Genomic DNA, 58,038 nt, shown 5'->3' with positions numbered 1-58,038 from the left:
CACATCAGCACCATCACGTTAAATGAATCCCTGAGAAACCCACTCATTCACGGCTCAATGACACATTTAACAGAAACGTATAATTTCCTGGTTAAAGTCAGCTGTAATTACATCTGTAGTTTATGTTTTATCATCGTAGCTACTGATACTTAAATGGTCGTTTAACTCAGATTTCCACACCCACAGATGGGCCTCAGACACAGATGCTGTCTGGACACACATACATGTTCTGTGTACGGCTCCACACCATCATGAGAAAGTGGGATAGTATGTATTTCGTCATTTGACTGAATTGATACTTTATTTACCTGCTCTTTTATGAGCTGTTCCCTGGAAAGAGTAAATCTGACTTAAAAATGACACAAATTACAGTTAGTGAATAATATTTTTATTTTATTAAATCTGTCAAACCTGGATCAAAATCTGACAAGTAATCTGTATATGAAATAGTTGTGTAATTGACTGAAATTGATTGAGGACATTTAGGCCAAAACACAGTGTTAATGACACCGTTTCTGGTTGAATTTGAATGTCGGGGCTTAGGGACACTTGGATGACACCACAGGAGCAGTATGGAGACATGTGTTTTTTTTACATATGAAGAATCAGTCACCATTTATTTTATAGAAATTAGCTCTACAAATCAAAAGTATCATAAAAACAAACAAGTAGACAATTCTTTCCAGTCGCCTGATAATATTTCTCAATAAATAAGATAAATATATCTCAGACTGTAATACACAGGCTGGCATAGGACACCTGAGACTCCTAATAAAACCAGAGCCTTGTTAATTTAACAAAGTGGTCTATTGTTGGAGGCATCTTCAGTATAAACTGAGAGCTGCTGCAGATGGATGAGCTCAGTCTTGCTCCAGTGGGAATGTAACAATGGTGAGACATCACTGTCTCTCCCAGGTGTGTATTTAACAGGAGGTTTGACTTCATGCAGAAGAGAAAATATGGATAAAACACTAAAATAAGCTTGAAACAACGTAGAAAGTACAGCGAGCCGCCCACAGGGAACTAAAGGAATCATCAGATCTTTAAAAACATAACTCATTCATTCACACAGTCATTAAACAGTAGAGATCCCTCAGTGCTCAGGGTGTGGCCTCGTTTCACCAAACCACTGCTGCTGTTAAACAAGAAGGACTGAAGCTGTCAAGCTCAATCTGCAGGGCACTGATGAGCAGGAATGCTGGGTAACGCGATCGCGCTCGTGGCCGACTCTTGCCCCGAGCACCGGGTGTTCCTTGCTTCTCAGGTGGAGGGGGGCCCAGCACCATGGAGGCACAGTGGGGTGGGGGGGTAGGGCCCCTCCAGGAGACGAGGGTGCTACTTCTAGCGATGCTTTCACCGGAACTCTGGACTGACGGTCAGAGCAAAGTGCGACGGAACTTCTCATAGGCTCCCAGGAAGATGAACCCGCCCACGCTGATGAAGGCCATCCTCGGCATGGTGCCCGCAAACAGACTGCAGAAGAAGAAGGAGAAGAGGAAAGCATTTGATTTGTGTTGTAATCAGAGTTAGATTTAGGAAAAATGAATGACCAACCATTTCGATAAAGGAGAATCATTTAAGCTTTATCGCATCAAGGTTTTTTACATGCTATTAATAAACATTTCCATCTAAATGTTTGTGAATTTATGTGCGTTTCCTTTCCACGACTGTTATGTGAATATAATGAGTTCGTTTGTTGAGAAAAACAGTTTGTGCTGCTGTTTTTTTCCAGTCAGGTGCCACTGAAACCGTTCCAAAGGAAGATGGTGCAACAAGATGATAAAATGAACAGAGCTCCACTCAAAGCTCAAACAGAGGAAAACTGAAAAACATGATCATGGAATTTCTTTTGTTTCATGTGTTCATTTTAGTTTTTCACCATCTCCTCATCATTCATACACAAATCTGATGTTTTAAAAGACAAGATTCTTGATCATCATGATCAATTCTCCAAACTAACTTTTCCCCTTGAGCAAAGCATGAAGACGCTTTTGAAAGATTTCTCCCACTCTGAACTTTGGCAACTCAGGTGAAGATTATGAAATGGAGATGTAGAAGGAAACACAAAAAAAGAATTTATATTCAAGAGGGTGGACATGAAAAATGTCACCTCATTGCCTTAAAGTAAGTTAAATATAACTCCTCATTTCATGACTGGGATCTATTACTATGTTGATATGGTGTCCCCACCCTCACAGCGCCACCTACAGCTGAGGAGCCTTTTCCAGCTACTGAGCTCCACCCACAATTTGACAGGATTGGCTACTTAGATTTGTGACATCACAGACCCTGGCTGTCTGAATTCATTTTTTTCAGACTGGCATTTGTTCACGGCAGAGTTAAGGTGGAAATACAGAGTCATTGCAACCTTTGCTGTCATTTGCCCTCTCACTCCACTCTGTCAACGATCCACAGCTAAAATAAAGGCAACCCCAGAAATAGTGGGAAAAAAACATCCACTTGAGAGTGATTTTATGTTTTTATTGACTTCAGAACTGTTTGCATAAAATAACAGAGCAGATTCTCGTAGTTTAAGAAGTTGGGATGGTTTTAAAACCGACATCAGGCAACACTGATGCTGGCAATCACTGTGAAAGTCCACAATTGAGAAAAGTAGCAAAAGACCCTCAACATTAACAGTCTAAAGCCGAGGACATTAACCGAGTTTATTTTCACTGGTGGTGTAAAAACAAGCAGGAAAGCTCAGTGCAAGGATGAGTGCTAATTCCAATCAAACATGACTCAGCGTCGTCCTTACTTCGCACCAAGAGAAAACAAATACGTCCACAGACGACTTGACATGAAAGAAATGGAAAGGCACAACCGGAATAAACCTGAATCTCCCTTCTCCAGTGAAGTGATCGCACTGTATCCGTTACATTCAGCGCATTTCATTTTTCACAACATGCACACACCCAAACTTCAAAGTAGAAGTTTTTTGTATTTCTTGGACATTTTCCTAACGTTTGTCTGCTGCAGCTTTAAGTCTGAGCCTGAACGCTGTGAGCAGACTGTATCAGGTATCACTCGGCTGATCGACAGTATCTGTGAGTGATTTACTGTGGGACCGCCTCAGGCACAAAGGTTCCATGAGAGCGGGTCCCACATGAGGCCTCTTCGGTGGAGCCACTTCATGACGAGTGCGAGGCCCCCCCCCCCCCGAACTACGGCGACTGGTGCCCCCGACAAGACAAGAAGCTGGGTCAGAGGATGTGATGGGACACGAGAGAGCACCCATCTCCCAAGAACACCCCACTCCCACCATTTCCCCCACCCTCCCCGCTACAAACAGCTGTTTTTGGGATTAAGCTTCAAGCCCCCACTGCGGGGCCTCCCTGGAGCCCCCTCCCCTCTCTCTCTCTCTTTTTCCCCCTCTCTTGGAGCATGACGGATGTCCAGATGACATCCACACATGTACCTCCACTGTCCATCCATCCATTCCTCTCCACGTCCAGCAACGGCCCCCTCAGCTGGCTCAGTTGTTCGGGGATTTCTCCTCCGTCTCCTTTTCTTGCTGTGTCATCCTTCTCCGACACATGCACGCTTTGTCCAGTCTGTTCATCTGCCATTTCACCTCTCTCTCCCTTTATTTTCCCATTTCTCTCCATCCCTCTCTCTCTCGCCGTGTACTTGCCTACCAACACCTCCTGTCTGCCAAGACGCCCCCACGCTCACATGGTCTGGACTCATCCAAGCCAGATGTGACGATGAAGAGGATTGTGTGTTTATGGATGTGTGTGCCTCTGTGAGGAGAAAGTATGTGAAACTGTCTCCACACAGAGAAGGTCTGTCTGCCTTCATCATCTGTGTGGGTTTGTGTGTTATTACTTTCTGTCCATTTGAATATTTTACAGGACAACACTGTAAATATCATACTGGTCCACCATGTTGGACCAGGCTGAAATATCTCAAACACTACAAACTTGAATCCACTGTCAGGAGACTTCGATAATGAATCCTACTGACTGTGGTGACCACTGCTCTTCCTCTAGCGCCACCAGCAGGTCACACCTTTCACATATTCAGTGAAATATCTCAGCGTATTCTGGATGGAGAAGAGAAGATAAATGTAGAAACATTCATGGGCCCCAAACAATATATCCCAATGACATGAGATCCCAGACTTTTTCCTCCTGTGCCACATTTGACTTTAAATTTGAAGTTAAAATAAGTTTTGTAGTTTCCTGTGGAGCTACAGCAGAAGGATTCATATGTTCTTGTGTTTTGTTTTTTTTTGTCGACCTGACTTTATTTCACAATCTGGGTTCTTATTTGTATTTCGCTAACTTGATATATGGAGCCTTTTTGAACACAAAAACCTGAGTTTGGATGAATATTTGTGCGTGTATGATGAGTTGATCCAGCTTTTTCTCTTGTTTCCTTATGATACAAAGAACATGGTTGGTGTCTGAGGAAAGTTTTACTGTTGGAAGTTTGCCTTTCTACACTTCAGGAGACAGTGTGATTCTCACTTCAGATTTGTTTCTTAATTGTCTGAAATGTTTCTCATATTCGATCATTATCTACACCGTGTTTCCTTTTGAGGGTCGCAGGGGCACTGGAACTAGTCCCAGCTGACATTGGGAGAGAGAAGGGGTTCGCCCTGGACAGGTCACCAATGTATCACAACCATTCACACTCACAATCACATACAGTATATGGTCAATTTAGAATAACATCAAAACATGTATTTCTCTGAGAGGTGCTGAAAGGACTGAGTTGTAGCTGTAGCTGACAGCGAAATGGACACAAACCCACCATTTGCAAAGCTGAGGGTGTTGCGTGTATCATGGAGCACTATCACTTCTTCAAACCCACAAGAACACTTGTCGCTTCTGGTGCTGCTTGGAGCTTCATGCAAGATATAGCTAAAACAAGATGGTGCACATGGTCAAAATTGTGCAAACGTTAGCAGCCTTTAAGCCAACATGTGCACGCCTTTTTTTTTTCCCACATAGAGGGAATTTTTCCTTCAATAATCTCTGAGCACATGGTGTCTCTGCTTCTTCTTCATACTGACCTACATTACTAATAGTTCTGGCTGCGCACATGTGCAGCTCCTTCACTGGAAATTTAAGGTTTGGGTCACAAATTAATTAACTGCCTGTACGTCACTTCTGTCAACTGGTACCAGGTACGTCAGCGATCTCCCGCACATCCCGACCATTCACACGACTCCACGTTTCAGAGGGTCCTGACCCAGATCAGGTGGTTTTAGAAGTGTGTGTGTGCGTGTGAGAGAATGGGCAGGTGTAAAAGCTCCGAATAAATGTGGAGACATGAGTCAGAGGTTGTTGTCGCAAGCTCTTTCCATCTCCACACTGCAATCGCCATCTGCTGAAACCTGAGCTGCGGGCCTGCTCCACTTAGCATTACTCGCACAGTAACATTAAATATGATCCAAAACTCATCCAAATGAAAAAGTGAAGAGAGGAGAATGTGTCCACTGGGCAGCTGGACGAGCTAAAGGACGTTACGGTAGACACAACACGTCCTGACACATCCCCCTCGTCTCCTCATGTGATCGCCAGCAGAGTGAGAAATGAACTAATTTTAACCTCTTGTTTTGTCTCAGCTCTCGAGCGGCATTACGTTTCCTGTGCGGGATCAGACCCACCTGTGGACTCAGCAGAGCCAGCTCCGATATCCCCCCCGGCTTCCTGACTCACTCTGACATCACAGCCTGGCCGGCCACTGAGAGCCGTCACCCCCTCCCCGTTGTCCACCAATCACCTCCGCTGAGGAATGAGACTAAATATAGTTCCCGGGCTCGACAGCAGCATATGGAAGAACAGTGATGAGCTCAAAGAAAACTGTCATGGCTTCACTTTAGACAAATTTCTGGCTCGTGTCTAGGAACAATGCTGAGGTAACAATAAACTACCTTTATTAGTTATACGTCTCTTTCATTGGATACGTTTAAGAGAAGCAGACCAGTTCTAACCTGTGTGGCTTTTAATCAAAACGGAGACAGTTTGATGTTTTAAACATTCCTGCAGTGGGTGGGTGGGGGGGGGGGGGGGGGGGGGGGCTTTACTTGAATTTCATGGAGAAAAAGGTGAATGATAATAACAAAAGTCAAGTTAAAAACACAGATGTTAAAGCACTTTAACATTAAAAAAAATTTGAATCCAAACACCACACACAATGAAGAAAGTTCATATTATTCATCATAATATTCTGTTTCACGTCCATTCCCTATTCTCTGAATAATGTCTGCTACTAAACTGAAAAACTATTTTAGTTTCCAGACTCATATTAGGTCATCCTCACCTTTGGACACTGAAACCTTTGTGTCCAAGTGACAACTGGTCAAAATTTGAAGATATTCCCGAAAGGCAGATTTGAGATATGGTCCAGAGGTCAAACTCAAAACCTTAGTGAGGCCCCTGTTACCTTGACCGTTCGCCTTTCGCCATCCAAATCTTATCATTTAAACGGTGAGTCTAAGTGAACATTTGTGCCAAATTTAAAAGGATTGTCTTGAGGCATCCTTAAGATAACATGTTCACAAGGCAAAAAATGGTCTAGTGAGGCGACAGTGACTTTGATCTTTCACCTTTGATTAAATTCTCATCAGATCATCCTAAGTGACTGTCTTTGCCAGATGTAAAGAAATTATCTTTGGGTTAACACCACAAGCCTTATTTCTTACCTGTATTTTCTAATTTTGTAAATCTGCTTTAGGTTTCTGTTAAAACAGAAGTTGTTGTGTTCTTTTTTCGGAGGATGGAGACATCTTTAGAGTTTGAAGTTGTTCCTGCTTCATTTGAACAGCTGCATCAAATCCTTTCTAAAAACATTAGGAGTTAATTTCCATCTTTAGTTTAAAATCTGGGTAATCTACCTCCTAACTCCTCAACAGTTTATCTGTGTGTAAGGTATATCGAGAGCCATTTATCTTATCGGCCAACAGCATGAAAATGGTCTGTCTTCTATGTCCTCTTGGCTTGCAGAAGTTATTAATAATGAAGTTATTAATTATCTGGCCTGTCAGATTATTTTAATAACTTCATTATTCATATTTTACCATATGGGACTGGAAGAGACATTCACTGGTTGAGCAGGGGCTGATCTCTGCTTTGGCAGCAACATTCATAGAATCACCTACTCGTTACCAATTTGTCTTTAAAGTAAAAGCACAACATTTGTTTTGTTACTGCTCATCATGCTGAAGAACAGGGTCAACTTGGGTCTAAGGATTGTGTCGACCTCTGAAATAGACAACATGAATTGTTTGACAAAATAACAGCAGTTCAGTAAATCATTCAAACTTGATTTCTTTTCATTTTATGAAAAACTTTGAGAATAAAATCTACACTGCAGATAAACCAGGTAGAATGAACACAAAGTTTTCTAACTTGACTGCACCATAGACTGTTTATAAAAAGCTCTGCACATAAAACAATAAAAAGAGAGAGTATATTGTTTGAGGAGAACTCACTAACCACAAGGATCTGCACAGGTACATTATACTTTGTTTCAGTTGATGGGACAGTTGCTCATCACAGTGCCATCACTATACAGAACCAGTTATACAGTCTTAATACATCCTGTGTTAAGAAGGTGAAAAGTGTTCACTTTCCTCAGCTTCATTTCCTCAGCTGTAAAACAAAGATTGCCGCAGCCGTAAAAGAACAATTACCACGAACTTCCAGACGCTGCTTGTGTTGTGCGTATGCGGCTAACATGTTTACTGTTCTTCCATTATGGTTTACAGGAGGCCCAGAGCAGACGCAGCCTGGAGGCCGCGCTGCCTCTGGTCTCTGTTTTGACATGACTCCTGGTGCAGTGTGGTTGTTTTGCAGGTTACTGGGGGAGGCTGCACCGCTCTGCGCTCACCCGGGGTCTCTGGGGCATGGCACACACATGGAAGCACTTTAGAGCTTCACTACACTGCAATTGGGCCTATTACCATAATTACAGCTTTAAAGCTCCAGCAATTTGTATCAGGCATGCACCAGCGCAACCACCAGGCCTTTGGCCCTGCGGAACAACAGCTCCCCCTCCCTCCTTCCTCCTTTCACTTTCAACACACTCTCCATTGTCTATGCATTTCATTCTCTCCTCTTTCCCTTTGCCCTCTCTCCTCCATCATTATCAGGGGAGAGACAGATTAACAGGAGCTCATCGTGCTGCAGAACTTTGGGCACATACTCTCTGGACTCTGCGTTATAATAGAGACACCAGGAGGAGTTAGTTAGTGGAGAAAAAGGAGGAAAGAATGAGGGAGAAAACAAACCCATCAAACGTGTGGTGCACAGGTGGCAACTGGCATCAAAGAGTTCTCCTGAACTCAGTTGCTGTTGCAGTGAGAGGAGAGAGGGATTTGTAGTCAGGGCTCGCCTGCTCTCACCTCGCTGAGATTGTGTCTTAAACGTGATATTATATCAAAATGAGGTGCAGCCTGTTAATGAAGAGACTGACGAGAATCACCCTCGGCTTTTATTAAAACACAATTCAGAAACGTAATTTCTCTCTGATTAGATTCCAGCTCTGCAGCTACACAAACAAACACTGATACAGTGGTTAGGAACAGAGAGGGGGGGAGACGTTCCACTGGTGTTTGGCCTGCTCCCCTCCGAGCATTAAGCCGAGGTGCATCCTAACTAAATGACAGCAGCTTGTACACAAGCGGGCCAATCATTCCCTGTGGCTGAGGATTTGTTTTAGTGCTGGCAGCCCTCTGTGGCCCCATTAGAGCGGCCCTTTTGTCTGCTGTGCATCATAAACGCATCAAAACACTCAAATAAACCCTTCCCCTTGGCCCCTGTAGAACCTTAATCAATAGGATGGTGCAGCGAGACAGCAGGAAAAGCTTTTACACGTCTCATTTTTTAAGACGCAGCTGTAAATTCAGCCTCCCGAGAGGAGCGCTCTAACACCAAACTTGATTAAATGCGGGATCAGGCCAACTTAAATCAAATCATGTAAAATAAGAGGTTTTTAAATGTGCTGGGATGAAAGTGTTTGTGTAAAGAGGCCATTTGGTTTTAAACAATCACAACTGGCCTTTTAAACGTTTCCCCAAAATGAAGACGCACACACGCTCACCCTGTGAGGCCTCGGCTCTTCCACACGTCGTAGAGCACCGTCGGGATGTTGCCTCTCGCTGTGGTCGACCCAGCCTAGAGAGGGAGAGAGAGGGGGAGCGAGAGCAAACAGAGGTGTGATGATGGATGGATTGTCTCCTTCGCTTCCTGCTTCTCCTCACGGACAGCTGTGTCAGCGCAGGTGACACCTACATCACGCACCAGCTTGGAAACACACCCAGCCATTTGCCCACCCAAAAAAACACACTCAACAAGTTCTCCCTGTCTTCCTCCACACCCGTCCGTCTGGCACTTGTATTTACACAATACGGCTTAGCTGGCCGGAGAGTTTTTAATCCATCACTGCGGAGTGGCAGAGCTGCAGGATAAGGCCCAGCCGGGGTCAAGAGAGAGTGGGTGGTGGCAGAAGGGAAGAGAGGGGAAAAAAAGCAAGGGGGCAATGGAGGGCAGACCGAAATAAGGATGAATAAGAAGAGGGTAGAAGGAGTGTGTGTAGGTGCACACGCCAATCCACGCCACAGCTCACTGAGTGTGTAGGAAAAACGTCCGCTATGCATTGTGACTCTCAGATCTGCAGAAACAAGCTGAAGATTCACACTCTTTTTTCATGTGAGCTGGAGAGAAAAAATACCCCTATTCTGTATGTTTCTGTTGGAGACAGGTGGCTGAGAAATGAGTCTCCCCTCTTCTCGTCTAACAAGTTTTCTTTTCCTTTACCGCTGCGGAATGGTGGAAGGAAGGAATGGAGGAGCAGGGTGTCCAAAACACACAGGCAGACACACACACGGTCCCTGTGTAGCTTACGCTGACACACAAAAATATATTCATATTTCATTGGCTCACGTTGAGGTCCTAAAAATCATGACAGATTTGAAAAGAGGCTTCATACTAAACTTTCTCGCATCTATACTGTTTCATACAGTGACATGAAGGGGTTCATCGAGCCACCCTGACTATGTGTAGATGATGGTGAATATGACAATTATAGCAGCCTGAGCAGAAGAGCAGTGTTGTACAGTAGCAGCGTAGGAGGCGTGCAGTGGCAGCGTGGTGTGCCAGGCTTGATGCCGCTGCTGCAGGCAGGGTGGTGGTGTGGCAGTAGTCCTGCGCTGGAGGGGCTTTACACGTCCAGCTGTGCCCTGGACGCCGGCCCTGGTGAGCCTCGTCTGCGCCAGACTGCAACTACTGTACAACACGGCTCTTTCATTCCGCTCGCTGCAGAGAAGAAAGAACCCTCTCCTCGGCTGCAGTGGGAAGGAAACTAATGTGACAAGCTCCAACACCCACAATTCCTCCCCTCCGTCCAATCTAAACCATCCATAGCCATCAACGCCAGCCCTGCTCCCTCTGCCTGTCTCTCTGCCTGGACTTGTCATCCTCTGCTGCTGTGGGACAAAACCTAAGTCTGAAATGTCTGACTTAGTTTTTAAAATAAATAACATGTGACTTTACAGGTTTTAACCAGCTTAGGTCAGGTTGGGTCATATTTTACTTTAAAGTCTTATGTTGCCTCATAACTTATACAACACACATTTTAATCCTATTAGCATATTTGCATTATGTCTTCGATCTAGTAGAATGTATTTGGCATCACTGACTGTCTTGTTGTTGTATTGGAACTAGATCTTACTTTGTGTGTCTGGCTTATATTGATTGATGGAATTATGTTCATATGCTGTGTTCTCACATCGGCTCGTTCGGACTTTTAATAAGGGGTTGGCAGGTGAAACTCTGTAAAAGTGCAATTATACATTTTGAATGTACAACAATGTTAACATATTAAAAATCCTAATAATAAAAATATTTTAGATAGAGGACACCTCTGTTCTGACAGTGGAAGCAGTTTAAACTGTTTAGCAGCATTCTCATCTGGCTTTTATTTTCTTTAATACAGATGTTTTATTCCCACTGAATCAAATGAATCCTTTATTTTTTACTGCGAACCTGTGGAGCCGTTAGTGAATCAAAAAACTTGGCCTTATAAAGTTATAACCGAGCAGCTTTGAGGCAGCACAGGCCGAGTCCTTTGCTGGTGGTAAATTACAGCAGCTGCATTTCAGATAATGTTTACAGGAAGCGTTTGTACCGAGCTCGTCCACCTACAGCCAACGGCTTCTCGCAAGAGATCAAGCCAGACAGTGTTTTGTTAATTCCAGTATCTCATTAGTTAGGATGGAGGGAGGTGAGGAGGAGGAGGAACACTGTGTCTTCTCCAAGGACAGTTGGTGTGTTGGTGTGTGCGTGTGTGTTTGTGGAGGGAGGCTGGTTGGGGTAACTCTGAACTCACTACCCTTTACACACAAACACACACACACACACACACACACACACACAGGACGTAGTGAGGGAAGCCAGACTTACAGTTAGTGAGCCAGAAGTAAGAGAGGAGGTGGAGATGTGGAGGAAGAGGAGGGACACCACACAGCACAAATAGGGTGGGGATGTGTGTGTGTGTGTGTGGGGACGACGACTTTACACAGCGTAGATGAGTTAACAGGAGAGAGACACACTGGCCCTCTGCTTCACCTCTCAGTGACAAGCAGCCTTGAGATGGAAATTCCTCTGGAGCAGCAGCAAGTCCTCACTCTAACACTAACCATGAATACAAACACGTCTTCCCAACACTGTCCATGGTCCAGATCAGATGATAAATGTGTGTGTGTGTGTGTGTGTCACTACTGTCCCAGTGCTACATCGGCCTGCTCCGTGCCGTGTGCTCTGCTCTCTGCCTGCGAGGCATCACCTGACAGCAGTGTTTAAAAGTCGCTGCCAGTGGTGTGTGTGTGTGTACCTTCGCAAGCATGATCCTGGTCTTCGCCACGTCAAGTGGAGTGGTAACAAATGCCGCTATCGCCCCTGCAAAAGACAAATACACACGTTTAACAAAGTGCTCTCTTTGAATACTAAAAATAAACCCAAAAGAGTTCAATTACTTAACCACAGTTACAGTAATGTTCTAATTCTGCAGTAAGCAGCAGAACTCTTGGCCCTTGTCTCCACTGAGTTCATAAAAAGGGTATTTCCAAACCAGAACCATCCCCATTATTAGACCACAAAAACCAGACAGAGACACTTCTATTCCCACCGCCACCCCTCTCCTACACCGCCTTATCCAAACCACACACTCCCTCCTATTACACACACAAGCACAGGCACACAAGCACAGGCACGCAAACACACGCACACAAACACACACACCTGCATAAGCTTATTTAGAAATGTTCAGACGCAAATGAGCACACAAACACACACCCACTCCCTCAGAAGAGTTTTATTGGAACAGTTACACCCCAACTTCCCTCCAGCGCTCCAAGTTGGAAGCTAGACTGGCGGCGTGCTCCAGAGGTGTCCCCACTGGGCCGCAGTGTGTCGGAGTAAGAAACTGTGTGTGTGTGTCCTCTGCCGCAAACATAGCAACTGTTCTAGGGTAAACATATCCATATGGGCCACCAAGGAGCAATGTGACGCAGGCGAGTTGAGGACACAGGAAAACATTAGGATCAGTGTGGTGTAAACACACTGTTATGTTTTACTAGTTAATGCTGCTTGATTTTAAGAGGGGGGTTAAATTATTTATTTTTTCCCTCCTACTTAGGTGGAGGAAACTCAGACTTCAGCAGAAATAGAAAAGACACAGGCCTCGCAGAGCGGCCTGCTCTGTAATATTCTTGGAGAGCAATAAAAAGGAGGCATTATCCCGATAAATCTTACACGTGGGGGCGCTGAATTGGAGGATCTAAATTTGGCTGGAAATGCCATGTGATGTGATGAAAGTTAGACGAGACGGTGATGTAATCCCCCCGTCTCGGGCTAGGCCGTCTTCTCCGGGTGGTTCAAACGGGGTCAAGTCAGTCGTAAGTCAGCGCGGCGCACTAGTGGAGATGTTTGCGGTGATTAAACGCGCCTGTGTGAGCATTTCCAGTGTCAGGCAGATTATGGACGAGCCAAAGAGAGTGTGAAGTGCAAAGTAAAAGGGGATGTGGCTGAAACTTGAGGATCCCTCTTGGAAAGCAGAGGGACGTGAACTTGACTCCTAACCCTGAACCCACACCCCCATACTCCCCCATAACCAAGCCAGGACCCCTGCCCCCATGTTATACCTCCCTTCTCCTGCTTTTGGCTCCCGCCGTTTTACCTTCTCGCATATGTCAACTTCTTAATCATTTTCCTTTATATCACAATTAACAATTCTGTCGTTACAGTGGATATAAAGGCCATCAGATTACTTTAGTCTAAATACTCAAATACTACACATATATATCCATAAAGATAACAAGTTAGGACAATGTCATTAAGATTTTAATCTCTGCGAGCCTTGCAAATGGTCAAAGCGCCGTCTGGAAACTTCTTTTCTCTTTTACATTTTCTTTCTCTGCACGCCTCAGTCTGACACCTACTCATGCACATCTCCTGTCTCCTCTTTCTCTTTCTCTCCCTCTCTGCTCTCTTCTTCCCAGGGTGGATTAAGTCCTGGTGGGGAGGCACAGAGCCTCGTCTCAGCTCCTCGGGGTGCTGTCTCCATCAACTCCATTTCTCCATCTCGCCACGCACCCAGAGCACCGAGCCTCCATCTTCCTGTCCTGCCCTGTCTGGTGCGCCGCAGTGTTGCACGAGTTATGGACTGAAAGCTACAACCGTCTAATAACAGCTCCACGGGCTGATTCCAGTGCGGAAAAGTTCTTCTTCTGAAATATGTGTTTTGATTGTGGTTCTGCTTTCTCATTGCTAAAGTGAAGACTGTGTAAAAAGATAGGTGATGTGACAGATTTGTTATGCAAACACTGGAGGGGCACAGTCCTGAATATATATCATTCTGTACCTCCTATACTGACACTGTATAAGCCAAATATCTATCACAGTGTTTTGCAAATGCACCACAGACAGAAACAGCTGACTGGCTAACTGACAAGCAGCAACTTTTTTGCCCAAGAAGGTATAACAGTTATAAAAGCCTCGGGTAAAGCAGATATGACGCAATTAAAAGGTGACCAAAATGAAACGTCACGTGACCTTGAATAATATTGGGGATTTTCTCTGGGTTTATAGTTTTCTCGTTAGAAACATTTTTGGATGATGTAAATACACAAGTCGATAAAATATATAACATAGATCTAGTGGCTTTTAGACCAGTGAAAGAATCGTACATATTATATCTTTAAATGAAATATAAGGATATAATGTTTGTTAGTAAGATTACGCAAAAAAATCTGGACGGATTACCACCAAATGTGGAGGATAGGTGTGGTATGGTTCAGGGAAGAAGCCATCACATTTTTGTGCGGATCCAGATCAGGGGATGCATGAATTTCTTTTCACTTTCTTTAACATTGTGAGATAGGAGGTTTTTTGACATGAGAACATGAATCTGAGGTTTGATCCAACCGGGGGAGCTTTGTTGCATTTCATAACCATCTCTCATTCCTCTCAATGGATAAGTGCCACTAAATTGTCAATAATAACAATAACAAAATAATAATTTAAAAATCCAAAAGGTCTGAGATGTTTTTGGAGATGTTGGTCTTCAGATGGAACTCTTTAAATAAGAGAAAAAAAATCCTTAAACACTTTCCCTTATTCATTGTTATATTAGTCTGCTCCCTTTCCCCTCTCTCCCTCTTTTTTTTTGTGCCTTCCTCTCGTCCTCTCTCTTAAACCACTTCAAGCCCCAGTACTCAGGAGGTCGCACAGCTGCAGGGCCCGTTCCCGTTCCCCAACCCTCCTCTTTCCCCTGATGCTCTTCCGGGCTGAGACAGACGAATAAAAATCATGGTATAGTGTGATTGCCTTTGGCCGACGGACATGAGAACTCTAATAATCTCATCAGTGATGCAGTCACAGTATTGAGGATTGTCATTTTGAGTCTAAGAGTCTAAGAAAAAGGCTGGAATGACTTTTCTCCTCTGTCGTCTTTTCTTCTACAGACCTGCTGCAGAGGGTGAGGATGGGATTTCACCAGCTGAGCTCTGCACCTTTGTGGAATTGTACAAGAATATGACTTTGGATAAACTTGTCCTGTTGTCTTGTGGCCATGATTTTACCTATCCAACCACCCATCCATCCATCCATCCATCCATCCATCCATCCATCCATCTATCCCCTGCCCCCCTTTTCCCCCTGTCTCCCAAAGCACCATATAATCCCCTGCACCTGCAAAAGCTCCGCACACTGCAGCCTGCCAAGAGTAGAGTGTGTGACCTTGCCTCCGCGACCACAGAGTCTGGGAGAAAGAGAGAGAAATGTTGAGAGAGAGAGAGAGAGAGAGAGAGAGAGAGAGAGAGAGAGAGAGGGTTGTCGATAGAGGAGGATGATGAAAGAGCAAGAAAAAAGGAGAGAAAGTGGGTGGGAGACAAAGAGAGGGAGAGAGGAGGCTGTAGTTAGTGGAGATAACAGACACAGTGAAAACACATTGTGAACCTTGGTCTGGTCTGGGGTCCAGACCCACGGCTGGGAAAATGCTTGTTCTGCTATTTTCCTGTTGCCTTTTCTCCCCAATGATGTCATGATACTTGTTTCCCAAGAACTGTGACTGGACAAGAGGGAGGCAGGAGACCAGGCTGCACCGCTCCCACTCCGTCATCCTAATGCATCAAGTCCCACCATTTTTACAGATATTGATTGATGTCGTGAAATAAAATAAATCAAGTAATCTTGGTCATTTTCTATTGTTACAATACTATCATAAGCTCTGTGTCAAGGTCAAAAGCCACAATGAACTGATCCTATTGACACGTATTGTGTGTGTGTGTAGCCAAAGGCTGATAAATGTTATTGCTGTGAGCCACAGAGCTCCACTGTTGTTCCAAAACAGAAAGAGCAGCTTGTGATAGGATCCCACCAACAGTGATGCTCGTCAACATGATTCTCATTACAACATAAACACATAAGTAGAGTTCCCACAACAGTAAATGCGTCCAGTACGACATTTACCATCACACACACACAGACACAGACACACACACACACACACACACACACACACACACAGCCATATTCCTTCATTAAAATGCATGAACAGTAAGAAACCATGTATTAATCTGCAGGTGAAATTAGTGCCCAACAAATGTACTACTTTTTTATGTCTTTTTAAAAATAAATCCCACACATTTGGAAACTGTTGTTTTAGCTGGAATGAATGATCTGTGCAAATCACAACAAACAGTTAATTTGGGCAAATAATCATGCTGATGTATCAGACTAAATACTATGTGTTTTTTTGCTGATGTAGTACATCAAGCATCATGTTGCACATTTTGACATGCATATTATGAATGACTGACATTTGACAATTCAGTTTATGTGCAATTTGTCCAAACTATTCATTACATCAGTTTTCAAAATGAACTTCTTTATGTATTGACTGCAGAGCTTTAGAGGCTTTACCTGAAAACTAAACTAACCGACAGCATTTAGTCGATTATTGAAAAATGAAAATGTAATATTAAATGTGAGTCAAACAGTAGTGATTATCTGTGTTTGAAAAACCTCAGGTCACAGGACTGCTTTCCCCATATTCAAGTGGCCACTGAGTGGAACCACCTGATGTTTTTGTTTTGAGAATGAACTCAGGATGGGGAGGCGGCCTGTCTCTTTTTCTCCCACCACCAGTTTCAGCGAGGCAAAGAGGAGACAGACTACGCAAGGTTAGTCTTTGTATAAATGCGCAGCTGGGCTGCCTCGGGCACTGCAAGGTATGATTACTTCTCAGGGAGAGCAATAGAGAAACAGCATGGAGCGATTACTAATATTTTCTTTGTTCATCCCCGGCTGCCTCCCCCCTGCACATTTAATCTGCAGCATCTTATCTCATTCTCCTACTACCTCACACACGAGAAAGACTATGTGTGCGTGCATGTGCATGCAAATGCAAACAAGTAAACACATAGAAGAAAGAAGGAGAGTGAGTTGGAGCTCAGGAGGCGTCATGTGTATTCCATTAGAGGGCAGATTAAAAAAGGAGATTTTGTTTTCCACATCAAAGATCTCACACTGGGGGATTCCTCTCCGTCTCTCTGAATCGCTCCCTCCCTCTTCCCCTCGGTTTCATGAATAAATAATAAGGGCTAAACCTGGGAAAACAAACTCTTTGACCTGTGAACCCTCGTGTCAGGGTCGCACTTTGCACCTGGACGACTTCCCACAGGAAGAGGCGGTGGGTCTGCGTGCTTGTGTCCCTGTGATACATATGTGGCTGGTTTCATTCGCGTTCCCATCATGCCTGCGAAGCTCAATTCCGTGGATTTTTTGTGGCTCTTTCTTGGTGTTCAATCATAACCTAACAGTGTTACACCCTCCTGTTTTGCTCATGTTGTTTTAGAGTTCAGAACAGATGGAGTAAACTGCACAGTTAAAAACCACAATACTGTGAAATTAATGTGTGAGAAAATCAGAAAGAATGACTCCGATGGATGTTGGGGCCTGGTGTGAAATGGCCTTAAATCTATGTAGTGACTAATATGTCAAATTCTTTCATATCCTGCGACTTGCTCAATTAATTGACCAAATTCTCTGACTTTTCCCAGCCTGGAACAGTGATCCTGGAGACTCAGTGACCAGATGAAGTTAATGCAGAGGATTTGTCTGCTGACTCCTCTCCCAACAGGCCTGCAGCAAGTTGGGTGAGTTGGTTTTTCTTCCCTTTTCCCGTCTTTCTGTTTCTCTCACTGACAGCTGTGCTGGCTCGGTGAGAAATAAAAAGAAAGAGGTCATAACGCAGCACATTACTATCCCGCAGAGCAGCTGGGAGATCATGCCACACACACTCACTTCCCAAATTCCTTCACTCTGGCATTTTTTGAACTAAATCACACTATTATATGAAAGCCTCTGAACATCGAGGTGGTCACTCTGAAGGAATGGCAGTAAAAAAAACCTGTTCGCTTGAAAGAGGAGGAGAGGAAAGGAGAGAGAGGAGAGAATCAAGAGGAGAGGAAGAGAGGAGAGTCAGATGAAGAGGAGAATATCGAGCGGCGAGGAGAGGAGAAAGTCCAGATTCCAACAGTTCAGCTCTCCGCCAACGGACGTGTCCAGATGGCCTGGAGAGAGAGGGTCTTTTGACTGAGGGACAAAGAGACACTTGTGAAGGACAAAATCTAACTCTCGCAAATGTAAAAACACACACACAGCTGTGTCGTGTATTGTTCACGTCTTAGCTTGGCCGTTAGCTCCGACCACTGATGAAATGCTTGACTGTCCGACTCTCCTGCCCTTGAGACATGATGTCACTCCAACAAAACGTCTTTTCAAAAAGAGATGGCGTTTTATGTGTTCAGGGCCACAATGAAGCGGCAAAGGGGGCAAGGAGAGTGGAGAGACATGTGAGAATAAAAGACATTAAGGAAGAGGTCACGAGAGAGATGAGGGGGAGACAAAAAAAAGGAGTGGATATGCTGAAAACTCATGATAAACTGGAGGCCGGTTTGATGGGAGTCGTAACAACCCAATAAAACGGGGCGTTAAGTCCCATTCGCGCCTGCCACGATGATACAGGGGAATGCAGTGGGTGAGGCGGCTGTGAATGTGTCAGAGCATAAGCACACTATTTTAACTTTACTACGCATTTACCGCTGAGAATAATTACTGTTAATGACGGTGCCGCGGAGAGGTGGAGAGCGCAGCGATGGCGAAGGAATAAATACATGGATAATAAAGACAGAGAAAGAATAAAGTTTATGGATAGATCTGATACGTACCTTTAAATATTCCCAAAGTGGAAACTGCACCAGTGAGAAGGGGATCTGAAAAAAAACAGAAGATATAAAGTTTGAATTGTCAGGTTCATATAGTTTCGCGTTTTATCTTATCCTCCTTTCTCCTGAACTTGTCACTCCTGTCTATACATTTCCTTGCACTCGTCAGACTGCTCCCTTGTTCGTTGTCACTGCTGGTTATTAATGAATGGATGGAGAAAATAGAAAGATGCGATGGTTGTAGTGTGAGTGCGGCCACTGAAAACGCTCAAAATTGCCTTTGAATCGCAAGTTTCCAGTCGAGGAAATCAATGGCAGGGTGCACGCGCACACACGCACACGCACACACACACACACACACACAGACAAATATAGAGAGATGCACAAAAGCACTAATGCAGACTAAGCACAGACGCACAGAGACACATATACTCTCACACACACCACACATGGAGACACACGCACCCACACACAAACGCATGCACAGACTCACACTTCCTGTCATCTTACACTGCGGGACAGGACGGAAGAAGCGAGGGAAAGGAAAACAAAAGCAAAGAGAGAAATAAATCGAGTGACAGCGAGTTGTGTCATCAGTCTTTGATCACAGCAACAACAGGATCATTCATCCATCTGCGTCGTCGCCGCCGCCTACATGTTCCATCACACTGTGCTAAACACATGGGCACAAACTGCACTCATCCAACTGTGAGTCAGCCGCAGCACAAAGACAATACACAAACTGTGTTTATGCCACTTAATGAGCTTATTAAGCGCTTAGTCCCAATGAAGTGACCTCATATAAACACTCAATCTGTAGTAGATTAAGTCAAAGGGTATCGGCTGCATCTGCTCCCACACAGCTACACATTAAACTGCTTTAGGATCTTTATTAACAGTTTTATCACCAGCTATTTAAAAACAAAAGGAAAGATATGAGTTGTCAAAACAAGTAAATTTAATTGAGTGGAACAAATCAAATTACAAATCAAAACATGTAGCTTTATTACTAAACCTGATATAGCGGAAGAGGAGGGATTAAGAAAAAACACCACATGTAATAATAAAGTAGAGCATTAGGCAAGGTGTAATCTGGAACCAGTAGTCCACAGTAGAGGGAGCTCCTCTGCCCTGATAGAAAACACTGGTTCTGAAGTTCTGAAACACTGTGTCACTAGTCCGGCCAATACTTTCGGGAAATCGTGATGTCATGCGACATGCATAACATACACCATGGCTAGTCTGACATGTCTGGGTTACACATACAAGAATGCAAAGCGAAAAAATTTCAAATTTCACCAAAGTTGAACCCCACACGAGGACAAGCTGCCATTTGCTTCGCAACAGGAAGCAAATATCAATCGCCTTGCACTGATTGGTAGTGAACGGGAGGCGAAGGTTTGCCTCTGAAATATTTTCTTATGTGTGACCGGGCCCTAAAGGGAGAGTCGAGGCTGACATGTCCTACACATGCTGGAAGCAATTGACCCATTCTTGCCTTAAAGAGACAGGAGCTCAAACCAAGTGTTTGAGACAGAGGATGAAAAGAGAAGCTCCTATGTGCCCTCTTATACTGTCCAGTTACTAAAAGTTAACCCACACATTCCAGCCAATGACAATACGGAATTTACAGTGACCACAGTATAAAATGTATACATGTAATTTAATGTATGTTTTTGGAAATATATAAAATATGTTGTTTTGTAACGCAGACTTTCACACGGAGCGAACAAAACGATCCATCAGGTCCATCCAGACAGACACAAGCAAATTCTCTCAATCCTCAGAGATTATCTTTATTATCTGACAGACTGGAGATCTGTTATCCAGGCCCACAAAAATGGGGTGTTACATGATGAAGAGTGAGTACACCTCTGTTTTCCAACTGTGGCGAGATGAGAGTGAGCGTTAAAAAAAAAGTGCACCTGTCTTTTATTACGGCCATGATGTGTTCTGCTTTCCCCAGATCAGGGAGAGACGGACAGAGACACAGACACAAAGAGAGAGAGAGAGAGAGAGAGAGAGAGAGAGAGAGAGAGAGAGAGAGAGAGAGAGAGAGAGGGAGAAGGTTGCTGTGGTAACAGCCTGTATTGCTGTTACAGTTACAAAAGTAACTGAGGACTTTTCGTGGCACTGCAGCAAGACAGAGAAAGACAGATGTGTTCTGGAGAGGATCTGGAAAGACTAACCCACCAGTGATTTATGACTTGGTTTGATAAAACTGCAATATGTGTGTGTGTGAGATTGAACGTCTGAAAACCAGATGTGGTCTGATTAAAATTGATAAGCCATTTATTGAGAGGGTTGAGGATGCACGCGCGCGCATCCTCAAAAGTGCTCAGTCTGAGAGGAAAGCCCCACACACACACACACACACACACACAGACACACACACACACACACACACACACACACACACACACACACACACACACACACACACACACACACACACACACACACACACACACACACACACACACACACACACGAATGAACCTGACCAGATGTGCAAGCGCACATTAACAAGCGACAACTCACCAACTTAACACACAACCTGATGCTGGGAGGAGACGAGAGTTAATGATGAGAATGAATCTCTCAGTGAAAGAGAAAGGACGATGGGTAGAGACAGAGAGGATCCATCTTTCCCTCCTTCACGTTCCAGTTTCAAGTTCACACTGTGACGCTCCCAATCACAAGTAACCTCAGGTGTATTTATTTTGTACTGAGCTGAGAAATGCTTGCAATGTGTTCCTCTCAGTGGAATGAAACTTTGACCACAACGGCAAGCCCTGTGTCACTGCTCTGACTTGCAATGAAAACAGAACCAAGATTTCTAAAAACAGCCCAGGGGAACGAGCAGGTTTCTTCGAGCCTTGCTTTTGTTTTCGAGGTGAGGAAACCATGGAGACAAACACATGTGACATGTTTGCACCTGCTAGAGACACTGTCACTCACAACCTCCCTGTCCCAACAGCTAGGAGTGAAGAAAGTGTGTTTCCAAAATAAAATGAAATATTACCATTCGAGGATGAGATGATAAGAAAGGGTTCTATGCAAACGATAATGTTCAGAGGTGCTTTTATTTTGAAGTTCCATCTTAAAATCAAAATTCTTTGTGTGTTTAAACCTTCATGAACTTAGAAGAGGAGAAATAAAAGATGATAAAGAAAACCCCCACATCTATAATCAGCCATTTCAAAAACATTATAGTTAAGACATTAGACAACCAGATCTCTAACATCAGAGATCTTAAAATGCAGTTCTTCAGGAATTTAATATGACAGTTATTGGGCAATGTGTTTTTCACAAAGAGTTGTTTTTCATAAGATCTTTCAACACTAAATCCCCACGTTCCTTACAACATATATTAAAAACTCACTGTCTGGCACAACAGAGATGTATAATGACAAATACATGACGATTATCACATTACCTCATTTAAAGGTTATATATTAAGTGTGACTCACAGGGAAAGCAGCGACTGTGCATCAACTATAACTAACATTATTTCATCATTGACTCAAAATATTTTGAAACTGGTGATAAACCTGGTTTTCATAAACTGTTTGTTGTTTTATTTCAAATCAAAGTCCACTTTGAAACAGACCAACAGTCCCTTGCCTCATTCCTCGTTTATCACTTATTTTCATGAATTTTGAGATGCAATAAATCCTTTGACAAGTTTTAGGGATGTTTTTTAATCAATTATTGATTAAATGATTCCGGATGTTTGTGGTTTGACTGAAGCTCGAGTATAAAGGATATTGTTGTCATCTGTGAATTGGACACGTGACAAAAGCTCTTTTCATCAAACTTGTGCTGACAGTGAAGTGGAATTCAACACTTTCTTCATGATTCAAGATTTTGTCTGTGTTCCATGTATAGATTATTAACTTTTCAATCAAAATTTTTTTTTGTTTTGCAATGGGACAAAGAGTTCAATGTTTTATAAAACATAGGACTGTACACTTTATAGTATCACACATTGTAAAGTGTGCTTCTTTAGCAACTGTAAATGTCCTACACAGTGACCATTTTATAAAACTGATTTAATATGAAATACTAGTGAGCCAAATATCACTGAGCAGTCATCCATAAACAATAATTCATTCATTCATTTATAGGTTGGGAGTAAAAGTGCAAGAAATTTACAAGCCACAGTTTCAGTTCCAAATGTTCACATGTTGCTGGTTCTCTCAGTGAACTAAATATAGTTGGTTGAATGCAGAGAAACTGTTATAGATATTTATCACTATTTTCTGACATTTGTTCGGCGAAACAATAAATAATTTAATCAAGAAAAGTATTGTTAGCTGCACGCCTACATTGGCGTCTACATTAGGGATTTACATTTACCCTGTGGAGCTAAGGGGACTGGTGTATGGCTTTAGGACACCTGCTTGTAACTGGTTGCAGGTGCTGAACCTAAAGTCAAGAAAGGAAACATCCTTTAACTGCTGGGCCAGTGGGCAAATTGCATGGTTTTGATATTCTAGAGTTACAGAGAGGTCTGCTACAAGAGTTAAGGGCATATTTAGACTTCTGCTATACGTCATGGTAGAACGGCACACAGCCACACAGGCAGCCAGGCTCCTGCTACACCAGCCTGGCATGAAGGAAACGAGGCAGCATAAAATCCACAATGCTCTGTGGTGCTAACTGCTGACTGCGTCTCATCCCCCTGACTCGTATAATGCCTCAGCTACCAGGGCCAATTCACAGCCAGGAAGTCAAGCCAATTTCAATGTGTGCGGGTGCATACTTATATCTTTGTGAGGACCATTTTGAGCATAGACCTTATGCAGTGAAGACATTTTGGCCGGTCCTCACTTTTTGAGGGTTAAAACTTGCTCTCAGGGTTAACATTAGGACAAGGTTAGGCATTTAGTTGTGATGGTTAAGGTTAGGGCTAAAATGTGAAGTGTGTTTAGGTTGAGGTTAGTCAATAATTAGTTATGGTTAAGGTTAGGGATAATGTTTGGTTAAGCTGTCCACAATGAATGGGAGTCAATGCAAAATCCCAATAAGTATGTGCGTGCCTGTATGTATGCGCGTGCATGTATCTGTGCATCTTACATATAATTCACATTACATCATAAGAATGTTCACTGGTAAGGCAAATAAAAACAAAAGAGCATGTTGTTTTCACCTTGTTTCAGTGTTGAATATCACACAAAATAAACGTGTGGCTGTTATTTCGAGGATCCGTTAACAGGAGAAATCACAGGCCCGAAAGCAGAGCAGCACTGATTTTTATGTCCTTTTAAAACGACTGAGGTTTTCCTCCTCCTGCCAAAACTTTAATAGCTCGCTCAGCTCCAGCTTATGCCAATCAGAACACTTCCATGGCCATATGAGCAGCAAAAGAATTGCAATGACAACCAGGGCGATGAACACTGCACACAGTGTATTTAACATGCTGTTGAGGGCTGCGAACACGACCGTACAACAGATGCTTAAGTAATCATTTCTACATTTATGGAAGAGGGAGTCTAGCAAGGTTAAGTGGTAAATCAGTTGGTTAATTACTTTGGCCTTGACTGAAAGGTTCCAAAAACTCTACATATCAGGACCTCTTTAACTATTGGTGACATCAATCAGGAATAACCACCAGATTCATTAATGATTCAAAGTAATCTTTAATTGAAGCCTCACTTTTTTCCTGCCACTTTCATGCAACTATGACTGAATTATAATTTTTTTGTGTTAGAAAAACATAATCTGCCCAATTAGACTATCGGCCCAGTGCTCCAGCTCATCTTAAATGATTAAATCAGACTCGCACAAATCTTTTGACCCTCTGTTTCAGTATGAACTCCAAGAAAATGTCTGGAAAATACAGTCTGGTCTTCTTCTGGATTTTGCCTTTCGCATATGAAGAAAGCAGCAGAGATTGTAGGAGGCAGGATATGACGTCTAAATTATGCAGCTGAAATCAAGTTTTTTTTCTATAGCACATGGACACTGACGCCAGCCCGTATCATCAAAAGCTCTAGAATCTTGCCGCCGTAATCTACGTGTATAACTCCTCTTTTAAATCACATTCTCACATACAGCCCCTCCAGAAGTTCAGTGCATGTCTGAATGCAAAAGTTATCTAGCTTTTCTCCCCTCATGACCATGTCTTGCTGCACACCGAGATAAACAGTAAGGATCATAACAACTAGTCACCTCTAAGATTACAGCTAAAAGGCACAGATTTATTTAAATCCTGCAGAGCTATGCGTCTTGGCAATAGCATAAAAAACATGTTCCAGGAGCTCTGCAGCATCTGCTCAGCTCACAAACATCTGTGTCACCCACCCAGCCTCTGGGGACAGGACCCCCCTGCTGGGAAACTCATGACCAGCTCTCACACAGACCTGCTACACTGCAGGCGTGTTTCTTACATTTTTGGTAAATTTTGGTGTGCTTCCACTGGTGTGTGTGTGTGTGTGTGTGTGTGTGTGTGTGTGTGTGTGTGTGTGTGTGTGTGTGTGTCTGAAGAGCAGCATTATATGTTTGCTGGTTGACACGTAAATGATCAAACGTGACAGTCCCACTTGCTGCGACTGACAGGTACAATATATTAAGAATATGGAGATTGCGTCTGCTGTGTAATTCTGCTGACAGTACTCAAGTTTGTGTGCGTGTGTGTGTGTACATGCATCTTTGCCAACTGTATTAGCACTAACTTTATTAGTATTCAGAGAGGCTCCGAGCTGTCACAGGTCCTTAGGCGCTCAGCGGAGGGCAGGAAAAACACATGTCAAAATATATTCACATTGAGCCTGATTGCAGGCAAGCCAGTTGGCTGCAATTTGACAAATGACTTTTAATAGGTCAGACTGCACCCTCTGCATACTGATGAGTACTTAGAGGGAGAGTAAGGGAGATGGATATTAAGACGGGGAGACAAGCAGACAAATGTATGGATGCCAAAGGAACTGATGAGAAACATTACTCATCTTTTCCAAGAGGTGCCTTTTCAAAAAAAAAAAACAATCATCCCTGTTCAGAGCTTCTCTACTTTAAAACATCTATCAACTGCTACGGTGAAATTACTCCACAAAACCAGAACTCACATTTCTTTCCAACAAATTGTGATAATGTTTCTCAGTATGTCAAATATTTAGCATAATACAGTTTCATTAGGATGACATGATGTTATTTTCTACCTTTAACGTATCAGCAACACAGTAGAGGCTGACAGGTGTTTGTTCAAATCAGCAACGACTGGACAACAACTGGTCCACCTCTGGCGTAAACTCTAAACTGTTGATGAACAGCACCTTTGCTTCAACATTACACACCTAACAATGACTAACAAACAAGACGCTGGGCTCCATCTTACACCCAACACAAAGCTCAAAGTTGCTTTGCTAGTTTCAGACTAGAGCCCGACCAATATGGATTTTTAGGGACAAGGCCAATATCAATATAAGGGAGTTAAAATGTCTGATACCGATATCAGCTGATATAAATATCAAAGATCTTTTCATTCATTCATTGTGTTTGTTCCACATATTTAATTTCCACGAATAAAGCAAAAGGTAACAAAAAATAAATAGAGGCGTAGGCTGAACCAATAGCTTATTACACCACTAGACTTATTTTAATTAGCTATACCCTAAAGGTGCGACGCTTCGGTGCAAGATGTTGATATACAAACCCTGACCCCTATCAAATTATCACAAAGAAATGTAATTGAGGCTTGACATTTTACAGCGTAACCATAAACCTTACTATAAATTAGGATGGCACTCAGAGAGCGTGTACCTCTGCCAAGGCCCAACAGCGGCCTTATGAAACCACATTTAAATTCAATAAATAAAGACCAATTCATTATTGTCTGAGAAATCCACGAAAATGTTCAAAATGTCCCATCTCGGAATTTTGAAGTAAGGGGGAAAGAAATCCTGGGTCCGCCCCATGATCCAGATCCGCACTGACATTTAATAGGTTATTTCCTGACATACACAACATTGTTTCATCAAGTTCCGTGGTAATCTGTCAAGTAGTTATTGAGAAATCCTGCCAACTAACAAACCACTAAACAAATACAATGAAATGTGTAATTAATGAACATCTTTTCTGCATTGCTTGTTCTGTGAAAGTTTTCATTGAGCTAATTTCAGACTAACGCAGTTGTTATTGTATCATCCAGTGCCCACGTTGTTTAAATAGCAAATGCACTTGTGCCCATGGGTGTGTTTGTCAGTGTGATCAGACGCATTGTTCACACATTGTCCTCATGAGGCAGCAGGACAGGATTGCACAATAGGCCAAACAAACGATCCGAAGTCAGTGGTGCAGCAGTTCATAGTTACTTTAAGGCCACGTCATCAGGACAGTGATATATGGATGCATAATGCTCATACACACACACACAGGATGACAGCCAATGATGGATTATGATTTGACCAAGTGTGGGGATACACACAGTTATTTAAACAGACTGGTTTCCTCTGTAGAGAAGCACTCTTTCATACCTGGGGAATTCTAACAACAATCTGCCAAGGTGCAAGTCTGTCAGGTCTTTAAAGGGAAAGAGAGAGTTACGCCCAAAACAAACATGTGATTAATTGGTAGACTATGTACAACTTTCCTGAAACATGCATCCGACTCTTGAATAAGATTCAAGTGGATATGGACACTATGTGCTGCTGACTATGCACTTATGTTGTCAAAGTAGGGTCCAAAGACTTTACTGCCGTGATCGACTGACACCGACATCTCTACTGCCATGCATATGTTGATCTGAACACAGCCTACCTTTAACTGGGGCAAGTTAATTAAAAAAAAAAAATGATCTCAAAGCTTGACTTAATTCTCTTGCATTTCTTAACAAACATGTCACTTTTCATAATGGCTGTTTCAGAAGTTATCAGTTTGCTTACACTGCATTGAAGCTGATAATTCTTATCTTGGTTTAAACAGGACTTCAATTAGTTGTTTCCTCCACATAGTGGCCCACATGCGGAGGCTCCCACGTTACAGAAACCTTATCAGAACTCACATTACTCACATATATGCCGTATGTTAAACACATTACATGTTTAAACAAGCCTGATGACTGTTAAGTGACAGTAGCAGTAACGTACAGCCTCTCGCATTTGTACCGCTTCCTTATGAAATCCCAGATACAAATAACAGTATTGTGAAAACAACGACTCACACTTTAACTCAAGACAGTCAAGAAACTGTGGTGCAATCTTGAACCCAACAACACACTCGTTCTGCTGCGTTCTTGCCACCAGATGTGGAGCAAATGAGCAAAACAGCAAATGATTCATGAGCCAGAGCAGTCTGCTGGATCCTCTGTTAGCACTCGATACCGAGTGACCATTCCAAATCCATTTGGCCAAACCTCTGAAACCTGTGGATGTGGAATTTACCAAATGTACCATGTCAAATGGGAGCATATGTTCTCTCTCAATTTGAATTCTTCCAGAATAAATGGCTTCTTTCAAATGTTTAAGTAGTTATTTTCAATAATGTGACTCAGTAAAGACTTTAGGTTGAGATTAAAACAATATATTTACCGTCCTGTTGTTTTTTTGGTCCACAGCCTTTTCAAACTGCATCACAATCAGAACCCAGCATTTTCTAGCACTGACAATAAAAATGAATAAAAGAAAACTACGACTTGGACATCTGAATACTTGTTGCAAAAGTGTCCAACTCAGTCTTCTGATAGTCAGATAAAAAAAAAGAGATTTTATTCATATTTTTCATGGAAGCAAGAGGGATGACTGGAAAGCAGCAGAGCCCTGGATGATGAGGATGAAAAGAGTAGAGAATGAAAGCAGAGAAGTTCACCAGTTTCTCATACACATCCTGGTTAGACAGAGGAGAGGAGCACGAGGAGAAAGAGGAAAGTGAGAGGAGAGGAGAAAGAGGGGAGGAAGAGGAGAGCGAAAGGAGCGGATCGAGACGAGTTGAGGGGAGAGGAGAGCGAGAGGAAGAAGAAAGGGGCTTTTAAGAGAAAGCAGATGCAAGTGAGACGGTGAACTGATCAACAGCAGCCTTTTTCAAAGTGAGGAATCGCTATGGCCCACATGAAGGCCAACACACACACACGCGCACGAACAAACATTCGGACACACCCAGATTCCTCATGCTGCGTGTCACAGAAGAATGATGAGGAACTGACTGTGGTGACACACTGATAACAAACAGATAGAGATCAGATTTTAATAAGTTGAAAGTTGATAAAGTCATTAATCATGTCAGAGAGGCAGGTGCTGTTGGACACGTGTATATGTTACTCTGCCAAGTGTTTAACCGCAGTCTTAAGAGAATCACCGAGCAGGAAGAAACCAGACCTGTTTGTCAGCTGAGGGACAATGCAGACGAATATACTGTATTAACACAACATACGCACGGACAGGCATCCCAAAAAAACTGCACAGCAAGTGAGTCAAAGCAAGCAAGCAAGCAAGCAAGCACTCTCTCTCTCTCTCTCTCTCTCTCTCTCTCTCTCTCTCTCTCTCTCTCTCTCTCTCTCTCTCTCTCTCTCTCTCTCTCTCTCTCTCTGCTGGTTAATGCTACTCTAATGAAGGATGACAGATGTGCGATAAGGATGCATGTTGAAATACCCTGAGCTCTGAGTGAATGCTGAGTGGGGGATGCACTCATTTCCCCAAAATAACAACAGCTGGTCACGAATATAAATTCAGACCAGGGGATGAAATAACACACATTTTAAGATGTTTTTTATTTTGATATGGGTCAGGATACGGCAAACATATGCTAAACTAGAAGGGCACACTGAGAGCGCATACCTCCGCCAAGGGTAATGCCCTATCTCACCATGTCACAACAGTGCTTCCCATTAATTATCTAGACTGTGGCGCCCCGCCATATTATAATTTGTTCTGTCACAGTTTCATTAATGACTCAAAGATTTGTTTCACTCTTTGCCACGTACTTGCTCGCTTGATTCTGCTATCGTCCATAAAGTTCTTACCATCTTAGTTTCAGCTGCAGTTGTGCACGTTCCCCAAAGTGGCATGCAATGCAGTTATCTATCTAACGCAAGAACTTCTGTTTCACTCTTTATCTGTGGATCTGTTACTCTGAATCTGTTGCGTGTGTGACGTTCGTGTACCACTGCTCCCTCCAGATAACGTAAAAGAAAATTCCTATATCCACCCTTTTTTCAGCTCTCTGCCATAATTGAATCCTGACCCATACAACATCCTTCCACCAAGTTTCATGGTGATCTGTTCTTAGCAGAGGTAATAATAAAATGTAAAACAAAACTTCTAACTGGTGTTTACTGAAATGTATTTTGTTTCTTAGTTATTAATGATATAAAATATGTAAACAATCACAAATAATACACATAAAACGTTTATAATGTTGATGTCAGTTGTACAACTTCTTCTGAGAAATTGGGACTGTTACGTCTCTTTAACTTAAAGCCGTCTATTGAAGATATTATCATTATATTAGGTTGTATTAGCCGATAGAATTATACAATATGGTCCCTGTTTCAACGTCATTTGGACTGTTTATTACTTTTCCTCATTATGGGCAGCTCTACCCATGTTATGTTGATAAACACCAGACCCAATGTGTGCATGCGCATGTGGACTCATGTCACACCTTGTTACTGCAGTGACGACGCACGTTACACCTGACAGTGATGCTGCAAAACCCCTGGATAAACATGGGAGCACAGGAGGAATTTGTATAATACAGTCCAGTGTGTGGCAGCTGTAAGTACACCTCAGGGACAGAGGGGTTCAGGGCCTTTTAAATAAATAAACAAACACATAAATAAAGTCAATCGATAGAAGGAGCCTGATCCGGCACTCTGGGCCTGTGTTTGGCCTCTCACTTCATAAGAGAGGCCTGGGGGAGAACGAGAGGGAGGATGGAGGGGAGGGAGGGGAAACTGAGAGAACCGGGGCTGGGGTTGAGAGAGAGAGAGAGAGAGGGTTGGATTACTTCTCTCTTGGTGGTTGTATAGAGATGGTTAGTTGAAGCTACGGCCTGCTCTCGCTATTACAAAAAACAGATCCCCATATCTCAGTTCGCGCGCACACACACACACACACACACACACACACACACACACACACACACACACACACACACACACACACACACACACACACACACACACACACACACACACACACACACACACACACACACACACACACACACACCTCTGAGGCAGACTTCACACAAATCAAATGCTCATCCAAACCTAAAGCCATATCACATACAAAGCATAACTCCCCCATGTGCTCAGCGCAGTTCCTCAAAAACTAAATTTGTCACAGATTAGGGAGTGTGTTGGAGGCCGCACAGTTGTGTGCATCCTCCAGCATGTGCACATGTCCCTTTAAGGCGCATACTGCGGAACTATGAGGAGTGTTCAGCCTTAAGCGACCAGCAATCACTCATCCCAACTCACTGGCGCTGTAGAAACGAGAATGAGTGTGACTGCACTTGCTGAAGAATTCCACCTGACAGTTTTGAATGCCAAGGGTGTGTGTGTGTGTGTGTGTGTGTGTGTGTGTGTGTGTGTGTGTGTGTGTGTGTGTGTGTGTGTTTAAACAAGCCAAGAGGTTTCAGCACCGGCACTTCTCGTAAGAGCCAATCAAATTGTCGCTGGCCCTGGTTCCCATAAGCTGCAGAGGCCGGCTAATGTCGGCACAGGGCAGTAATATTCCTGACAAATTGAGACTTGTTCTGAGCTGGGGGGGGGGGGGGAGAGGAAGCAAAGGAAAAGAAGGAGGGGGGTGGACTAACAGCATGATGGCAAAGATTCAAGAGAACTATTCCACGGACATAAGAGATATGCTTCCCAGAAATTCTGAATAATATTTATGTTGCGCTTGTAATTTGTTCTTCCTCCCACCTGTGTGCAGCTTGTTGCTTCAAAACATGATACGGCAGAAACAGGCGGACGTACAGAGGGAAAACACACAAGCTCCGTCATGAACAGACACCTGATGCTTCGGTTTCTCCCCAGCCTTTGAGTGTGGGCCACTGCTAGTGAAGCAGGAAGATTCAAGTGAAGAGAAAAAAAAAAATGGGGAAAAAAGGCAAATCAAACCCCATCTAAATGCCATTTGTCTACATGCTAACAGTGGCTAATTGCATGAGAAAAGAAATCCAACCATTTTTTCCCCCAGATGTTAAAAACAAGGCAGTTTGTATCTGTCATAGCCACTGGCGGATGACATCAATGGCAGAGTGCATATTAGCCAGTGAATGGTGGAGTGGTGTGACACAGAATGCCCTGAGGGTCAACCAATTAGCTGCTGACAGGAAGTGAGATGTATGGCTGCCTGAGGATGTGGCTGAGGCTGCCATTCAGACGTGGGAGAGAGGACTGAGAGAAAATGTGTTAATGCTGAACTGTGTATGAGACGACGGCTGTGATCCTGCAGTTTGCCCAACAACACAGCTGAATGTGGACCGTAGAGGCTACAGAGCAGGACGCTTCTTGGTTTCTTATAAATGCACACAACTTTCAATATTATCTCTAGTTGACTTGGCCTTTTACAATTGTGTTTACAAATACTTCCCTATAGTAAGATTCTCGTAAAAAAACAATCAGCTGAATGATGCCAACAATGCTAACCAAGAGAGTGGAACGAGTTTCAGTGTTGATGATTTATTGTGTGGATACAAGTGCACAGACACACTGAAAGGAACATAGACACTGAGGAAACATTATGAAGCCTTTGCCTACTGTAAATCAACAACAGTGCTCTACATGAAAGGTAAATGTTGACATAGCCAGCCGCAAACAAAGTAGCTGGGATAACCAACACCAAACCAGCACTAACCAACCAAACAAGGGCACTACGGTGGACTACACTCAACCATGGGCTGTATATTTCTGTCAGATTCTTAACTTATGTGGCTGCTCACCTTGTCAGCAGAGGTTAGCTGCTAATGTGCGTGTGTTTCCATGTGATGTCACGCAGCAGGAACCGTCTTCTGTCTCTTGTTTCGGCTAAATTTTATCAAATCAGTTTGCTGTTGTATAGATGTTTGTTTTCTACCGATCCTTTTTGTCACTGCTGGACGCTGAGGTCGTCTCTTTCTCTCTCTCTTTCCTTCTCTCTCTCTCTTTCCTTCTCTCTCTGAGTTTTCTACCGCAAATTTCAACTGTTGCTTTAACAAATTGTAATTTATAGAAGATGTAGGTTTGTAGATGATTTATAAGCAGTTTTTATTTAAAGATATATTAAGAATATATTAAGATGTTTGCGCTTCTGAATCGATTTAAACATTCGGTTTTAGTTTTATCCATTCTTGTGTTTGTATATGATGTTTTATAAGGTGTCTTTGGGTTTTTAGTAAGGCGCCATGAAATGAAGGCATTATTATTTAGAAACTATCCTTTAGTATTGAACAAAGTCATTATTTGGTCAGAAAATTCCCACTCACACAAAAAAAAGCAGATGTATTATTTTGTATTTTATCTGATCATGTAAAACTGTGGTTGTACTTACAGTGTGTCAGGGAAAGCATTAGCAGTGGTTTAGTAGATGTCATCATATCAGTGCAGTGTGTTTGCAATGAATACTACATTTGAAAATAGCCATGTTGGCTAAAAGGAGGATGTTTTGTATGTATTTTTCCAAGGTTATATATGAAAACATTGTTAAATAGCCACAGTATCGATTTAACTTCTAAAGGAAATAGAGCAAACGAGACTAAAGCAGGCAGGAAGGTCCAGAATAAGGCAGCTTGCATTGATATCTTCAGCATGGCACAGACACATCTGTGAAAACACATATGGCTCTGGGAGCGATGCCCATAGCAATAAAACCCAGACGAGAGTTATTCCAGGGAACCAATCACTGCCTGAAAGCGAACTCAAATGTTTCTCTCCTCGTTTCTTACTAAAACACACGCACATATATCTTATCAGCTAATCAGATAAGCACAGCAGCAGCACAGTTGGACATAACAAAATCTCCATAGTGAGAGAAGTGTATACTGGCAGTAACACAACCTGATTGAAAACACACACACACACAAATAGATGACTCTGCAAAACAAAACCATGTATGGAGCTGATCAGTTTGTTAGAGGCCCCCATTAAGCACAACGCTGAACTTGAGATAAAAACTTTTAACTCACAACAGTTATTTTACTGGTTTACAGCTCTTATTATTTAATAATAATAATTTATTAATAATTAATTTGTTTGTATATAAGCCCTAATGAAGTGATGGAAACGTGTTTTTAAACCTGGCTTCAATTTTGTGTAAACGAGAAATTGGAAACAGTCTATAGAGGTTTCACCCTGACACACAAATGCAAACCTTCTCGATCCAGTAGACAAGGAGTGAGGGAACTATCACCATCGACAACTCTGTGGTAGCCCCCACACAGACCACAAGGAACCCAGGTGTGACAATGGACAGTCAACTCTCCCTTACCGCCAACATTGCTGTAACAACCCGCTCTACCCTCCTGGCTGGTTTACCTGCTAGTGCCATCCGACCTCTGCAGCTCATCCAGAATGCAGCAGCTCGACTGGTCTTCAACCAACCTAAATTCACTTACACTACACCTCTCCTCTGCTCCTTTTACTGGTTACCAGTGGCTGGCCGCATCCGCTTCAAGACACTAGTACTTACGTACTGTGCTGCGAACAGATTGGTCTACATCCAGGACATGGTAAACCGTACACCCAAGCCCGTCTAATGATGTCTAATAAACCATTGTCATCAAGTATTAACTTTGGTTGCACTTGTATATGGCACTTACATGTAGCACTTGTGGTTTGGCTTTTTTGAAGACTGATTGTATTTGCATGATTCTTGCTTTACTGGGTTTGTAACTTCAGGGTTGAATGCACTTATTGTAAGTCGCTTTGGATAAAAGCATTAACTAAATGATATGGAATGGAATCACAGAAGGATACATCCTCTGAAAACAACGAATGTCTGTAAAAAAATATCCTGCCAATCAATTTTGTACGTTGGTGTGGTCATTGCATTGAAGAAAATGTTGAACTGCTGGTTGCCCTGGCGGCATTCACCAATGTTATTAGGATTCTTCAACTGGGGACCGTTAATATTGAACCACATTTCTTAAGAAATGTAATGTTTTAAAGTTTATTAACCCAATAAATAAAACTTTGGACTTCCTGTTGGAACTTAATGAAAAGTTCTGGAATCACCAACAACTGTCTTCTTTCTGTTGATATATATGATCCATCAAACATTGTTAATATTATTGTTGGATATTAGGCTCAAATATTAAACCAGATCCTCCGCACATAAAGAAGAGCTTCAGTTTGCCAAGAATGCAGATGAGTGTTGATTATGGATTGGTTTGAACTCCTAACCTCTGCTGGGATGAGTGAGGTAAATGCTTGTGGTGCAGCGTGACACTTTATATTTATTTTTTTCCATTGAACATTAAACAGTGACATCACAGCTTGACCCTTGACATTCAGGTGGTTTGCTCCAGATGCTTTTGAGTCGTGAGCGCTGCTACCATCAAGACGATGATTGTGGCTGAGGAGAGCAGGGGCGGGCGTACAGCTGGCTGAGTAAGGGGTTTGGGGGCAGGTGCTGACTGTCTGGAGAAAAAAAGGGAACTTATGCAACAGAAAAGCCTGCAGACTACAATAACAGTAACATCATAATGCAATTGAAGAATCCACCACAGAGTCTGAGTCTAAAATAATTTCAATTCAGAAAGTCATCTGAACTCACAAGAGGCTGGTTTGGGAGAGGAGGCGTGTAGAGAGGGAGAAGGATGTGCATTGCTGCCTCATGAAAGTGCAGTGGTGCTGTAAAAAGAGTTAGGTTAACCTCTAATTACTGGGTGCTTCCCTGTGTCTGGCTATTGCACAGCACTGATTTATCCTCCTTCCACTCCCTTAACTCTCACTGTCTCCTGTCAGTCCAGGATAAAGTGTAAATAAGATGTTAGAGTTACTTTAAATTGGGCGGCTGTGGCTCAGGTGGGAGAACAGGACTGTCGGTTCTATCTCTGGCTCCTCCAGCCCACATTTTTAAGTGTCCTTGGGCAAGACGTACCAGATGTACCAGCGTATGTAGAGAAGCACAGAACATAGAAGTGCTGTATGAATGTGTAAATATGACAATCACGGATTAAGCAATGCATTATCCCAACCTTCTCCACCGTTACCATGTTTGTTGTTTTTAGAAACTATCGACTCTGTGCTGCCTTCTAGTGGATGTATTGAAAGAGTGTGGACAGCGACGGTTACGTCATTTAAAATTGAAATATCTCTTTTTGTACAGAAGAGGCAGCATAAATGAGCCTTAATGCACTTTGAGTGGTTGCTATGACAAGAAAATTGCTCTAGTACTTGCGACAGAAGAATTAATTCATGCAAGGGTTTCATTCAGTGGCTGACTGACTAAGATGGGTTGTCTTGTAATTGGGCAGTTAAGGTATTATGTCACATTAATGTCTGCTAAACTCAAGTGGAACAGGTGCCCAATTTAAACCAAATCTGCATTGCGAGGACTGCATCAGGGGAATAATGCATCACTCTCAATCTGCTGTGCTGACGACACATTCCAGCATACAGGAGCATAGTCTTGACACTTATTTCCTTCCACATGACATCCAAACTACCGCTGTCCCTTTCCTCTCCCTCCCAGACCTACTCCCCCATCACTAAAACCCACTCTCACCGCCCCTCCCTCAGTCCCTCAGTCCCTTGCCAGGCCGACGGGACTGTGTGTGATTAGAAACACATGTGGAGTGCCAAAGGTTTTCTGCTTGGGTTGAGACAAACATGCATGAAGTTGTGGGAACTAGCAAACATAGCCCAGAGTCCCTGAGAAACACACACATTAACATGGCCACTGTGCACACCGCACACACACATACACACATACATACATACATACATACATACATACATACACGTTGTCATCCATCACTTTTGGGGACTTAACATTGATTTACATTTATTTCCGGGACAGACTTACCCTGACCATAATCACTAAATGCCTAACTGCAACCAAAGCAAAGGGGAACAACTACCGTCTCGATAAAGACCAGAGCCAGAGCAATTTTATGCCTTTTCGAGTCATGAATATAGTTTCCTGACCATACAGTAATCTAACCCATTGACCACAAACCCAAAAATCTGCTTTTTCCCCACTTGGGGACACAGCTGTTATCCCCAAAGCTACTTTACAACATGCACTGAACTCAGCAGATCCTCTGCATTTTCTTTTCTGGCAGAGGTGCATGTCTGAACGCAAATGTCCGAGTGAGAGGCTCCGCAGTTTCTGCAGACTTTCTCTACCTGGCCCCCACTATGGTCAGTACATCCAGGAGAATCCGATGTGTGAACACAGCAGGGGTTCCCCTGCTGGATTCACTGCGAGCGAGTGGGGGTGTTGACGCTTTTAACACAAAAATAAATAAACTAAGAGAAAACTAATTTATCCTGCTGAAAAAGCGGTAACACACGTAGAAGACACCGACGAAGATGTCAAGAGAGTTTGTGGTGATAAGAGCCGACACTGGTGTATGTGTATCACGTGATCTCTGCAGCAGAGACTAGCAGAGACGTTACTTCCTGCCTCTGCCTGCTGCACCCGGCTGCTCCACCTCTCGCCTGAATACTGCGGAGGATTTGTTGTGAACGTGTCTGTGGAGAAAACCTCCCGCTGCTTTGTGCAGGTGTGAAAGGCAAACTACCGGTACACTCCGTAGACAATTCTCCGGACTTGACGCCTCAATTTACAGTTTTTAGTCGGAAATTTGTAAACGGTAATGTAAGATGAAAAAACACACAAAGTCACCATTAAGTGGAAGGGAAAGGCATTACAACAATTATAGCTGTCAAAAACAGCTGTCTTTTACCCGAAGAAATGTCTGGCAGTTGATAATACGCACAGAAATTCACAGAGAATCCCTGCATTACGAATTATATCCACAATGATGGATTTTTGAGTGGATTGAAGAGCTCAGTGGGGACAAACGTACTTAAATGTGTGATCCATGGGTCTCAGTGGCACAGGCTTCCAATGCATCATCCTCTACAGGGAAACACAGAGCCCAGCACTGTCCCCCCAGCCAAATATGCAAAGAGCAGGAAGCACACGTGGGGGTCTGACAGCATGGCAGCTCGCTCCTTAAGCCTGTCCAACTGTAGAACTCATCAATAAGACCACATGTTGATCTAAGGAAGGTTATTGATGTTTAGCCAGATTTGCAGCCTGAGTCTCGCCAACGTGCACCCCAATGGGACTGGATATATGAGGGGGATGCATCGGCAAGCACGGATAAACAAAAATGTGAAGACACGATTGTATTCACTTCAACTACACTAATGTAAATGACAGGTGCAGCCTGCAGCCACTGTGACTAGAAGGGCCTCCATCCATTATCCACAGTGACGGTGGGAGTAAACCATTAATCCCCGGAGTGACACGTGTGGTAAAGTGATAGAGATCATCGAGTGACAAAGAGAAATTGTTCTCTGTGGCTGAAGGCAGCCAGCGCTCTTTTAACGGGGGGGGGGGGGTCAGCTCGACCTGCAAACAACTCAAACAGGGATGGCGTTCAACACCCATATCCCATTACTCAAGCAGGTAGACAGATTCATCACAGATGTGAAAACGGTTACTGCTCAAAATGTGAATAGACACATCAGGCTCTATCCTCTCTATAGTCGGGGTTTGAAATTTACTTTTTGACTCGGCAGCCTGGCTAATTTACCCAAAGTAATAAATTGCCATTTTTAAATTACAATGTATGTTATTACAATTACAACATATTACAATGTAAGTATTTCACTGAGATAATGAGCTTAATAATAATAATAATACATTAAAAGAGCATAGAACAACATTTGAAGCAAAAAAATGTGTAAGGTAGATTGATATTATCAGTTTCCCTCTTTAGTTTGGCCGGCTGACACTTGGCAGATCTTATCAAATAACTGAAGGAACAGGTGTATTAAAAGGGCTCATGCATAGCGGCATGGTGAGACTCTCAGTACAGCTGCTGCACCTGTTTGCCTTCTTCCTTTTCTTGTTGAGAGCTGCTAAGCCGCCCATCTCCAGGATGCTCAACCTCGGACCAACCATAACCACAAAACAACAACGCACGCTATTTTGGTTGGGCGCTCGATGGGGATCAGTTTGAGCTAGCTGCTGAAAGTGAGGCTCAATGTAAGCCCTCAAACAAGCTATTACCATCCTCCTCTCTAGTTCTCCCCTTGGTGATCATGAACTCCTAATGCTACGAAATGACCACAGCCCAGTCTTAAAAAAGAGCCAACTGCTTGTCCTTGTAAACTAGCTTAGTGGTCAGCAGAGGAAATGTCCCAGGCTCAAATCTCGAACCCCAGTTCAAAGTGAAGTCTTCAAATGAACCACATTGAATGGCAGATCTAACCGTGTCCTACACCAGTCAATACAGTAAGAACACCTATATCTCACACACGCCCATTCACACACAAACCCACACACAGACACACACTTCTATAGGTCAAGTCATGTCAAGGGTCAACAAGGGCCGAGGTCAACAGGTTTTTCAGTCTTCTTAGGCCACTCATTGATCACAGTGTAAACAGATAAGGTAGCACCAGTAGCTCACATTCTTCAAACATTCCTCTTCTCTGGAAACCAATAGAGCCAAGCTTAGACAGTTATTCTACTGGCTTTCAGAGGCTGATCTTCAAAATCTTATTCTATGACTGTGTAAATGCAAAGAGCTACAAATTGAAAACGGCTCTTACAAACAGTCCAAAAGGAAACAAGAAAAGGCTAAATCTAAGTGAGCAGTGATCTCACTGTTTCATATTTTCCCTTTTCCAATGCAATCTTGTGTTATTTTCCATGTTATTTATTCCAGCCTTGTTAAACTGTTTGAAGGTGTAATTTAGAAGACTGTGTTTGCTGTCTGGCTCTGACAAACTCACAGCAGCTGCTCTGACGGGGCCCAACTCTAAACACAAAGCAAGAGGAAACCTCCTTCACACGTGTCCCACAAATCCTGCCTTTACATATGTAGAGGAAAACAAACACCTTTTGCTTCCCTCGCCCCGTCGCCCTTCCTTCATTCTGCTCTGTCTCTTCTCTGCTCTGTCTCAGTCATATGAGGGTGTATAAACATGAGCCTCCGTGGATCAGTGCTCGCAGAGGCAGGATATGAGAGATTCCCTTCACCTCTCCCTTTTTGAACCTGTATCACAGACAGTGAAAAGTGGCTCCTTTCCAAAAGAGAAAAGGGCCAAAGAGGGGTCAGCACTGCTCAGCTGCTTGCTTGTTGATACGGTTTCAACCTCTGCATCCCAGCGGAGACAGCACAACTCCCTCACTGCTTTGTATGGACAATCATAACTCAGTGACTACGCCACAACAACCGAGCTGTCGGTACATGGCGGTGATTTCACATACCGTGCACACAAACACACAGAATCGCATGCTGAAGTCCACCTTTTAAAACTGGATTGAGTGTGAGGATGTTAAACAAGGGGACTCAAACACACTGGAAGGAGGATAGACGAGGGCCCTGAGAAGAGAAAGTGTCAGTGGGCTGGTGGGTGCTGAAATTATTAGTAAATCTATGCATCAGAAAATTATTTTATGACTATTTTTACACTTTTTTCAGTGCAGGAATGCATATTATAATGAAACGCATAACACGTAATGTTTTATTGCTGCAGCTGCTTCTACTTGTATTACAGAAACAACAGACACCATAAGGACATCACCTTGAGTTACTACTATTATTTAGTAGTCAGGATTATGCAAAAACTACTCAAACTATTTCCATTAAATTTAAAGGAGTGGGTCATGATGTAAGGAAGCACCCAGTACCTTTTGCAGTGTATTTGGAAAAATGGGCTGATCCAGGATTTCTCCAGCTTCCTCCAACAGTCCAACGTCAAGCAGACTGGGGTAAGGTTAATTGGAGATTCTAAATAGACCAACAGGTTGAGCGTGAATGAATGTCTGTCTATGTATGTCATAGTGAAACACTGGCGACCTGAGCAGGGTGTACCCAGCCTCTCAGCTGGGAATGGCTCCAGCTCCTCATGCAACCCTCAAATGATCATTTTGATGATCTCAAAATTAGTATTAAAACAGGCCACAACTGCAGACTCCAGTTGGATCAATGTAATTTCACCTGTTGGTACCAGTTAAGTGAGCAGGTTTTTCCTTGCAGCCATAACCTTGATGGAGGAAGCAGAGAAGGGATCAGCTGAGGATTGAAGGGGAGAAGAATAGAGGAAGCAGAGGTGTGGTGGGGAGGAGTCTGGATGGAGAGGTGTTTCATAAGCCCTGCCGCTACATTCTCTGCCTCGGATTGCCAGGTTCCAGCTGTCGGGGTGGAGAGGCTCTGAAGCTGATTCTCAAGCTGCCTTATAAAAATTACCTGTACTAAACGCTGGTAAAGGCATCAGCAGAAACACATTTTCCTCTATGCAGTGAACGGTTCACTCTCACTCTCACCCAGCTCAATTAGGCCCCTTCGTCTCTTCCTCACTTCCTAACTCAATGTGTGAAAAGGAGGATTCATATAAAGTGGCTTCTACACTTAGTAGGTGAAAGAGCAAAGAGTGAGAGAGACGTTGAGCATGGCCGTATGCTTGTCAATCAGATGATGTTCCAGGTGCCTGAGTCAAAAAGAGTCAGACCCTGTCAGCTTCACTTACACTCCTTGTACCACACTGCATTTAATAAATTACTATCTAATAACCCATCTCAGGCTCATTACTCAAACTCAAATTGGAGCAATTTAGATGAAATCTGAGATCAGCTCACAGCGCTTTTGATCAGAAAAGTAAAGCGTTTGCCATTAAAAAAAAGTCATTATTTTCACCGTCGTGACTGCAGCTCATAAATGTCATAAAGCTGGATTGGTGTTGTGGGGGAGCAGAGAGAGAGAGATGGGGGGGGGGGGGGGGGGGGGGGGGATACAGTAAAGAGAGGGGTGAGGAGTGGAAACAGGAAAAAGTCAGGTGTAGAAATGTGATGCAGTGCTAATCTAAGCATGCCATCTAGTGGTGAGAGGAAAAATATGAATTCAACGAGAGCGTGAACTTTAGAGATCTTGACAAAATGACAGACATCACTAGATGATGACATATTGTTGTACAATAAATACAATGAGGTTTATATCCACAAAACATTAACTGCTCATATCTTAAGGGTTTTGGGGGTTTAGAAAGACCAGAACAAAGTCTGGCTCTGTTGTTGATGATTATGTACTTAATTTTTTCATTGCGGAATAAAACTCTTTCACAGCAACACAAGTTTATTCACCAAAATCTGAATCTCACTGATTTCATGCTCTTTTCAGCTGGAACCTAAAAGGTGCTGACTTTCCCGACAACTTCACATAGTGGACCGCAGTCAAGCTTAATGTGGGGCAAAAGTAAAAATGAGTCAATAGTCCAGATGGAGATTTTAAATGAAAGTTAGGGCCTCTCAGGGGTGTGCGGCGTAAAATTCAACATGGTAGGTGCGATGATATGAATCACGATTGGTGGTGCTACAGGGCGAACGCAATCTCCAAATTTGACAACTCCAAACCAGTGACGAATGTGATACCATGCACAGCAGAAATGCCTAATGAAGAGAGCACTCCAATTAGTGGGCCAGACAAGGGGGGCTTTGGGAGGCACGCCATAACACAAACAAACTTATCCTGACAGGGTCGATTTGCCAATAGGAGCGAGATACGTGGATAGTGAAGGAGGCCGAGAGAAAATGAATTACCTTCTCGACACACGTCGCTGCGTCACTGCAGAGCCTCCTTTGCTGTTCCTGCGCCCCAAATCCCTGCCGCCACCGCCGCCACGTTTCATCTGCCAGTGTTAGTATGCATACAGGCCGTGCGCCAGCCTCCAAATGTATTCATTTATTCAGAGCCCCTCAGAGAAATCACAGTGTCTTGTTGTCCTTTTTTTCCCTGGCTGTCCAGATGGAATTTGCGTGAATAACATCAGTTTAGTGAGGCAGAAAATAAGTACAGGCCAGCACAGCGGAGGGGACTCGATTGCACCTTCTCCCACCTCCCCCCAAAAAAAGGATGGGAAGACAGGTGTCACCTTCAAATACTCCTTTCTCCCTCTTCATCTGTCTTTTCAACTTCCAGTGAATCTTAGCAGGATGGAGGGGAGGAGCCAAAAGTGCGAGATCAATGCAGCTTTCACTACAATTATTTTGCGTTATCATGCACTGCAGGTCCAATTAAACACAAGATCATGAATCAAAGAAGTCCAGTGTTGTTCTCATTACAAAAAGGTGAGTGCAGCGCAGTGCTCATTTATCCTTGTTTTGTTTTGCATTTATAACGCAACTAATTGCATTAATTAATCAGATGTGCTTCCAATAGGAGGGAGAGTGTCTCCAACAAGTAATTGAATGAGATGAAAGTGGTAGAAAAAAAACCTGTAAATCAATATTTCCAACTTCAATAAAGCGCAAGAGAAATTAACATGTCTTCTGTCAGAAGAGTGGAAAGACGAAATATTCATCCGCTCTGTCAGTAATAATTCACTACACAGACCTCAAGTAGTCAAGTTGTCTTTACTATAAACCCATTAAATTGATTTCATTAGAATTTGTGAGATGTCCCTCATAGACGACTGAAACTGAACTAATGTGTGCGATCAGCTTTAAAACAGATAGTATTGGTTGTGATCATTATCACAAGTGAATGACAGCCACAAAAATAATGTGAATTAATCCTACCTCTCTGAGAACTGTGCTCCCGAATCCTCTGTACAAGCCTCGAACACCCTGCTCAGAGAAAACAAAGTTTCACAAACACAGACACGCATTTGATTTCATATCATAAAATATTCAAAACATTTGTATTGTTAAAAAAGAAAGCAGAGCATATAAAAAATATTCATTTTATAACAAAATTTCAAACCAATCACCAAGTCAAAAAATCGTATAAATTATATGTGAAAACAAAATATGATTCCAGAATAATTCTGGATTATTACAACCTCTAATATTCATAATTCTATTTTATATTATTCATGATGACACATATTTTAAGTAACTGCTGCGAGCTGGATTACAGTTGAGGCGTCCACGCTACCAGGTGAGCTAGAGGACGACCTGCATATCAGACCCGTCCTTTCGCCTTCCCCACTCTCCCTCAACTCCTGCTTACTCTCCTATCAACAAAGGTAAAATACCCTACAATAACTTTAAAAAAGAAAGATGCTGATATGGTCCAGTCAGAGCACTTGTCCGATAGTTGACCAGCATCTAAAATCATGTTCCAACACCTTTCTGACATTGGACATTTTCTAGTACTTTCCAAAGCAGACGACCAATTAGAGAACATAGTATAATGCATACTATAGAGAGATTGTGCAACAGTGTCGACAATAGACCCTTACAACACGGCCTTGCTGAACAGCGACAAATACGTTTGCTTTCAGATGTGGTCACGTGTCCTATAAACTTGAACTTTTAGTGGATATTACAGAATTTAGTCCTTTGTGTTAGATTTGTTTGATCGTCTGATGACCTCTTGCCCCAACAGTGCTATTATTACCAGAACACAAAAATATAGAACAAAATTGCATTAAACCAGAATAATCCCTTCAGAAAGGGACATTGACTGCTGTGTACCTCTCGTCTGAGTGTCCCCAGCAGTATGTTGTGGGTGGTGGATGAGGGAGAGGCCTGGGCCCTTTGTTTGATCACCTCTGTGGGAACCCGGATAAGGCACGCCACCTACAGAATGGACAGAGCATGAGTTAAACAAACAAGCACATATTTATGATCTCAATCTACAGTAGTGTCCATCTTAAGGGTTTTGAATATTGTAGACATATTGCATTTGACTGCACTAACCTGTGAACAAGGGGACCACTCACTGGCCTACACACCACTGCACGAGGTGTACTGCTGGTGTATGATAGTGTTTTTGCTTTGTGGCAGGTGGCCATGACAACAAGGGTTTTAGATAATGTGCAATTGAGCCAATTAACAAAATGAGTAAGAAGGAAGCAAGTTGCAAACATGAAAACTGAGAAGATTTATCAGGCTGACTGTGTCCAAACAACTTCCATCAAACACTGATAGATCCACATTCCCCGCCACAAGTTACAACCCATCCACCATATGTCAACAAAAATATGGACTGCCAACAGCTAGTGAAGACAGACGTGAATATTTATGCTTCATAACTCTCATCGCCCTAAAGGCAGGCAGGCACAGCTGCCCACCTGGCGACTTGATTTCCCATTTATCCTGCATCAGAGCGGAAATACCGGCTAACAGCGAGCAATCTTACAGAGCGATTGGTGAGCCACCCCCTGCTGTGACTCCCCTCGGTCATACAGTTGCCAGTCTGCTGGTGCCACCCTCGCCACACCAAAGTGAAGCAGGGAGGAGGAAAGAGAGAGAGAGAGAGTGATAGAGCCACTGTAACAAAGATGAAATGGCGCTTTCTTCTGCTGTGTTCCTTCTCCATTCAGATATCGCATTTGGGCCCCCAGCAGAAGTTTTAGAAGGGATGGGGCCCAAGAGGATAAGGCTCTTCCGCTCTCCATGGCGAGGGGAGCAGAGAGGAGGCTGCCTGGACAGCTGTTCAAGGGCTCATTTCTGTCAGCTGCTTGTCCTCTCTGTCGGCTCCTCTGCCAGACACCAAGGACGCCTCACGAGCCAGAACGAGAAGTTTTGTGGAGTGCACAGGAGAGAGGCTAAGTCAAGCGAAATCTCAAACTGAGTTGACATAACCTTCGAACATCAAAAGGAAAAGTATTTGCTCTGCATCTCCAAAATCCCTGTGCACTATAGATTATTTGTACCATTTTACAGCTTTATTTTTTCCAGCACTGTAGTGTTTTTGCTGCCGGCCAACGCAACCCCTCTTTTCAAAACACAGTGAGCAGATAAACCTCAGTCTCTCTACATACGAGCAAAAACAAAAGACTTGCATGAGCTTCTGGGAAGATTTCACTGCGCCTCTCATTGGTATTTCAGGTGAGTGTGCCCAACTTCGAGCTGCAGCCAAACTGCAGTGCAAGAGCACCACCAAGTGGCAACACCTACACCTGCATCACCTCCCTTGCAATAACCAAGCTGGCTGCATCCATCTCAGAGATCTCATTTGCCCTCCCTTTGGTCAAGTTACCATTTATAATACATTGTACATCATGTTCTCCCCAAACCAATTCTCCAAAGGGCTAAGAATAAGGCGGCTAAACAGAAAGAAAGTGGCTATGACAAGTAATTACTGACGTAATTGGATGGAGGGCATGGAGTGGAGACAGCCTTTCCTCTCTTGTCACAACAGAGGGGAAGGCAGAATGAGGCTGAGATTATACCAAATAAATTAGGGACATTGTTTATTTGGGAGTAATTTGCACGTCGAGGGGGTGGGGAGGAGAATGTTGAGTGAAGAGAAGAAAAAGTGTGAAGTCTCTGAGGTCATTTCAGATCTCAGCAAAACGGTGGAATTGCTGGTGATGAATCAGGCCGTGATAAAATATACGGCTGGGGAACGTCTGCGCTGCATCCTCTTTGAGAATAGAAGATTTAGGAAGATGTCCCTCATTAGAAATCAGTCTTGTTACCTCACGTTTTGAGAGGGGCTGCAGGTGGAAGGCTGTCAGGAAGACAGACGTCTGTTTCTTCACCTACTTCGCTCGCCCTTCGTTCTCAATTCTTCCCTCTGGCTTGTAAACTTATTATAAACCCATTGGCAGCCTTTTAAATTCCTGCTACAATTCATCTTTATTTACAAGCTGTTGGATTCACCAAGCAGCATTAATTAGGAGGCTGTCTGCCTCTGATCGGAGCCTTTCAGTTTCCTTCAGCCTGCTGCTGTTAATCCAAATGACAGAGCGTGTTTTCAATTTCCAGCGCTGCCCGCCAGACAGCAAAGTACGATGCTGGTGCTCAATCACTGGCTAAACCACGGCAGGAATTGGGAAATAAGCAGGGACTCAGAGCACATTATCTGTATAGCCAACGGATCAATCTGCAGATTGAGTCATTGCATCCCTCTGTCCACCCCACCATCCCTCTTTTACCGCCCATGGCCATCAGGACGTAGTGGAGAGAGAGAGATTACCGTTTAAACACTGCAGGGAGACAAAAGGTAAGAAAAACAGACAACTGTTTTGGACCTTGTCATTAAAATTTACTACACTCACAAGTGATTTGCTAAAGAGAAAGTGCTGCAGTCACACATTTAAAGAAACTGCAATTTTCTTTTGAGAAAAACAGAGCGGAACATTATTGCGCGTCAGAATATCTTCACTTTATACACTCAATTATACAATACATTGTGAGCAATGCACGATCCAATAGGCTAAACAGCTTAATCCCTTACTTAACTTGTTTAAGAATTACTTAGCTCAAAACCAGAACCCTGCATTAAAGATAAATCTCAGTGGCAACACAGTAAAGCTTGTATAGACAACAAAATCTGCACTTCTCCCTATGAAACACAGCATGTGCCACAGACTGCATCAGCACCAAAGTCCCAGGACTTTTCTGGGTTTTTGATCTTAAGCCCATTCGTGGAAAAGCATCGCCGAGACTGAAATATGGGACGGCAAAGAGAAAAGCAAGGAGGAGAGGGAAGAAAAAAAAGGTCATGAAGAAAAGGGGAAGAGATGAGGACGCCGAGTGTCTCCAACTTTGAAACAACAGCCAATAAATCACAGAGCGTGGCGCTGCTCAAAGGCGATGCATGGATTATTTCTCGGTGCCAAGTTAAGTGGCTGCCAGTCCCCCCCCCCCTGCAAAAAAAACCTCCCCCCTCATGCTTCCTCCTTCTCTCTGTCCCCCTATCTTGTCATGTCACACTGTATTTTCCAGTACATCCTCCCACAGACGTGTGGCGGTGGTGGTGGTGGTGGGTGGGTGGTGGGTGGGTGGTGGGGGGGGGGGGGGGGGGGGTGCCTTGACAAATGAGCTTTCAGGGCAGACGTCGAGCGAATGGGAATGAAGATAAATCTGATTTAATGGCTGGATAACAGCCTGCTAGAGCCTGACAGACGCCATCAGCTTACACATTCTTTATGGGAGCATCGCGCCACCGCAGTCGCACAAACACCAGGGAGAGGATTTCTCTCATTGTCTTGACCCTCTTGTTGTTTCTCTTTGCAACTTTTGACTTTCCTCCTCTGTGTCCTGCCTTTGGGTACAAGTTACACCAGGAGTTAGGTAGGTTCATATAAAAGTGACCTGTGAGAGCCACCCAAAAGCTTAAGCAAATTTCGACATTATCTACTCAAGTGCAGCTCAATAATTCTGTAAAACCTGAGTCTGAGAGTAACTGTTATTTATTTGTGAACCCAGCCTGAGCCTGACTTACCAGCACTTTACCAGTTTTTAAATCATTGTTTAAATTATTTTTAATGGGATAGCATTTAAATGTCCTTTTTCTAACTGGTTTAATGGATGTGGTTTGTTTTAATCATTTTCTTTTATATTATCCTTCTTATTTTATTTGTCTATTTTGTTCTGTGGTTTTATCACCATGTATTTTGTTAAGCACATTGTAACCTTGTTTGGATTAGTGCTATAGAAATAAATTATTGTTATTATCATCATCATTTTCATTATTATTAATTTGTGTTCTCCTGTGATGCAGTTGTTACCAGGGTCACATCTTATATCATTAACTCTATATATAAAGATGGACGGGGTGACAGCTCAACAAACATGAGCGTCTTGATCGCCCCCCCTCTTGGCTGGCTGCATATAGATCATCATGGTTTCTGTCATTGTAGGTTGTTCTTATCACGCTGATGTACTGTATGTTCAAGTGCTCATTTGTTTCTGGTTAGTTTGGTTGTAAATTAATTATCTGATTCTTTTAAAATTAGGTTATATGTTAGTTAGTTGAGAATGGCTCAGTGTGGTCAGGCACGTATATCGGCAGGACCTCGCTGCTGTGGCTCGATTCCCCTCGATCACTACTGCATAGACTCTGGCTCCAGATGACAACATTGGCACAAGATGGCAGCTTTCATATTTGGGATGTTTTGGCTTTCTTTCTGGATTGTGGGAGTAAGTGGAGATGCATCGCCCATCTTTATCAACAGTCTTTGTTTTATATGGGCAACAGGAAGTTTGTTTTATCTCACAAAAGGCCAATTTTCGCAGGACAAATGTTTGGTTACAGGCTGCACCAAACTCCAACACAGAGCGTATGGCTTCATCTGGAGCTACAACTCCCTGTGGTACAATCATTATAGGCTTTGAATGAAGTCTCCATCTAGTAAGTTAGTGCCAACTCGAGCACATCATCCAGAGAGGCTTGTGGATGGGATTAGCAAAGCAATAACTCCCATAAAGCTTCTGCTGTGAATGTTGCTGAGTGGAAACAGTTGGTTAAACACAACTAAATAGACCCCTGGGGAAAGGAGCATGGGCTGATGAAGGGGTTGACTGGTGAATTCAGACCCGAATAAAAAGTTGCTTCTTCTTCTTCTTTAAGTTCCTGTGTGTCAAAAGCTGCCAGCTACCAGCTGCTCCCACCTAGCGCGAGACAAGCAGGAGGAAGAGCCAGAGAGAAACACACTGGAAACATGTGGCGCTGTCTAACATTGGCAGAATAGAACAATTACGCAAAGTGGAAGATGAAACATAATGCTAATGAAAATCTACATTAATGTTGGCATCAATGTGATTTGTGCTGAATAATTCAGATTCTAACTGAGGTAGGACAGAGAGGAGAGAACATTTTCTACGATAATATATTGATGAACATTCATCCAGATTTATTTGATTCACACCTTGTCCACACGACTATGGATTATTTTTGACAGATTTTTCCCTTCCATTTAAAGAAATATATCTGATCACACCCCTTCATTTTACAAACTATCTCCGTTCAGAAGAATACACAAAAATGACTGTGTTGTTGATTCTGGTGCAAGTTCATTACACAAAGAAACAGTGGGCATGTGCAAAGTGAGCTGTGACACCATCGTTTCCTGTGATGGAAACACTCCGTCTTATATTTAATCGCTGATACACAGAACCTAATAATAATAATTAGTAGTTTTTGAAAATCTGTTTGGAAGGCATTTGGATAAATCTTTAAAACGTTTGCTTATGGACGAGAGGCCCAAACGCAAAGGAAAACGTTTTTTTTTAGAAGAAATGATCCAGTGTTAAAAATATTTATCTGCCTGCTAATCACACCAGCAAAAACAGAAGAAACATGCTGTAGTGTATTCAAATTAGTTTTTATCATTTATTTTCATCATAACATTGAAAGGTTTTCCAGGATTTTGATAAGGCTTACCAAGACTGAACTAATAAACAATTACTGAAACCAAAAGGTATAACGTTTTTTAAAAGCCACAAATTTCCACACCTAAGAGGCGAGAACCTGACAACTCCTGCCATTTTACTTGATAAACAACCAAAACAATCAGTCAACTGATTACCTTCCATTTCTCTTATCAGCTAATTGATTAATCGACAGATTGCCGCAGCACCAGACATAACAGATCTATTGCACCCCAGCTAGTCTGGCTGCCATCACCTGTTAGACCCTAAGTGCAATCATTTTTAATTAAAATTCATTAACGATGAGTAAGGAGATGCAGAACCATATGTGGCAGCAGTTGCATCAGAGAGCAGACATATAGGCCTTGCGTAGACTCGGGGCAGCACTGGGGTAAACCTTTCATGGCTAAACCCTGAGATTACGCTCTTTGAACAAGACGTATCCAGTTGCCTGGATGCTGAGGGGTCCCTCCCCTGCTCTGCTCAGCTCATCTCCGAGGATTTGTGCATTTGATGTGCTCAAATCCAGAACAGGAGGAACAGGGGTTAAACGTAGCTGCAACCTCAGCCTCACCTTTCATTCTCATCAGTGCTGGGCCACAAACAAAAAGTTGAAAATTGGGCCAATCTGTGTCAAACTTATACAGTATCTGCAATAATTGGCATATTGTTTGTGACAAGTACCGGACATAAACCAAGTGTTATGCTTATTGAATTTGTGCTGATCTGAGAGAAACATGGTTTCCTCTTCAACACTGTGACACACCAAGATCAACTTAAGTCCAAGGAAAAACATGGTTTGGTATTGTTTTTTTTTTTTTCTGATACTGGATCTAAATGGATAATTTTAGAATGGTTCTGTTGCTTAATGATGCCAGAACTTATAATTGTATTTAAAGAAAGCCCAAAATGAAAATCTATAATAAAATTAAACTGTAAACGGTTTAAAGTTTGCTAAATTTAACAATACAAATATACACAAGTGCACATAATAATCACATATCAAATAAAACCTCATCCAACCACACTAATTTAACACTAAACAACAGTTTCAGCGCTCAGTACAGTGGAATACTCCAAACTCCAGCGACGCCCACACTGTTGGCTGATGTGCTTGGCACAAGCAGTGAAAAATCCCTCGGCTTTCAAATGTGTCCTGTGTTGCCAGGTGCTTCATTAAGTTTGTCGTGTTCCTCCCTTTACACGGAACCATTTTCAAACATTTGCTGCACGTCCCAGTGTCGGAATCCTTTCACGTGAAATACAGCCACACTTTGGATTGTTTAGCTTTAGGGACATTTTTTGTCAGGTCGACAAGTGTGAGCTAGCTAACAGCTAAGTGTAGGCTAACGCCACGAGCTGTCAGAGCCATGTAGAGAGTGTTTTGCCACCAGAGTCAAGTGTAATGTCAACTAGACATGTGGGGTGATGTTAATGTTGCCTGTGAGCAGGGCAACTATTTCAGTACTGAGCTCGGGCACCGAAATGAGGCACCGAAATCTGCATTGTGATTCAGTCCGGACGGTACTTGAAGGAACCAGATTGGCACCCGGCCCTAGTGAAAATACTAGGGCCGGGTATGAGTGGAATAATCCCATTTCATAAACATGCAAAACTTGGCTAAATTACATCCATCCAAAAGCCATGAATACTGACAAGCTAGCATTTTACAGGAAGCTGTGCTGGTATACTAGGGGGGCATCGCTCTTTCCATATACCCAATCCCTCAACGCCACCCCCCACTTCATGCCATTGAGACTACCCATGGACCCCATATGGCTCAGACTCACTGCGGTTCCCTGCGAGTGATCGGGAGGGGACGGACTGAGGAAATTGCTCCTCGTTGCTTTCAAGTCCAAATTCCCCGGTCTGAATTGGCAGAGTCAGGGGGCCTGAGCTGGGAAAGTGCATGAGTCAGTATGCAGTAATGAGATCTTATTTACCCAGCTGGTGGAGGGGAAATGCTAGGACTGTCCAGAGGAAGCCCCCTTAACTCACCCAGCTGGACTCTGGGGCCTACAGCCAAAACCACATACCCCCGCCCCCACCCTTCCCCTGCTGCCCACCCTTATATAGTGGTCTGTGAAATCTGAAAGGCGTGGTGTTCGTTTGGGAGTAGTGGGAAAGAAACAGCAAGACTTATATTAACATGATTTAAAATTGTACAGTGAAACAAGAGTACAAATCCACAAGAGGAGACAAAAGTTGGGACAGTGATGGACAGACAGACTTACTACTTCACCAAGGGAGGCGGCCAGCATGTGAGTGACAGGTGCCATGTGTGGCGCTGCTAGTGCTCCGCCAGCGCTGAGCAGGGACTTTGTGCCTTCGTAGGTGACAAAGAAAGCAGCAGCTGAAACCAAGCAGAACCACAGCCATTTAAGGCCCATTAGTCATCCACCATACAGCAATTAATATCCCTCACTACCACTGACAGGGGAGACACTGAGGTGTGTGTGTGTGTGTGTGTGTGTGTGTGTGTGTGTGTGTGTGTGTGTGTGTGTGTGTGTGTGTGTAAAGCTAAGAAAGTGTGTCTCATACGGAAAAAGTTCAAACTTTAATTTGCAAACTACAACAAACTATTTCCATATACACATATATAGTATAAGCATATGTATATATACACATATTATGGGATTCCAACATCTCATCTTTTTCCATTTTTTCTTTGATACTATGCTTACAATTGAGTTTAGGATTATTTATACAGATCCATAATAATCAACAGATTTGTGCGACTTTTTGATTACATGATCTATTGATAATCAAATACCACTGCTTGTATTTGTACCCTACACTAAATAGAATTGTCTGAATCCAATGTCGTTTATTAAATTTAGAATTTCCTTCATTCAGAGATCTGCTTGGAATTACTGTGTTAATGGTGCATAATACAATCGTATGGATGAAAAAGGTTTATTTATAGTTGCTATAATGGTTTGAAACTGACTATGTATTTGCATCCAACCTCAAAGAAATAAAACACATTTTTAAGTGGATTATTACACTTATCTGAGCAACGACACAAACAAGTCTGCAGAGTTGCACTGTTACTCCTTGTCACTGTGCTGTGACTTGAGGCCTGATGAGTAAACTAAGTAAATGAATGTGTCACAGCTAAAACAAGCTCTTGACACCAAACTCAAACAGTTACTCTGCATTTTGCGATCAACACAGAGGTTGAGCCTCAATCTGATCCCACACAAAGAAGAGTCTTTGTTGTTCAGTCTCCACCTCTGGGAGAATGTCCTTCACATCAGAACACATTTCCGGCTATCAGTGATTGTCTTACCATTGGGGAAGGAGCCGACCGCAGCAGATGGGACCCCTGCGTAGATGCCCCTGAAGCCCCCTGCCTTATAGAAACCTTGCTGACTCTGCAGTCTGGTCTTAATGGTGTCCAGAGGGAAGAGGGTCAGATCCACACACATCCCTGCACAGCCTCCAGCCTGAGGAGATTTCAATCACTATGTCAGACACAGAGCTGCACTGCACACTCCACCAGTGATGGAACAAGTATTCAGATCGTGTATTTAAATCTGCATTCAGTGGTTTGTTTGGTGGCAGCACAAAAAGCAATAAACAACACTGTCATATCATTTTATAACACAACACTTTATATTTACATAGGAAGCGGGTCCTCCCTGTGGAGGCCGCCATGTTATTTACAGTAGCCCAGACTGGACAAATTATACCCTTTTGAGTTTTTATGACAACTGAAGGTTACCACAGGTTCTCTTCCATGTTCAGAAGGGGAGGGTGAGGTGAGGGGTATTCAGCTGCAACATAAAACTTCACCACTAGATGTCACTAAATTCTACACACTGAACCTTTAAATAAAACGTTAACAAATTACACATCCAATAGAAATGAGGCAACATTGTGCATCATTAGGAGCAGTGCCTGCAGGTCAATACGGGGCGTTGCCAAAAATGTCTGTATAGAAATAGTGAAATGGTGAAAAATCTGTATCACCTCTCCAGGGTTTATTCAAAATAGTATTTAATATGAGCAAGTTATGAGTACCATAATGAAAAAGTAGCCTTTAATTCTACAGCAAAATATTCTGAAACTCAACAAGCAGACAGTGGGGATCACCATGAACAGGAGTGAGGGGAAATATCTGTGTCACCTCTCAATGATTCAAAACTATATGAATATGAGCAAGTTATGAGTGCCATAATGAAAAAGTAGCCAACTTTACCTTTACCTTTAATTTTCTTAGAAATTCTACAGTATAAGTTTTAGGAACTTGTCATGCAGACAGTGGGGGTCACCATGAAGAAGAATGAGGCGAAAAACCTATGTCACCTCTCAAGGACCACTTTTAAATAATATTTACTATAAGCACGTTATGAGTGTCATAATGAAAAAGTAGAAAACTTTGCCTTTGATTTTCTCAGACATTCTACAGTTAAATCTTCTGAGACTTGACATACTGACAGTGGGGGTCACCATGAACAGGAGTGAGGTGAAATATCTGTGTGGAAATCAAATCAACGGTCCATAGTCAGTGTCATTAAACTCTCATCGTTTGTCTTCAGGTTGTATTCCGCTCCAATGACCTGCACTGTGTGTGTGAGCGGGTTTTCACAAACGACAGAACATATGGCCACAGTCATTGTTTCTGTCTGACACTGTTTTTTACACACTGGTTAATGATAAGCAGCTTAAATTAATAACTTCCGGTTACAATAGCAGTTAGCTGTTAGCAACATGGACACCTACACTAACACTGTGTATAATATGAGCGCCTCACCACCAGCGAGGCGACGAACTCTTGCCTCTCCATGTTCGTGTGTCGCTGTCAGCAGCTCAGCTCCTCACATCTCCAGCTGCTCAGCATGTTGAACACCGCTTCTGCATAAACATGCCTCTCAAGGACGCTGCCATCTTTCCCGACGCGTCCGCCTGACGTCATGACGCACGCTGTTCACGTGACTTTGAGCTCCTTGGGGGGATTTTTGTTTCTCAATATTTCATTGACATCATACACAAACTAAAACTATCTGTGCCGGGGATTACAAAATTCAATTTAAATACCAACAACAAAACAAGTAATTTTCATAAAAAAATAATAAATAAGATCCTATTAGATATTGAAAGAGAAAGAAAAGATCTTAGCTCCCAATGGCTCTCTGCAGGAGTTGAGGGTATGAGTGCACACCACACACAAAGAATACGAAGTCAGTTAGCATTAATATTATTAATATAATATTATAATTATTATGTATATATATATATATTATTATTATAATATTACAAATAATAATAATTGGTCAAACTGGTAGAATATCAGAATGTTAATAATAATAATGATAATAACTACTTAAAGAGCACTTTTCAACACAAAGTACAAAGTGCTGCACAGCAAGAAAAAATTGTTAAAATACAGAAGGAAGTACATAAAGGATAATGGCAATAATAATAATAATAATAATAATAATAATTATAGCGATAAAAGACTAAAGTAACCTGGCACCACAAGTCAGGAATATTCTTTCCAAAAAAGGTTGAAGGTTTAGGTGTAGGAACTCTTTAAGAACACCAAATTGCAAAAGATGGTGTAGCCACTGGCCACGGTAAACTAATATACTGAGCTACACAAACATTGTCTAATTAAACTAAACTCTCACTTCATTTCTCATCAGACTCCTCCATATTCTGATGAGAGCTCTTGATTGTCCCCCTGAGGGGATGAGAGCTGGATCTACTTCCCACTGCTGAAGAAACAGAATATAAGAGGTGAGTGACTCCTGCAGAAAACCTCTGTTCTGTGACAAAGTCGGGTAGTGAGAGGAAAAAATGAGAGGAAAAGGAGGTTAGGGGAGAAGAACCATGAGAACACAAAATGACTTTTTTAGAGGTGGTAAAGACTGTAGTTTGAGATGTATCAAGGGTTATGCTGTACTCCTTGACACCTGCAGAAATAAATGTATTCAGTGATATTAAAATTTGATATTAAAACTGTGCTTGTGACCTACCTTCACACACACACACACACACACACACACACACACACACACACACACACACACACACACACACACACACACACAGACACACGTTGTCACAGAATAACTGTAGGGCCTTATATTCTTGTGTAAGAACATGGCATCTCCCTCATGATGCCAGTGAGTGAGTGTGCTCAGGTGAGTGTGTTCTTTTTCCAGTGACACGCTCACTGCATTATTTATGTGCTGCTGTCAGACAGGCAGCCCCTCCTATTAGGGAAAAGCGGGAGAGGGGCCGCCACCTCTTTATTCAGCCCGGACCTAATGATGTCTGGGCTGAGTGCGCCCAGTTTGAAGCTCGCTGCTCGCCATCCATCTTGTTGAAGCGGGTCTCGCAGGGATCCCAGTGAACGTGAGCCCCAGCTGGGTCTGGACCGGGCTACTGTCTCTGCTGTCTCCGTCTGTATTAGGCCCGAGGATGACAACAGCATCACTTACTCTCCACTTTTCATGATTTCATTGTCTCGATGCAGCTCTTCAGATGATACAGTTCAGAGAACACATGTGTGAGGGCTGTTGTGGTCTCTTTTTGTCATGTTGTTTGGTCATGTTTTACCACTGTGTTATTTTTTGTGATGCTGACTTGATTCCACACTAAACGTTCCATCCCTTCGCACACAGACTGAGGTTGTTGTCCTCCAGCCCAGTCAATACAGCGCATTAATTCTATACCATACCTGAAATTGATTTTTCGCTCTTTGTGCTGCTGTTGAGAAGTTTGTCCAGAGTACTGTCTGTTCCATCATACAAAGCCATTTATCAGCCTGTCACAGCACGTCCTTGGTTATTGAGATTTTTGTCATTTGTGCTCCGATCGCTGTATCTGTGTCAGTCTCAATGGACGGTTCGCATAAAAAAAAACCTTACGGCGGTATTAAAAAGTGTAAAAGTTTCTAAACGACACCATGTGGGGCTGAAGTAGCTTCTAGTTATTTATGTAATGATCAGTGGTGAAATCTCAACCTATCACCTTTTGACACCTGTACTCACTGCTCGTCAGTTGAACTTGAGCTGTTTTCCTGACATGAACCTGGGAAAATGTCCGGAAAATTTGGTCATTTGTGTTAAATGGTCTGTATTTGTTATTCATTCATTAATTCACACACATTCAAACAGTGCATCTATGTGCAGCACTTTCACTGTGGCACATCCCTTATACACTGTTGGCAGGCAGCAGGACAAATAAATTCTGCTGCAGAGAGCAAATGTTTTTGTTTACAACACATCAACACCGGCATCGGCCCGTATAACCAAAACCTCTCGCATCTTGTTGTCTTTCGAAGTTGACATCTTCGTCAGTGTCTTCTACATCTGAGATACTTGTTTTCCTTCGGTTTTGCGTCTGTGTTGCATGATAGAAACCTCATCAACACACCACCCACTTGCTTTTTGTGAATTTCTGGATATTTTCCTGCTGTATTCTCACAAGGGCACACTCAGACATTTAGGATGTTGGGTTCAGCGCATGTCTGAAAGCAGCTTTAATTTGTCCCTGATTACATGTCAAGAGGGCATCTTACAGTTTGAAACTGAAGAACTCAAACAAACAGTTTGGCACCAACACGTCCTGAGTCTTTTTGATGAAAGCCCGGTTAGAGGCAGGTGAATTTACCCACAGAAGTGAATGTAAAAATCTGTCTGGATGAGAGTATGGGGTGCTCAGTTACCCCTGTGTAAGGTCAATGAGAGGCACCCGCAGCCTGGGCAGATTTGCAGGAAGCACCATTGATCTTGACCCACTCCGAGTATGATCTCAGAGATAAAAGGGAGGAGACGAGAGGGGAACTTATTCACCGTCAGCCACAAGTCAGCAAAGGGCAATTCTAGCCCGCAGGCTGTCTTTGAAAAACTGAAGGGCAAAAGCACGGAGGATTAAGCCATGAGGTGGGGAGGGAGAGAAATGCAGGCAGATATAAGGGTTATTGTAAAAACAGAAGCAACATCTATTGGTTTCGCTCGCCTTCAGAGGAACGCGTGTGTTAGGTGACAGCCGAAAAGAACCCTGGGTCAAAAGGTCACGTGACTCAAACAGGTGAGAGGGTGCATAGAGTTCACCCTGAAGTTTTTA

General features: G+C 42.9%; 1 protein-coding gene across 3 annotated transcripts; it reads right to left on the bottom strand.

Moving 5' to 3' along the window:
* Positions 1 to 566: 566 nt before the first annotated feature.
* Positions 567 to 54,858, bottom strand: slc25a26 (solute carrier family 25 member 26). 3 transcript variants are annotated; one of them, XR_004613806.1, is made up of 12 exons: positions 54,716 to 54,858; positions 53,249 to 53,405; positions 52,191 to 52,309; positions 44,326 to 44,430; positions 43,426 to 43,473; positions 18,743 to 18,787; positions 15,201 to 15,270; positions 11,845 to 11,909; positions 9,055 to 9,128; positions 7,690 to 7,851; positions 7,477 to 7,604; positions 1,376 to 1,473 (listed from the first exon to the last, which is right to left on the bottom strand). XR_004613806.1 is itself a non-coding variant. In XM_034584915.1 (10 exons), the coding sequence occupies exons 1-10, from the start codon at positions 54,746 to 54,748 to the stop codon at positions 1,377 to 1,379; spliced, it is 813 nt and encodes a 270-aa protein (XP_034440806.1). In that variant the 5' UTR covers positions 54,749 to 54,858; the 3' UTR covers positions 567 to 1,376. The 3 variants fall into 3 exon arrangements, 1 of the variants encoding a protein (XP_034440806.1); XR_004613807.1 differs by lacking the exon at positions 7,477 to 7,604 and having other exon boundaries at positions 1,339 to 1,473; XM_034584915.1 differs by lacking the exons at positions 7,477 to 7,604; positions 7,690 to 7,851 and having other exon boundaries at positions 567 to 1,473.
* Positions 54,859 to 58,038: the final 3,180 nt, after the last annotated feature.

This window comes from Hippoglossus hippoglossus, chromosome 5 (assembly GCF_009819705.1).
Source record: "Hippoglossus hippoglossus isolate fHipHip1 chromosome 5, fHipHip1.pri, whole genome shotgun sequence".
In the NCBI taxonomy this organism is placed as follows: Eukaryota; Metazoa; Chordata; class Actinopteri; order Pleuronectiformes; family Pleuronectidae; genus Hippoglossus; species Hippoglossus hippoglossus.
The sequence above is the reverse complement of the archived record's forward strand: the minus strand, read 5'-3'. Positions and strand labels throughout refer to the sequence as shown.

Coding starts and splice junctions, on each gene's coding strand:
- slc25a26 (XM_034584915.1), bottom strand. CDS start 54,748: ATGGAGAGGCAAGAGTTCGTCGCCTCGCTGGTG. Junction 44,431..52,190: donor CCGCCTCCCTTGGTGAAGTA/GTAAGTCTGTCT, acceptor TCCATTCTGTAG/GTGGCGTGCCTTATCCGGGT. Junction 18,788..43,425: donor GGAGCACAGTTCTCAGAGAG/GTAGGATTAATT, acceptor GTTTTTTTTCAG/ATCCCCTTCTCACTGGTGCA.